The sequence below is a fragment of the Triticum urartu genome, chromosome 5 (assembly GCF_003073215.2).
Source record: "Triticum urartu cultivar G1812 chromosome 5, Tu2.1, whole genome shotgun sequence".
NCBI lineage: Eukaryota > Viridiplantae > Streptophyta > Magnoliopsida > Poales > Poaceae > Triticum > Triticum urartu.
Window position 1 is genome coordinate 504175850 of NC_053026.1, and position 72089 is coordinate 504247938.

The following is a 72089-nucleotide window of genomic DNA, read 5'->3' on the forward strand; positions in this document are numbered from 1 at the left end:
CTGTTCCAAGAATGATCATGATGCCCTTATGTCCGTATTTTATTTTACCGACACCTCTATCTCTAAACATGTGGACATATTTTTCGATATCGGCTTTCGCTTGAGGGCAAGCGAGGTCTAAGCTTGGGGGAGTTGATGCGACCATTTTGCATCATGCTTTTATATTGATATTTATTGCATTATGGGCTGTTATTACAGATTATGTCACAATACTTATGCCTATTCTCTCTTATTTTACAAGGTTTACATGAAGAGGGAGAATGCCGGCAGCTCGAATTCTGGGCTGGAAAAGGAGCAAATATTAGAGACCTATTATGCACAACTCCAAAAGTCCTGAAACTTCATGTGAGCACATTTTAGAATATATAAAAAATATTGGGCGAAGGAAGTACTAGAGGGGGGCCACCCACCATCCACGAGGGTGGGGGCGCGCCCTACCCCACTGGTCGCGCCCCCTGCATCGTGGGCCCCCAGCAGGCCTCTGGTGCCCATCTTCTGCTATATGAAGTCTTTTACCATAGAAAAAATCATAAGATAGCTCACGGGATGAAACTCTGCCGCCACGAGGCGGAACCAATCTAGGGCTCCGGCGGAGCTGTTCTGCCGGGGAAACTTCCCTCCGGGAGGGGAAAATCATCACCATCGATCCTCTCATTGGGAGGAGGTCAATCTCCATCAGCATCTTCACCAGCACCATCTCATCTCAAACCCTAGTTCATCTCTTATATCTAATCTTTGTCCCAAAGCCTCAGATTGGTACCTATGGGTTGCTAGTAGTGTTGATTGCTCTTTGTAGTTGATGCTAGTTGGTTTATTCGGTGGAAGATCATATGTTCAGATCCTTTATGCATATTAATACCCCTCTGATTATGAACATGAATATGATTTGTGAGTAGTTACGTTTGTTCCTAAGGACATGGGAGAAGTCTTGCTATAAGTAGTCATGTGAATTTGGTATTCGTTCGATATTTTGATGACATATATGTTGTCTCTCCTCTAGTGGTGTCATGTGAACGTCGATTACATGACACTTCACCATTGTTTGGGACTAGGGGAAGTCATTGGGAAGTAATAAGTAGATGATGGGTTGCTAGAGTGATAGAAGCTTAAACTCTAGTTTATGAGTTGCTTCGTAAGGGGTTGATTTGGATCCATCTGTTTCATGCTATGGTTAGGTTTTCCTTAATACTTCTTCTGTAGTTGCGGATGCTTGCAAGAGGGGTTAATCATAAGTGGGATGCTTGTCCAAGGAAGGGCAGCACCCAAGCACCGGTCCACCCACATATCAAATTATCAAAGTACCAAACGTGAATCATATGAACGTGATGAAAAAAACTAGCTTGATGATAATTCCCATGTGTCCTCAGGAGCGTTTTCCTTTATATAAGAGTTTGTCCAGGCTTGTCCTTTGCTACAAAAAGGATTGGGCCATCTTGCTGCACCTTATTTACTTTTACTATTTGTTACCCGTTACAAATTACCTTATCACAAAACTACCTGTTACCGATAATTTCAGTGCTTCCAGAGAATACCTTGCTGAAAATTGCTTATCATTTCCTTCTGCTCCTCGTTGGGTTCGACACTCTCACTTATCTAAAGGACAATGATAGATCCCCTATACTTGTGGGTCATCAGAGCCCGAGGGACGTCACCGAGCTGAATGTGTGCTGAACGCGGAGGTGTCGTACGTTCGGTACTTGGATCAGTTGGATCGCGAAGACGTTCGACTACATCAACCGCATTACTAAAAGCTTCCGCTTTCGGTCTAGAGGGTACGTAGACACACTCTCCCCTGTTTCGATGCATCTCCTAGATAGATCTTGTGTGATCATAGGTAAATTTTTTGAAATATTGCATTCCCCAACAAGCACCTGGCTAGGATTGCTGGTCCGACAGGGCAGAAATATATAGATTGCTGGACTCATGTTCTTTTGAATTCTGAATGTAAAAACTAAGCATATTTGCCTCTTCTTGGTTGTGATCGGGCATGTGATCCCACGCTGATGTGATCTGGCATGCTGCATGGATCAGAGTATATTTGAATTTGAATTTATTGGCAGACATATACATGATACGGTTGGATGACGGCCTCCAGCATCTGTGTCTGTGGACTGGTCCCCATCTGCAAACGGATGCATGAGGAAATTTATGGGTCAGCATTGGAGATGACCTTACACCCTAAAATGCCCTTCTACGTTAGTATTAGAGCATCTCTAGCAGATCTCGTATCTCTACGTCCCCTAATTTTTTTTGCGGGATCCTTTAAAACCACCTTGCGGGAACGTGCAAGCTCACGTGGAACAGATCCGGTATAAACATACTACAAATTTAAACTTAGATAAACAAGATAGTTCCAGCCACATAGTTCACCGGAGTTCATACAAACATACACACAAACTAGATAAAACTTAGATTAAACTAGCTAGATAAACTTGTTGTCGCCGGAGCCACCATCGTCGCCCTCGTCATCCTCGTCGCCGAAATGGCTCTAGCAGGCAGCGGCTCGCCTTCGTGCAGTGTATTGTAGATCAACGAACCGGAGAGACGGGTTTGGACCTGGCACTTGTTGGAGATATTCCCTAGAGGCAATGATGTATGATGATATTTCCTATTTGTTTATGAATAAAGATAGTCCTTGGACATTATCAATGATGTGTATTAGCAAGTACGTGACTTGTTTGTGGGACTATGCATAGTATGATGACTGTCCTAAAAGGTCCCTAGTCGAAAGGGCTGTGTGGACGCGCAGCCAACTAGACTACCATATGACACGGTCGATGGCTCGGTCTCACTAGCCATGGAGCATTGGATGCTAACCGGATAATATGGACTTGGAAGGATCTGGTCGGCTTCGACGTAGTCGGATCCGAGTCGAGATAAGGTCTGAGTCGGACAGACCCAACTATGAGACGCAGCGATATGTCATCTGTGAGTCTCGAGTACAACATATGTTCTGTGTCCTAAGACCTGAGCTGACGCATGTACTCGGGATGGTGACAGACTTGCTTTGGGCCGACCAAACTATCGTGGAAACGTCACGGCAGATGTCCTAGTGTGAGGACTTAGTTGTGAGGCCAACACATCTATGAGGTAGCTTGAAGGGGTTGATCAGAATCGAGAGACGCAATACGCAAGACAAAGATTTAGACAGCTTCGGGCCCCGGGAAACATCATCCGGTAACAACCCTACATGTTGCTTGTGGCTAGGTCTCATTATCATCATGAAGGAGTCGATGTAACTCCGGCTCTCCTAGTTGTGTCTAGACTTAATGATTATTCAACCCCCCCCCTCTTGGGGTGCCCTGCCCCTCCTTATATATGTTGAAGGGGCGGGTTACATGTAGATTCCAACTCAGACTTAATACTTAACTATTCTGTTTTCTCTCCATGGGCTTCTCTCCAAGGGATTTCTTTAACGCTTCGGGCTTCTTAACTGTTAACCTACAATCTGGCTTACCATCTGGCTTAACTGTCCTGCTTAACTGTCTGGCTTAACTGTCTGGCTTAACTGTCTGGCTTAACTATCTGGCTCATATAACTGTGTCTGTCGGGTTACATGACTGTGTCTGCCGGCTTACATGACTGTGTCTGCCGGGTTACGTGACTGTGTCTGCCGGGTTACATGACTGTGTCTGCCGGCTTAACCTGCTTAACTGTTCCCGCTGGCTTAACCTCTGGTTTAAACAATATGCCAGCTTACCAATGAAATACCAAGTCTCAGCCGGATCATATCTCCAGCCGGGTCATACCGCGGGGTATATCCCCGACATTAGTCCCCAGTTTAATTTGGATTTATCCATGTTAAACAGATTCTGTAAACAAAACACAAGAACAATTTTAACAAGTTATGCTTCAGGTTAAATATTCTTGTAAGCCGGTGGTCATTTCCTTCTTCCCGAAAATCCGGGTCAATAGCCAACTTCATAATCAATTTGCTGACATTGGTTTCTCACAGAGAAAGACTAAAAATAATTCATTTGACTCAGGTCCCAATGCTTAAAAATATTGGTCTTTGAAATACTCATATGACCTTCAACTGACTTAAAGATGAAAAACTTGCTGGGTTATAATTGTTGCCGACGCCGGGTTAAAACTGAGAATTTTGAAGATTTCTCTCCCTCATATCCATATTACCTGTAGCTCCCAAGTCTTAAGAGGACAAACATAGTGATAGCTTAAGACTTGTTTCAATATAAATGTTGCAACCTTGAAGAAATCCAGATTGTCCATCTCAGCCACTAGTCAAAACTGAATATTCCACCTATGTAGCCCCCAAGTGCCGGGTTGTCATGCTTGCAGCAACATGGGACTTGTAATTGCCTTATGCTCATAAAAACTTCAACCAGTGTAGCCCCCAAGGGTCGGCTCAGTAAGATAATACTGAGCTGGGACTTTGTATATAATTCATTGATAATAACATCATATGATGTAATCTCCACCATGGGGTTTGAACCCACGTCCATAAGGTTAAGAGCTTTGTATTCTACCAACTGAGTAGTGGATCTTTCAATATAATGGACCGAGGCTTGTGTACCTTGAATTTTTGAAAGGAGCAATTGGTAGCCCCCAAGGGTCGGCTCATTACTATGGGATGAGTCGGGTCTTCAATAAGTTGATCAAAAAATGACTTTACATTAGCCCCCAAGTGCCGTGGTGCATGCTGGCAGTGACATGGGACTTGCATATTTGATGTAATCTCAATTTGAATAATGTAGCCCCCAAATGTCGGGTTGTAAGCCTGCAGCGACTCGGGACTATTCCCTCCATTGTAAAAATAAATCATGTCCACTAATAAAATAATAATCATTGCGCTGAAGCGACTTTGAAGACCTCCATCATAATATTGGCTATTGATAACCATAATAAAAATCCAGCCATGTTGGCTATTAAATATTTGAATAATATAATCCGGTTTGGAAAACCAGTTCCTACGATATTGAATCATACTGCCTGTCGGTGTCAAAACCGGTGGATCTCGGGTAGGGGGTCCCGAACTGTGCGTCTAAGGCGGATGGTAATAGGAGGCAGGGGACACGATGTTTTACCCAGGTTCGGGCCCTCTTGATGGAGGTAAAATCCTATGTCCTGCTTGATTTATTCTTGATAATGTGAGTAGTACAAGAGTAGATCTACCACGAGATCGGAGAGGCTAAACCCTAGAAGCTAGCCTATGGTATGATTGTATGTTGTCCTACGGACTAAAACCCTCCGGTTTATATAGACACCGGAGGGGGCTAGGGTTACACAAGGTCGGTTACAAAGGAGGAGATATACATATCCGTATTGCCCAGCTTGCCTTCCACGCCAAGTAGAGTCCCATCCGGACACGGGACGAAGTCTTCAATCTTGTATCTTCATAGTCCAACAGTACAGCCAAAGGATATAGTCTGGCTATCCGGAGACCCCCTAATCCAGGACTCCCTCCATAGCCCCTGAACCAGGCTTCAATAACGATGAGTCCGGCACGCAGTGTTGTCTTCGGCATTGCAAGGCGGGTTCCTCCTCCGAATACACCACGGAAGAATTTGAATACAAGGATAGTGTCCGACCCTGCAAAATAAGTTCCACATACCACCGTAGAGAGAATAATATTACCAAAAATCTAATCTGCCGACACGTTTTGGTAGCATGACATCATGCCGCGGCCCGGTAATTATTTGAACTGTTTTTCTTTAACCAGGCCCGCACATAACGCGAGGCGGTTTCTTGACACATCTTGTCAAAGCAGAGATCGTGTTCCCCTTATTATGGGATTCTCATCAATACGGACGTGGGTAACCCAACCGCGCCATCAATTATGGCGCTTGGGGGATAAGCGAGTTTTACCAGGCTAGTGGGGTGCATAGTTTAGTCCGCCCTTATAAAGGGATAAGATCTCACCTTTTTCTACCCACGCCTTCTTCCTCCTTGCTCATCCATTCTCGCGCACTCGAGCTCCAGCGCCCAAGTCCGCATCCTTCTCCTCCACTCTCTCCAAACATGTTCAGAGCGGGAGGCAAGTGGATGGCCTCCTCCGTCACGGAGGGACACATCAAAAAGCTACGTGGAGCCGGATACTTAGCCGCGGATATCGCGCACCAGCTGCCAGCCGCGGGGCAGATCGTCCCTACCCCGGAACCTCACGAAAGGGTGGTTTTCCTCCCCCATTTCGTCCGCGGATTGGGGTTTCCCCTCCATCCATTTGTTCGTGGCCTCATGTTCTATTACGGGCTGGACTTTCATGATCTGTCCCCGAATTTCATCCTCCACATCTCGGTGTTCATCGTCGTGTGCGAGGCTTTCCTCCGCATCCGGCCCCACTTCGGCCTATGGCTGAAGACCTTCAACATCAAGCCGAAGGTAGTAGGCGGCCAACAAGCGGAATGCGGTGGAGCCATGGTGGGAAAAATGCCCAACGTTACATGGCTCGAGGGCTCCTTGGTGGAGACCGTAAAAGGGTGGCAATCGGGGTGGTTCTACATCACCGAGCCGCGCGACACCAACTGTGTGGCGGCCCTGAGTTTTGATCTGGAATCCCCACGTGGCTCACTTCCTGGAAGGAGAAGGGCCTGTCCTGGGGTTCATCGGTGGAGCTGACGGACTCGAGAAGTGTATCCAGAACATGACAAGCAAAAAACTTAAGCTTGTCAACATAGTCCAGGTCATGCTCTTCCGCCGGATCCTCCCATGTCAACAACGGGCTTTCAACTTATGGGAGTTCGACCCGGCCTAGCACCAACTCTACGCGAGCTCTTCGACACGACGCATAAGGACGTCTGGAAGGTTCTGTTCAAGGGCGCCGAGGTCCCTCCTTCGCTTACCGAGGACCGCGGGCTAAACGCGAAGCGCCTGCGAATCCGGTAAGTTCTGTACATCTGGTAGGGTATCTATTTCCCATAGCTTAACCATGTGCAGGGTCTGAGCTCTCATGCCTTTGACAGGACTGGGTGGAGGCATCGGAGCAGATTAACTATCCGGCCCCACTGCCCGAAGACCCTGCGGACGCTCTCCTGGCGAAGATGAGGACTCCGGCTCCTTACGAGGTGCCGGAGAAGACCAAGAAGAAGGCCAAGGGAACCCGAAAGAGTTCCGGTGCCAGGTGGTATCGGACTCATCGTCCAATAACTCCGAGACGCACTACTCCCGTGAAGACGAGGAGAAGCAAGATGAAGATTCTCCCCCTCCAGCCGGGGGAGACAAGAAAAGGAAGGCCGCCCCAACCGGGGAGGCCGAAGGGTCCAAGAAGGGAAGGACTCTCCTTCCGGACTATTCTACCACCGCCGCCGACGACGAAGACGAGTGGCAGCTCAGGGCCAAGCCCCTGGCGAAGTCGTAAGTATTCGGATACCAGAGTAACTCATAGCATAGTTTTATTGCACTGCTTCTCCTAACGTCGAATATGATTATGCAGTCCGCCCCAAGCCCGTATCGACGTATCATCGTCGGACGGTTCCTTGGACTCGTCGGACATGGATAGTGATACACTTCCAACCACCACCTCTCCTTGCCCTACGGATAATGCCGAGGTACTGTCTCAAGGGGCACCGAGCCAGGGGGAGATAGACCCGGAGGCGCGTCAGGGCGACCTTCCGGACTCCAGGAGCAAAGGGAGCAAGACTCCCAGGGGCTCCAAGTTCGGCCCGCAGCCAGACACCGCGCCGGGACCTCCAGTGGTTCCGGACTCGGGCAGGCGGCCCCCTTCCAAGAGCGGCAAGCCGTCCGTGCCGGTGCTCTGTCCATCCAGAGGCATCGGACGAACTGTTGGGAGCGCTTAGCGGCGCTTCCATCGACGAAGAGCACCGCACTATTATGAGTGCGGTGATCAAGAAGGTTCAGTCCGCCAAGAGCGGACTGACTGAAGCATGTACCAGCCTTCTAACAGGCTTTGAGGTAGATATTTAAAATATAGGAAAAATATTACTGCATAGACAGTAGCCCGTGATGCTCTTTTTGGTGTTCACAAAGAAAAGCCGAATAGAGGATCAATAATATCTGCAGGAGTCTAATATAAGTATGTATGTATGCGTATGTAGGCTTCGCTGCTGACCTCTGCCGCACTGACTGCGGAGGTCGCCGCACTGAAGCAGGACCTCGAGGGGTCCGAGAAAGAGCTCGGCCTTGCCAAGAGGCAGCTCGAGGAGAACAAAGGTAAGTAATACCTTGTATATATATAAAAATAATGTGGTTGCGAAATGACAGGATCATCATGAATGTTCCAGGGGCCACGACCGAAGTGGCAACCCTAAAGCAAGCGTTGTCCAAGGCCGAAGACAAAGCGGCCAAGGAGCGCACCGAGCGGGAAAAGCAAGAGGCATGGGTGGGCGAGGTGCAGCAAGAGCTCCAGGCTCTCGTGAAGAAGCACGAGGCTTTGGAGCTTGACTCGAAGACGCGAGAGTCCGAGCTTTCCGCGGCCCTCGAGAGCACAAAGAATGCCAAGGCTAAAGCCCAAAAGGCCCTCCAGGAGATTGAGGCGATGAGGAGGATAGCGGTGGGTAAGGCATTCAATATGCAAAGCAAGCATGTGAAAGTAAATTACTTGTTACTTACCCGAGTCCGGAGCTCTCCAGGAGCATTCGCGGATTTGCCCCGCAGCGTGTCGGATGCCGTGAAGTATTACCAGGCCAAGGAGGGAAGCTCGACGGAGAAGTTGTTCTGGTCCCAGTATACTGGGACCGAACACCCGATGCCTATGAGCGACCAGCTGAAGCAACTGGTCGAGCTGCACAAGGCGGCCGAACAGGCCATGAAGGCCTTTATAGTCCGGCTGTGGCCTGGCGACTCCCTTCCCAACAGCTACTTCAGCCTGGTGAGGCGGCTTGTGGATGCCTGCCCACAGCTGGAAGTCATCAAGCGGTCCATCTGTATCGAAGGTGCCCGTCGGGCTTTTGCCCGTGCAAAGGTGCACTGGGCCAAGATGGACGCCGAGAAGCTGGTGAAGGAGGGGCCGCCGCAGGGCAAGGAGCATCGCCACCCCGAGATGTATTATGAGGGTGTCCTGAAGGGTGCCCATCCTGTGGCGGACGAGTGTGCGAAGGATGTAATTTTTGAATGAACTTGCTCGTGTGATCCTGTATTATGAAAACTTGTTCATATGCGCTATGCAACGCTTGTTTTGAATTTAAAATATTACCTTCTATGCGGCAGTTTATCAAATATGAGAGATGGCCAGTCGTCGGCTTCTGCCCCCATGCATACCACGAGTGCTGGGGTGCTCGAGATAAACCTGAGCACTCTTTTTCCCATTGTTGGGTCCTTCGAGGGAGGTGCTCAGCACAACGAACAAGGCAATCGGACTATAATGCTTTATCACTCTCACTTAGCCATAGAAGTCTACAATTTTAAATTTTGGCGAAGCCCCTAGTATTCGAAAGGCCGAATTCGGGGCACTATACACGCCTTAAGCCGGACAAAGCCGACTCCTCGCTCTAAGCGGCATAAGTCTTTAGGGACTCGAGGCCTCTCGAACAGCGACCAGCTCTCGCCTTATCATGACAGTCAGTTTTTGCTTTCTCAACTGAGGTGCTTAGCCCAGATGAACCGGGGCACAATGGCAATAGTTCTCCCGGTGCTACCTTAGCCGATATAGCGGAACGTAAGGTACCAAAACATGGGAGCTGGGCAAGCCCAACTATTGACCCAAGACATGATTCGGAGCTGATGCATATAATGCTATAAGTTCGGGGTGCCGCACTGTCGTAAGTGTTCGGACATCTCACGCCGTATTACGGGGTATGCTTATGCCCCTGGCGTATTGGCCGTACCAGTATACGGGTGCTGAATGTCATGAATGAACATATATATATATATATATATAAGAAGAATAGAGAATGCGGTAATAGTCTAGTGCTATGCATTGTTTATTCAAAAAGGTGCGTGCAGAATGATACAAGTAGTGCGATAAGCAAAAAGTAGGACTATTTGACATGTACCCTCCAAGGCCAAGCTGAGGAATGGTATTTAAAGCAAATATTTCACTCGTTATCGGAGACCACCTGGGAGTTCCATGGTGCGACATAGCTTTCTGCCGCCTTGGTTGTTGCATCGTGTGTCCGGCAATCATACTGCCGGACAGGGTTTCCAGAGATTAAAGTCCTAAAAGAGAGAAAAATAACAAAGCGGGAAGCCCCTAGTGCGGTTGAGCCTCGTATTGGGGCGTGCCGTAGTCGTGCCCCCTCCCCACCTCTGCCCATGGTATTTTCAATGCGTAATTATGTACGCGTGGCACGGATTTCGCCGTTTGGCTGGGACTGGGGTGGGGCCGCATTGCTATGCGAGCTCGGAACGTGCCAGGCGGTCTTGTTGCCGATTACTCCGGGCGCGCTTGAAGGTGTCTGGGTCTTTAATCGCCGAACTGGTGGATTGCCTTAAGAGGCTACTTTTTGCTTCTGTTGCGAGGGCCGCAGTGTGCTCCTCCGTGCGGAGAGAGCACTCTGTGTTTCCATTGACTGTGATGACCCCCCGAGGTCCTGGCATCTTGAGCTTGAGGTATGCATAATGCGGTATCGCATTGAATCTCGCAAATGCGGTTCGCCCGAGCAGTGCATGATAGCCACTGCAGAACGGGACTATATCGAAGATTAACTCCTCGCTTTGGAAGTTATCCGGGGATCCGAAGACCACTTCCAGTGTGATTGAGCCTGTGCAATGGGCCTCTACACCTGGTATGACGCCTTTGAAGGTCGTTTTTGTGGGTTTGATCCTTGAGGGGTCTATACCCATTTTGCGCACTGTGTCCTGATAAAGCAGATTCAGGTTGCTGCCGCCATCCATAAGGACTCGAGTGAGGTGAAATCCGTCAATCATTGGGTCTAGGACCAGTGCGGCGAATCCGCCATGACGGATACTAGTGGGGTGGTCCCTGCGATCGAAGGTGATCAGACAGGAGGACCATGGGTTGAACTTTGGGGCGACTGGCTCCAACGTATATACGTCCCTTAGCGCACGCTTCCGCTCCCTCTTGGGGATGTGGGTTGCGTATATCATGTTCACCGTCCGCACTTGTGCGGGGAACCTCTTCTATCCTCCGGTGTTCGGCAGACGGGGCTCCTCCTCGTCATCTCTATGTTGCCCCTAATCTTTGTCTTCGGCGCTTAACTTGCCGGACTGCTTGAACACCCAACATTCCCTGTTGGTCTGGTTGGCTGGCTTGTCGGGGGTGCCATGTATTAGGCACAAGCGATCGAGTATACGGTCCAAACTGGACGGGCCCGAAGTGCTTCTTTTGAATGGCTTTTTTCGCTGACCGGGTTTAGAGCCTCTGAATCCGGCATTGACTGTCGTATCCTTGGTATTGTGGCTATTGACGCGGTGCTTATGTTTGTTGCGATGTGACCTGCCATTGCTATCCTTGGTATCTGAAGTACCGCGGTTCATTGATATGTTATTGTTGTGAGCCAGCCAGCTGTCTTCTCCTGCGCAAAAGCGGGTCATGAGTGTTGTGAGGGTTACCATGGATTTCGGCTTTTCCTGGCCAAGGTGCCGGGCGAGCCACTTGTCGCGGATGTTGTGCTTAAAAGCTGCTAGGGCCTCTGCATCCGGACAGTCAACGATTTGATTTTTCTTTCTCAGGAACCGTGTCCAGAATTGCCTGGACGATTCCTCTGGCTGCTGAATTATGTGACTCAAGTCATCGGCATCTGGTGGTCGCACATAAGTGCCCTGGAAGTTGTTGAGGAATGCGGCTTCCAGATCTTCCCAACAGCCAATGGATTCTGCTGGCAGGCTATTGAGCCAATGCCGAGCTGGTCCTTTGAGTTTGAGTGGGAGGTATTTGATGGTGTGTAGATTGTCACCGTGGACCATGTGGATGTGTAGGAGGAAGTCCTCGATCCATACCACAGGATCTGTTGTGATGTCGTATGATTCTATATTTACGGGTTTGAAACCCTTTGGGATTTGGTGATCCATTACTTTGTCTGTGAAGCATAGGGGGTGTGCGGCGCCTCTGTACTAGGCTATGTCGCAACGCAGCTCAAATGAGTCTTGTCCGCTGTGTTCGGCCCGGCCGGATTTACTTTTACTGTATCCGGCATGACGGTTATCGTCCCGTGTGGTGGCGCGCCCTCGTGATCCGTAGATCGATCTTGTGTGTTTAGCTTTGTCCTCCAATACGTCTCGCAAGTCTAGCGTGTTTCCCCGTGCCTTGACATTTTTATTTGAGTGGTGTCGGGGTGCGGGCTGAGCTTTTGGCTGAAATGCCTCTCTGTCGCGGCCATGAGGTGGCCGATTAGCCGCATCATATGCTGGAGATGTAGGTTTTAATGCTTCCTCCTCCAGTCGGGGTAGCAACCTGCGCTTTGGGTAACTCTTGGAGGGGCGTTCGAGTTCATATTCCTCGGCCGCTGTCAGCTAGCAAATCTTGATCAGCTTGAAGCTGCTGCTGCTTTTTCATAAGGCTATTTGCCGTGGCTATAAGCCGGCGCTTGAAGCGCTCTTGCTCGACGGGATCCTCAGGCACGACAAATTCGTCATCGTCGAGGCTTGCCTCGTCTTCGGAGGGAGGCATGTAATTATCATCCTCCGCCTCTCCATCTGCCGCTCTCTCGGGAGGGCTGGCTTCTCCATCCTCCTGCTCTAAATCTTGCTGGAGGGGATTGTTGTCATCTTCCGCACTATCCGGAGTGCTATTATCTCCTGTGCCAGTGTCACCGCTTTTGCTTTGGCGAGACTTAGAGCGGCGCCGCTGACGTCGGCGCTTGGGTTGTTTCTTGGAGGGGTCATCCTCCGCTGTCTCGTCGCCATTGCCTTCTTTGGGTGTGCCCACCATGTATATATCATATGATGAGGTGGCTGTCCAGTGCCCTGTGGGCAGTGGTTCCTCTTCGTCTCCCGCATCGTCGTCCATACTGTCGATGTCTTCGGAGTCGAAGTCGAGCATGTTGGTCAAATTGTCGATAGTGACTACTAAGTGGGTGGTGGGTGGGCGGCAAATTTCTTCGTCATCCTCATACCAATCCTGCCGAACATAGTTCGGCCAGGAATATAGTTCGGCCAGGACTCTCCTGACAGGGAGAGAGACCTTAATGAGTTCAGTATGTCGCCGAAGGGCGAGTGCTGAAAGATATCCGCGGAGGTGAACTCCATGATCGGCGCCCAGTCAGATTCGATAGGCACGGGCACAGGCGGTTCGGAGTCCGTGGCAGGGGAAGAATCCGGCAGTTCGGCATCACGGCTCCCGAGAAGGGTAAGGTAGATATTCGGCTCGATCTCCGCTGAGAATACGGCCTCCGTGGCGGGGTCTATCCACCCGTCCATGGATGGCGCAATTGGCTCCGAATTGAGGGTCGGAGCGGTCGCCAGTGCGGTCTCCTGAACACAGTCAGATGGTAGAGCTAAATCATGCTCATCGTGACCGTGCGGCGCACACGGCAGGGGCTCGAATCCGTCGAAGATCAAGTCTCCGCGGATGTCGGTCATGTAGTTTAAGCTTCCAAACCTGACCTGGTGGCCAGGGGCATAACTCTCGATCTGCTCCAGATGGCCAAGCGAGTTGGCCCGCAGTGCGAAGCCACCGAATACAAAGATCTGTCCGGGGAGAAAAGTCTCACCCTGGACTACATCGCTATCGATGATCGAAGGATCCATCAAGCCTAACGGTGACGACACAGAGGAACTCTCAATGAAATCACCAATGTTGGTGTCAAAACCGGCGGATCTCGGGTAGGGGGTCCTGAACTGTGCGTCTAAGGCGGATGGTAACAAGAGGCAGGGGACATGATGGTTTACCCAGGTTTGGTCCCTCTTGATGGAGGTAAAACCCTACGTCCTGCTTGATTTATTCTTAATAATATGAGTAGTACAAGAGTAGATCTACCACGAGATCGGAGAGGCTAAACCCTAGAAGCTAGCCTATGGTATCATTGTATGTTGTCCTACGGACTAAAACTATCCGGTTTATATAGACACCAGAGGGGGCTAGGGTTACACAAGGTCGGTTACAAAGGAGGAGATATACATATCCATATTGCCCAGCTTGCCTTCCACGCCAAGTAGAGTCCCATCCGGACACGGGATGAAGTCTTCAATCTTGTATCTTCATAGTCCAACAGTCCGGCCGAAGGATATAGTCCGGCTGTCCGGAGACCCCCTAATCCAGGACTCCCTCACTGCCGGTTTAGGATACCTGTGCAGTAAGGGTGATAACCAAATCTTAAGAAGCCAAAACTTCCAAATGTTTATGATTGTCATATATGGCGACTTATCATCCAAAATCAAGCCGGGTTTAATCGAAACCACATATATGCTTCAGATATGAACAAAAAGGTCTCAAGACAAAACCAAAGATTGTTTGGCAAAACTTAAACCAAATAAAAATTGAGGTTTCTGATTCGAATACGATCAGTAAACCATTCCAAAGGGGTTAAGCTAGGATTCAAATACGATCATGTAGCCCCAAGTGGCTTTGGCATTGCGCCGATCAAGTGGGTACCGACAGCTATGTTCTCTTTGGTTCGAATGCGACCTATGTTTGAACAGGAAGCCCCCAAATGACCTTGAGAGGTTTTTAACTACCCTGATTCATATACGATCCAAGTCGGACCCAAAAGAGGTTAAGCTATGATTCGAATACGATCAGGAAGCCCCCTAGTGAGTTTGGCATTGTGCCGATCAAGAGGGTACCGACAGCTATATTCTCTTTGGTTCGAATACGACCTATGTTTGAACGGGAAGCCCCCAAATGACCTGTAAATGTGGCTATGAGCCGGATCAAAGGGTAATCATAGCTTAGCTCAATAAGCCGGAAGCCCCCAAATGATATATTTCTGAGTTGTGCTCGCCGGGTGCCTATGTTTGAGTTGTGTTGTGCAACAAACTCTCTTTGGTCCTTGTGATTTTTCTGAAAACTCAAAATTGTGAGAGATGGATTATTTTTAAACCGGAATTTCAAACCGGATATTTAGAGCTCCAAAGCTTTGTGGGAGACAGGTTTACCTTGAGCCGGATTGTAAACCGAAGCATCATTGTGAACCGGAAATTTTCTGACGGCCTTTACACCAGCAACATTTACTGAACCATGTCATCATAGCCCTCGAGTCTTAAGACGACTCAAAGAGTTGGCTTGAGATTCTTCCTATTTGACCGCAATATAAATCGGTGTGAGCCATTCAACAGCTCAATGATATAACAGTCCTTTTTGCAGTAGATAACTTCCCCTGCATTAGAGAACTTGCAAGCCAACGCAATTTCTCTTTTAAAGAAAGCAATATGTAATATAAAAATATATTGGATGGATTTCACCTGATACGTCAGGCTAGTAGTTATCCACCGTGGAGTTGATGATTACCACGATGAAGCTGAAATCAATCGCAGTTGAGCCGGCCGCGGTATTGTAAGCCAGCGCGGACGGACGAGTCAGCAGTGGGGGCAGACGAGCGAGTCAACCACGTCATGTTGATATAACTTGGGCCGTACAAACGGTGGTTTTCCCATATGTTCGTCGAGAGTCATGGTATGGTTAGATGCTAGCGCATGACAATAGTGGTGCGAGCTATACCTCCATGACATGACCATCGCTCTTGCAATGAATAATTGTCCTGCATAAACAATATTCCGAACCGGACTAATTGTTCTCGAAAGAAAAGGTTAATATGTGCTATTGAAAATATTTTGGACGGATATCACCTGATGTTTTTATTCACGGGCTAGGAGAACCTTCTCAGCATTATATGCATAATTGCACCCTCCATTTTGCTTTTGTTTGCACAGAAGGAGAATCTCGGATTTCAATGATAGCCATATCTATAGAACTCTAGATCTCCCCTGTTTCCTTCTTCTGAATATATGTTGTCTAGTCTGGACCTCAACGTGGCCATAAACTGGCATAAAGTCCAGGATCAGTACGATGGCGACACGTCTCACTTGCAGCATGTATATATCTTTGAAGAGAGCGATGATTGTAGGCTTTATTTTGTACTCCCTCCGTCCTTACGATCACAATGACCAAGATCCCATTATCTCATAGAACATGCTGGTGCATATGACGGCGGCGCCTCTGGCAGAAACTGGAACCATAGCACTAGCAGTACGTTAGTTGATCTGCAGACCGTTTTGGAAACCTGTCCTTGTTCTCTTTTGACATGTGAGGTCACGCTTTAGGCTAAGATCAGAAACACGCCATCTTTGAACAATACTCAACTTGCCCCTTAAAACATCAGTCAAAACTTCAGTGCTCACCAAACTGAACCAGCCGACGGGTCAAGAAGGTAATTTGAAGCGCTCGATGAGTCAACAGTCGGCGGGTCAGCGGATGTAACGGCCGGGGCCAGGCGGGTAAAGCTCCTGAGTCGGCATTCTCTCCTGAACCCACGCTATCTTTTTCTTTCCAAACTTTACAGCCTCATAATCGCTTCTTTAGTAAAGTCTGCGTACCAGCTAAGCATTTGACATCCGTTATCCATTGAATGTTTGCTATGGATATGCTGAACAGATTGAATCCCCCAGTATCAGTGAAGTAGCAGCAGATGTAAAGTACAGCGGCTTCAATCCGTGTGGCACAATGATGGCAACTTAGGAGATGGGCGCGCGGACAGTTGTAGAGCAAGCCGGTGGTCATTGTGCGGGTGCCGGGTTGGAACCAGTAGTGGCATGATACGGCGGCGACTTTGGCCTAGCCGCCGCAAGGCCGGTCTGCAGTGAGGCGGCACGGCAGCGGAGGCACGCCGGCGGAGGCTGGCGACTCATGGCGAGGCCCGTATGAGGGCGGTTCACAGTAAACACGGAGCGGCGACCCAGGAGCGGAGGAAAAGAACAGCAGCGCCCAGCGAATCTACACAAAGGCGGTTCAGAGGTAACAGCGGTCAGCAACGGCTCGCCACAAAGTAGCGGCTCAAGGCGAAGTAAACCAGGGTGAAGGCGGCCGGGCGTATGACGGTGAGGCCATGGAGGCGGCCGGGAAGCCCGCGGCAAACCACAGCAGCGAGCCAGAATGGAGACCGGCGGTGGCTCATTCATGAGGTCGACGCGGCTCACAAGGCTCGACAACCGGCATCTTAGAACAGAGGAGGCGGCGGCTCAATGTCGCGGCCACACATTGTAGAGGCAGACGCTCACCGGCGGGCAGCCGAGCGAAAAACACTTGACGGCCAGAGCAGCTCGTAGGTGGCGGAAGCAGCACGCGGCCGCCGGCGCAAATGAGGCCGCAGCAAACGGCAATGCAGGGCGCTGGCACGGGTTAGAAGGACGGCACGGACGCGGCTGTTGACCACACCAGCGGCTCGTGACCGCACCGGCACGACGGCGAAGAAGTGTTCCACGGGGGCGGTTTGAGGCGGCTCACCGTGGTCGCGATGAATAAGGCGGCAGGCACCGACGACTCAGCCGAGGCAGAGGCACTCGGGAGGAGTCCCAACGTGGACGGGCGCGGAAGTAACCGGCGAGGGCACGTCAAAGGGCACGGAAGTAATCGGCAAAGGGCATGAGACTGTTACCTCCGCCGTTGCGCCGAAGTCTGGACCGGACTCAAAGACCATTTGCTATTATTGCAAGGAAACTGGCCACTGGAAGAGGAATTGTAGCAAGTGTCTTGCAGAGCACGGCAAGAAGGCCGGGAATGCTGCTTCAGGCAAAGGTACACTTGTTGCATATGTTATAGACATTTACCTTGCTGGCATACCTAGCAGCTCTTAGGTATTTGATACCGGATCGGTTGTTCACATTTGCAACTCGATACAAGGGCTGATAAGAACTAGGCATGTGGAGCAAGGGGAGATTGACATCAGGGTCGGCAACAAAGCAAGAGTTGCTGCGTTGGAGGTCGGCACGATGCAGCTCCAGCTTCCTTCTGGATTTATTTTAGAATTGAATAATTGTTATTACATTCCTGCACTTAGTCGGAACATTATCTCTGCCTCGTGCTTGATGAGTCAGGGTTATGAATTCAATTTAAAGGACAATGGTTGTTCGATTTATTTGAATGGTATGTTCCACGGCTATGCACCCATTGTTGATGGGTTATTTATATTGAATCTAGAACAGGAACCGGTCTATAACGTGAATGTCAAGAGGCATAAGCCTAATGAGATAAATCCAACATACTTCTGGCATTGCCGGCTTGGACACATTAGTCTGAAACGCATGAAGAAGCTCCATGATGATGAACTCCTAACTTAGACGGACTTTGGGTCGTCCGAAACATGCGAATCATGCTTGCTCGGCAAGATGACTAAGTCTCCTTTCGCAAAGAGTTGTGAGAGAGCATCCGAGCTGTTAGAACTGATACACAGTGATGTGTGTGGACCAATGAGCACAACTGCCAGACGTGGCTATCTGTACTTCGTGACTTTTACCAACGACTTGAGTAGATATGGATATATCTATTTGATGAGGCACAAGTCGGAAACTTTTGAAAAGTTCAAAGAGTTTCAAAACGAGGTTGAGAATCAGCTCGGCAAGACTATAAAACTTCTACGATCTGATCGTGGAGGTGAGTACATGAGTCAGGAGTTTGATGATCATCTGAAAAGCAGAGGTATTGTACCTCAGCTCACACCTCCGGGTACGCCTCAGAGAAATGGTGTATCGGAACGGAGGAATCGTACCTTGTTGGACATGGTTCGATCTACGATGAGCAAATCAGATTTACCCTTGTCATTCTGGGGATACGCTCTGGAAACTGCAGCTTTCACACTTAACAGGGTACCATCAAAATCCGTAGACAAGACACCACATGAGATGTGGACCGGGAAGAGTCCCAGTTTGTCTTTTCTAAAGATTTGGGGTTGTGAAGCATTTGTCAAGAAACTTATGTCAAACAAGCTTACACCCAAGTCGGATAAATGCATATTCGTGGGATATCGGAGGGAAACCTTGGGATATAGCTTCTACAACTGGGAAGAGAAAAAAGTGTTTGTTGCTCGGAACGGGGTTTTCCTTGAGAAAGAGTTTCTCAGTCGGGAGGCCAGTGGGAGGACGGTCCGACTCGAAGAAATTCAAGGACCACTCGGGGATGGCTCGGCTGGTGATGAGATCATACCAGAGTTAGTCAGGGAACCCGTAGTGGAAGCGGCACCAGAACCACGGAGGCCGGAAAGATTGCGCAGAGTGCGTGATGTATTGTTGCTAGAAAGTGACGAGCCGGTCACGTATGCGGAAGCGATGGTGAGCCCAGATTCCGAGGCATGGCTGGAGGCCATGAGATCCGAGTTAAAGTCCATGGATGAGAATCAAGTCTGGTACTTGGTTGCTTCGCCGCCTGGCGTAACAACCATTGCATGCAAATGGGTCTTTAAGAAGAAAACCGATGTTGATGGAAATGTTCAGATCCACAAAGCTCGGCTTGTCGCTAAGGGTTATGGACAAGTTCAAGGAATTGACTACGACGAGACTTACTCGCCGGTAGCGATGCTGAAGTCGGTGAGGATCGTACTAGCTATAGCTGCATATTTCGATTACGAGATATGGCAGATGGATGTCAAGACGGCTTTCCTTCACGGAAATTTAACCGAGGATGTGTATATGATACAGCCCGAGGGTTTTGTCGATCCGACTAGCACTAGTAAGGTATGCAAGCTCAAGAGATCCATTTATGGGTTGAGGCAAGCATCTCGGAGCTGGAACATTCATTTTGATGAGGTCGTCACTGGTTTCGGCTTCATCAAAAGCGAAGAGGACTCTTGTTTATACAAGAAGTTAAGTGGGAGCTCGATAGTGTTTTTGATCTTGTATGTGGATGACATACTACTGATCGGAAATGATATTTCGATGCTGAACTCGGTCACGGAGTCATTGAATGGCAAGTTTTCGATGAAGGACCTTGGTGAGGCAATGTACATTTTAGGCATTAAGATCTATAGAGATAGATCAAGGAGGCTACTCGGCTTAAGCCAGAGCACGTACATAGATAAAGTGTTGAAGTGGTTCAACATGAGTGAGGCCAAGAAAGGGTTCTTGCCTGTCTCACATGGTATAAGGCTAAGCGAGACTCAGAGTCCTTCGACATTTGATGAGCGAAGTAGGATGAGTCGGATTCCGTATGCCTCGGCAATTGGATCCATCATGTATGCCATGATATTTACACGGCCTGATGTTGCTTTTGCAATAAGCCTAATAAGTAGATAGCAGGCCAACACAGGTGAGAGTCACTGGGCAGCGGTAAAGACTATTTTGAAGTACCTGAAAAGGACTAAAGAGATGTTCCTAGTTTATGGAGGTGACGAAGAGCTCGTCGTAAGGGGTTATGCCGATGCTAGTTTCCAAACCGACAGAGATGATTGTCGATCACAGTCCGGATTCGTGTACGTCATGAACGGAGCAGCAGTGAGCTGGATGAGTTCCAAGCAAGATACGGTGGCTGATTCTACTACAGAAGTCGAATACATTGCGGCTTGTGAAGCTGCAAAGGAAGGTGTTTCGATCCGCAACTTTCTGGATGATCTTGGTATTTTCCCAGCCTTGGTAAAACCATTGGACCTTTATTGTGATAATTCTGGTGCCATCTCACAAGCCAAGGAGCCGAGGAATCACCACAAGGTCAGACACATAGATCGGAAATATCACCTCATATGAAAGATCGTAAAGACTGGTGATGTAGAGTTATGCAAAATTCACATGGATGCAAATGTTGCGGATCCGTTGACTAAGCCGCTTCCACAACCCAAGCATGAGGGGCACGTTAGAGCTATGGGCATTCGATGTCTATTTGATTGACTCTAGTGCAAGTGGGAGACTGTTAGAGATATGCCCTAGAGGCAATCATGTATGATGATATTTCCTATGTGTTTATGAATAAAGATAGTCCTTGGACATTATCAATGATGTGTATCAGCAAGTACGTGACTTTTTTGTGGGACTATGCACTGTATGATGACTGTCCTAAAAGGTCCCTAGTCGAAAGGGCTGTGTGAACGCGCAGCCAACTAGACTACCATATGACACGGTCGATGGCTTGGTCTCACTAGCCATGGAGCATTGGATGCTAACCGGATAATATGGACTTGGAAGGATCTGGTTTGCTTCGACGTAGTCGGATCTGAGTCGAGATAAGGTCTGAGTCGGACAGACCCAACTATAAGATGCAGTGATATGTCATCTGTGAGTCTCGAGTATAACATATGGTCTATGTCCTAAGACTTGAGCTAACGCATGTACTCGGGATGGTGACAGACTTGCTTTGGGCCGACCAAATGCTACTCCGTAACTGGGTAGTTATAAAGGTAGGTTTCGGGTTTGTCCATAACCATGCTGCGAGACGTGGTCGAGCAAGATGGGATTTGCCCCTCCGATCAGGAGAGATATACTCTGGGCCCCTCGTCTGATCCGACCAGGATAAGCATGGCCATGCGACAAGGATTATGAGATAATCCGGTTTGTGGTCAGCATCACTCGAACGAGAAAGAGGTCGTGCTAGTACAAGGATGATAGACTCGCCTTGAGCCTGACAACATATATCGTGTGGCAAAAGAAATGGAAGTATGATGTACAGGTTTGCCTAACCAGCTTCATAGTCTGTTTGGTGTTCGGCATGCCTTGCTAGAGGCCGTTACCAACTGTGCAGTTCGGAGGTGATCCGAACTGCGACCAAGCCGGCTTGAACCTAAGGGGTCGCGCGCTTAAGGGAAGGAACCTACGAGGTCGGATCCGAGGACACTGGTCGGATGTGATCCGAGCTGTATTCGGATTGTGGCCAAGTAGACTTATGGGCTTTAGGGTCCGTACGAGGCCCAAGTGTTGAGCCTGCGACGGATGCCTATATAAAGTGGAGGTGCCGCACACTCACGGCATTGATCGCTTCGGCGATGTCACTAGGGTTTGCATGTGTTGCGAATAGACACCTCCACTCGCCGCCGGTTGTATGATCGGACCTAACAGTCCGCCACACGACGTTCCTCCAGCACGGGCGGATACCGTTAGAGACAGTGCACTTGCGCCACTCTGGCGAACTTGTACGTGGGAACCGACGACCGGCTGTTCGAGGGAGATCGTGTTGGGGAACGTAGTAATTTCAAAAAAATTCCTACGCACACGCAAGATCATGGTGATGCACAGCAACGAGAGGGGAGAGTGTGATCTACGTACCCTTGTAGAACGACAGCGGAAGCGTTAGCACAACGCGGTTGATGTAGTCGTACGTCTTCACGGCCCGACCGATCAAGCACCAAAACTACGGCACCTCCGAGTTTTAGCACACGTTCAGCTCGATGACGATCCCCGGACTACGATCCAGCAAAGCATCAGGGAAGAGTTCCGTCAGCACGACGGCGTGCTGACGATCTTGATGTTCTACCGTCGCAGGGCTTCGCCTAAGCACCGCTACAATATTATCGAGGATTATGGTGGAAGGGGGCACCGCACACGGCTAAGAAAATGATCACGTGGATCAACTTGTCTGTCTAGGGGTGCCCCCTGCCCCCGTATATAAAGGAGCAAGGGGAGAAGGCCGGACGGCCCTATAGACGCGCCAAGGAGGAGTCCTCCTAGTAGGAGTAGGACTCCTACTAGGAGGGGGAAGAAAGTGGGGAGGGAGAAGGAAAGGGGGGCGCCGCCCCCCCTCTCCTAGTCCAATTTGGACCAACCGGGGAGGAGGCGCGCGGCCCACCCTGGCTGCCCCTGTCTCTCTCCACTAAGGCCCATATGGCCCATTACTTCTCCCGGGAGGGTTCCGGTAACCCTCCGGCTCTTCGGTTTTCTCCGAAATCACCCGAAACACTTCTGGTGTCCGAATATAGCCGTCCAATATATCAATCTTTATGTCTCGACCATTTTGAGACTCCTCGTTATGTCCGTGATCACATCCGGGACTCCGAACTAACTTCGGTACATCAAAACTCATAAACTCATAATATAACTGTCATCGAAACCTTAAGCGTGCGGACCCTACGGGTTCGAGAAAAATGTAGACATGACCGAGACTTGTCTCCGGTCAATAACCAATAGCAGAACCTAGATGCTCATATTGGCTCCTACATATTCTACGAAGATCTTTATCGGTCAGACCGCATAACAACATACGCTGTTCCCTTTGTCATCGGTATGTTACTTGCCCGAGATTCGATCGTCGGTATCTCAATACCTAGTTCAATCTCGTTACCGGCAAGTCTCTTTACTCGTTTCGTAATACATCATCTCGCAACTAACTCATTAGTTGCAATGCTTACAAGCCTTATGTGATGTGCATTACCGAGAGGGCCCATAGATACCTCTCCGACAATCGGAGTGACAAATCCTAATCTCGAAATACGCCAACCCAACATGTACCTTTGGAGACACCTGTAGAGCTCCTTTATAATCACCCAGTTACGTTGTGACATTTGGTAGCACACAAAGTGTTCCTCCGGCAAACGGGAGTTGCATAATCTCATAGTCATAGGAACATGTATAAGTCATGAAGAAAGCAATAGCAACACACTAAACGATCGGGTGCTAAGCTAATGGAATGGGTCATGTCAATCACATCATTCTCCTAATAATGTGATCCCGTTAATCAAATGACAACACATGTCTTATGATTAGGAAACATAACCTTCTTTGATTAACGAGCTAGTCAAGTAAAGGCATACTAGTGACGTTTAGTTTGTCTATGTATTCACACAAGTATTATGTTTCCGAATAATACAATTCTAGCATGAATAATAAACATTTATCATGATATAAGGAAATAAAATAATAACATTATTATTGCCTCTAGGGCATATTTCCTTCAATCTCCCACTTGCACTAGAGTCAATAATCTAGATTACACAGTAATGATTCTAACACTCATGGAGCTTTGATGCTGACACTACTAGGAAAAGGGCTATAGATAGGATTGACACTAATGGCGCACCAGGGAAGTAGTGCGCCACTACTATATACTAATGGCGCAACAGTTGGTGATGCGCCATTAGTGTGGAAGACACTAATGGCGCACCAAAAAATAGGTGCGCCACTAGTGATAATTCTTTTTTTCATTTTTACATACATACTAATGGCGCATCCTAACGAAGTGCGCCATTACTAGTTCTAACTAGTAATGGCGCACCAGACAGGGAGTGCGCCAGTACTGAATTTTTTTTATTCTTTTTTTTGCAAAACTACTAATGGCGCACCGCCTCACAGTGCACCATTACTAGTTTAAACTACTAATAGCGCACCCTGTAAAAGTGTGCCATTAGTATATATTTTTTTTTACTTTTCTGCAAAATTACTAATGATGCACCATTGCATAGTGCGCCATTACTAGTTTAAACTAGTAATGGGCACTTTTTTACTTTTTGATATCATGAATATTTTTAAATTTCATGGGCACTTTTTGAATTCATGAATATTTTTCCAAATTTGATGATATTTTTCATATTCCATATGAAAAAATATTGAATATTCATGAGGACACTCGATCTCGATCCCCCTCCCTCTCGATAGCTATCCCCCTCGCCAGATCCCCCTCGCCTCGAAGCACCCCCCCCCCTCGCACCCTCCCCCCCCTGCTCCACCGCCGCCGCCGACCCCCCTCCCGCTACCCTCGCTCCACCGCCGCCGACGACCCCCCGCACCCTCCCCCGCTCCACCGCCACCGCTGATGATATTTTCAAATAACAAATTTGATGATATTTTTTTAAAAAATATTACTGTTTTTATAAAAAATTATTACTGTTTCACATTCATATTCATTTTCTAAAAAATAATTATAAAAAATTGTAGACTACAATTGTTGTTAAACAACAATTATTACTGTTTTTATAAAAAATATTACTGTTTCATATTCATATTCATTTATTAAAAAATAATAATAATAAATATACTAATGGCGCACCGGCCTGGTGGTGCGCCATTGCTATCTAAAAAAAGATTTCTAATGGCGCACCGGCGGTGGGTGCGCCATTGCTATCTAAAAAAAGATTTCTAATGGCGCACCGACGGGTGGTGCGCATTAGTAAGCTTCCCCCTATAGCTAAGTCCTCCCTCTCCCTCGCCAGAGATCCCCTTTCGTCCCTCTCTCCCTCGCCAGACCCACGACGCCGCCGCCCCGACCCCCGCCGGACTCCACCCCCGCCGCCCCCGCGCCCCCACCCCCGCCGCCCCCACCGCCCCGCCCCCCACCCCCGCCGCCCCGACCCTCAACGTCTTCGCCTTCCTCCTCGCCGTCGGCGCCGAGCAGCGACGCAGCACCGTACCCCCCCCCCCCTCGCACCTCCCCTTCCCCTCCTTCTCCCCTTGCCCCCGCCTGCGCCGGGGCTGACGGCCCCTTCTCTGTCTCGCAGGGCAAGGTCTCCGGCACCTCTACGACACCGACGCCTCCACCGTCTAGGGCGTCTGCGCCTTCTTCCACCTCCGGCCACCGTGGCCTCACCGTCGATCCCCGCACGAGCTCGCCATCGTCTTCCTCTCGGTGAGCTGCACCGGTTCCCCTCCCCCCCTTTCTGTTAACTGAACAGTGTCAGGTTTAGGTTCTGTTAACTGAAAAAGTTTAGATTCAGAAACATTGTTGGACTGATAGGAAGTTTGTTGAACAGAGCAATCTACACCTGTAATTTCTACTGTTATGCCTCTGTTGATTGTGATCTCTGCACATGTTTAATGTCTATGCTGTTGTGCGGCTGTTATGTGTGTCTATGTCGGTGAGCTTGTGTTATGCACTTCTACGTTTTGATGTCCCCCCTTACCTTAGTTTTTTCATCTCACTGGTCCTTTTCATTGTATTGGTCCTTTTCATTTTTGTCAAAGAGCCCCGAGTTCTCTCTTCACTTGTGTGGTGATTGTCTTGGTCCTTTTCATTTTTGTCATGGCATTCTTGAGGTGATGATGTGTCTAAGGGCATGAACCATGATCAAGTTGAGTTCAGATTTCATTAGATTAGATGGATTATCATGCCTTGTGTCCTGATAGTTGGATATTTGAGTAGTATTGTCAACAGTAATAACTTTTACATGTTTGCATTGCTTCCAAGAGTAACAGCAGGTGCTTATGACACCTTTAGGAGATCTACTCATCTCTAATCATGCTACTCAAGGATAGGAACCGTAGGCATCTCTATATATTTTTTCAGTGTCCTTTATTGGTGGTTCTATGATGTAGTCCAGATGAAACCAATTGCATGCATTGAGAAATAGAGTATTAAAACAGGACTTGATGTGGTTTTCCACTTAGCTATCTTAATTGAGAAAAAACATAGCTTTTGCGGTCTCTGAGGCAAAACTTGCTACTCCATATACAACTAATACTACTACTAGACAAGATACTACTCCATATACTACTAATACTACTACTGTATTTCATTTCAAAGTTCAAAATGCTGGTACTGAGATTTTCATTTCCAATGAGTGATGTTTTTCCTAGCAGTAGAAAAAACATAGCAACTTCTCTGTTTTTATATAGTTGTTCTTATATGGGTGAAACTTCACTTGTTTTTAGGCTAGTGCAGGGTGTTGCTTCTTCTTTATGGGCCAACTATGTCACAAATAAATTGTTCCTTCTTCTGTATTTGACAAGTAATGACTTTTAAAGATGATGATCATCTTGCTAGTTTGCTGGGTTTTGTCTCCGACCATTGTGTCGTGATGAATTTGCAGGTACCCCGAGAGGCCCTTGAGTTTGCCGGAATGTCGATTAACTTCTGTTCCGGCAAATTCGGGTACTCCATATGTCCTATTTTTAGCAAAGGCCATGCCGAAATTTTCCGTTAATTTTAGCATGACTTTGCTAAAAATAGGACCTATGGGGTACTTGCGACTAATGCATGCACCGGCGTCGACAAAACCTAAATGATGAAAGCTTAGGCTTTTAGGGTGCCTCGACGTCGACAAACCCTAAATGATAAAACCTTGGCTTTTAGGGTGCCTCGGTGTCGATAAGAACCTAAATGATGAAAGCTTAGGCTTTTAGGGTGCCTCAGCGTCGACAAACCCTAAATGATAAAAGCTTAGCTTTTAGGATGCCTCGGTGTCGACAAACCCTAAATGATGTAGTTTTGAATTATGAACGTAGGATATGTTGTCATCATCATCGGACGACGAAAGTCTCCCGGCGGAGTGCGACTGGTGCCACGACAATCGAGGACTGTGCGACATGCCTCACCTGGACGATGATCGGCGCTTCAGCATTAAGCTCGAGGAGACCTTCGAAGTTGAAACGGTACACAACAACGAAAAGTGTTATTTTCATAATTAAGCATGACTTCAACTATTTCAACGTGTAATTTTCATCTTTTACAATTCGAGTATAGCTTATCCCATGCCATGCAAGACGCTATGTCTTGGAGAGGATGGATTTTGAAGACCATGAAATTTCTGAAACAAAGAAAATTCACCTAAGGACTCATCACGATGTGGACTTTGAAGTAAATCTATATAATTCTGAGAGCGTAACCCATTTTGGTTGCAAAAATTGGGAAGCATTTTGCAAGATGTATGGTTTTGATGAGGGTATGCTTATCACCATGGATCTTGGTAATCCTGACATCAACCAAGACAATATGGACATTTGGGTCCTTGTTGATACGCCTCCAGTTCTACCGCTATGTGAGTTTCTCAAACATAGTTATTAGCTAATTTATATTGTTTATTTCAAAATAGTTGACAGCTTATTTCCATTGACAACTTATTTTTATTGTTCAAAGAATGTGCGGGAGATGGTAGACAAAACCCACTACACCGATGGCTCCGAATTAACAACTTACAAGGAGAAAAATCATCTGGTCAGATTTTGTACTAACATTGAGAATTACACTATCCACAATCAAACTCCTCAACATTATGGTAAATACGTGCCACTAGTGCATGTGTTCAACTACGGTAACTACCATTAAGATACCCTGGTAAGATTTTTGCTATTACGACTTCCGTGCATCTTTTGCATACTTCTAAAACTAGTACATCATTGCTAACTATGAAGTTATTACTATGTTTTTCAACAGATAATCCCAGAGAATTGTGTGCCTCATATGATGTATCAGAAAGGTAGTGTTAATGTTTTGAACATACAGTCAGGTCGTCCTACGAATCTCAACTATCCATACGAGATTTCTAAAAGAAGTGGAGACATGAAATTCAAAGGATGGAAAAAATGTATGGACAGTCGTAAGGAGCTTCTTGGAAGCAAAAGGAAGCGAAGCGCAAGAATTGGAGACAGGATGTTCTCCATTCTCTATAATGGAGAGTCAGGGTCTATATTGTTTTATGCTATTTTAGCTTAAATAGGGTATTTAGGTCCTGCCTAATACTGATGATCATGTGCTAAGAACAATTAAGTAGGGTTGGTTCGATGACTATCAAGATGATGATCGTATGACTTGTTATGAATAACGAGTAGAAGTTGTATGATGATGATTAGTAGGACTTCTTAGGATTAGTATTACTTCCGACAAACTCGATACTCACGGTCTCGAGACTTGTAATGTTTTATCTTTGTTCGGTCTTTTGAATTCGGAGACTAATATGATGAATTGTATTTGGAGACTAATCTTCTATTGTATTCGATGAATCTGCTGTTGTTGTGTGCTACTGTCTATATTCAGTCAAATAATATATTTTGTAACCTGTGCAAAAATCAGAAAAGTAAAAAAAATAAAACCTAATATTCATACTAATGGCGCATCACTACAGAGTGCGTCATTAGTATGCCAAGTATACTAATGGCGCATCGATCCGTAGTGCGCCATTAGTGTGCCAAAGCACATGGTTAAATATGGCCCTGGGAGGCATACTAATGGCGCATGGTGTTATATACTAATGGCGCACTGGGTGGTGCGCCATTAGTATACCAGATACTAATGGCGCACCTGTGGTGCGCCATTAGTAATAAATACTAGTGGCGTGATACTAATGGCGCACCAGTGATGTGCCATTAGTAGGCAAAACTGGTGCGCCATTAGTAGGCCTTTTCCTAGTAGTGTGATCATGTTTTGCTCGTGGAAGAAGCTTAGTCAATGGGTCTGCAACATTCAGATCCGTATGTATCTTGCAAATCTCTATGTCTCCCACCTGGACTAGATCCCGGATGGAATTGAAGCGTCTCTTGATGTGCTTGGTTCTCTTGTGAAATTTGGATTCCTTTGCCAAGGCAATTGCACCAGTATTGTCACAAAAGATTTTCATTGGACCCGATGCACTAGGTATGACACCTAGATCGGATATGAACTCCTTCATCCAGACTCCTTCGTTTGCTGCTTTCGAAGCAGCTATGTACTCCGCTTCACATGTAGATCCCGCCACAATGCTTTGTTTAGAACTGCACCAACTGACAGCTCCACCGTTTAATGTAAACACGTATCCGGTTTGCGATTTAGAATCGTCCGGATCAGTGTCAAAGCTTGCATCAACATAACCATTTACGATGAGCTCTTTGTCACCTCCATATATGAGAAACATATCCTTAGTCCTTTTCAGGTATTTCAGGATGTTCTTGACCGCTGTCCAGTGATCCACTCCTGGATTACTTTGGTACCTCCCTGCTAGACTTATAGCAAGACACACATCAGGTCTGGTACACAGCATTGCATACATGATAGAGCCTATGGCTGAAGCATAGGGAACATCTTTCATTTTCTCTCTATGTTCTGCATTGGTCAGGGATTGAGTCTTACTCAATTTCACACCTTGTAACACAGGCAAGAATCCTTTCTTTTCTTGATCCATTTTGAACTTTTTCAAAACTTTGTCAAGGTATGTGCTTTGTGAAAGTCCAATTAAGCGTCTTGATCTGTCTCTATAGATCTTAATGCCCAATATGTAAGCAGCTTCACCGAGGTCTTTCATTGAAAAACTCTTATTCAAGTATCCCTTTATGCTATCCAGAAATTCTATATCATTTCCGATTAGTAATATGTCATCAACATATAATATCAGAAATGCTACAGAGCTCCCACTCACTTTCTTGTAAATACAGGCTTCTCCAAAAGTCTGTACAAAACCATATGCTTTGATCACACTATCAAAGCGTTTATTCCAACTCCGAGAGGCTTGCACTAGTCCATAAATGGATCGCTGGAGCTTGCACACTTTGTTAGCTCCCTTTGGATTGACAAAACCTTCCGGCTACATCATATACAACTCTTCTTCCAGAAATCCATTTAGGAATGCAGTTTTGACATCCATCTGCCAAATTTCATAATCATAAAATGCGGCAATTGCTAACATGATTCGGACAGACTTAAGCATCGCTACGGGTGAGAAGGTCTCATCATAGTCAATCCCTTGAACTTGTCGAAAACCTTTTGCGACAAGTCGAGCTTTGTAGACAGTAACATTACCGTCAGCATCAGTCTTCTTCTTAAAGATCCATTTATTCTCAATTGCTTGCCGATCATTGGGCAAGTCAACCAAAGTCCATACTTTGTTCTCATACATGGATCCCATCTCAGATTTCATGGCTTCAAGCCATTTTGCGGAATCTGGGCTCACCATCGCTTCTCCATAGTTCGTAGGTTCATCATGATCTAGTAGCATGACTTCCAGAACAGGATTACCGTACCACTCTGGTGCAGATCTTACTCTGGTTGATCTACGAGGTTCAGTAGTATCTTGTTCTGAAGTTTCATGATCATCATCATTAGCTTCCTCACTAATTGGTGTAGGTGTCACAGAAACTGGTTTCTGTGATGTACTACTTTCCAATAAGGGAGCAGGTACAGTTACCTCATCAAGTTCTACTTTCCTCCCACTCACTTCTTTCGAGAGAAACTCGTTCTCTAGAAAGTTTCTGAATTTAGCAACAAAAGTTTTGCCTTCGGATCTGTGATAGAAGGTGTATCCAATAGTTTCCTTTGGATATCCTATGAAGACACATTTCTCCGATTTGGGTTCGAGCTTATCAGGTTGAAGCTCTTTCACATAAGCATCGCAACCCAAACTTTCAGAAACGAGAACTTTGGTTTCTTGCCAAACCACAGTTCATAAGGCGTCGTCTCAATGGATTTTGATGGTGCCCTATTTAACGTGAATGCGGCCGTCTCTAGAGCATAACCCCAAAACGATAGCGGTAAATCAGTAAGAGACATCATAGATCGCACCATATCAAGTAAAGTACGATTACGGCGTTCGGACACACCATTACGTTGTGGTGTTCCGGGTGGCGTGAGTTGCGAAACTATTCCGCATTGTTTCAAATGTACACCAAACTCGTAACTCAAATATTCTCCTCCACGATCAGATCGTAGGAATTTTATTTTCTTGTTACAACGATTTTCAACTTCACTCTGAAATTCTTTGAACTTTTCAAATGTTTCAGACTTATGTTTCATTAAGTAGATATACCCATATCTGCTTAAGTCATCTGTGAAGGTGAGAAAATAATGATATCCGCCACGAGCCTCAACATTCATCGGACCACATACATCTGTATGTATGATTTCCAACAAATATGTTGCTCTCTCCATAGTACCGGAGAACGGTGTTTTTGTCATCTTACCCATAAGGCACGGTTCGCAAGTACCAAGCGATTCATAATCAAGTGGTTCCAAAAGTCCATCAGTATGGAGTTTCTTCATGCGCTTTACACCGAGATGACCCAAATGGCAGTGCCACAAATAATTTGCACTATCATTATCAACTCTGCATCTTTTGGTTTCAACATTATGAATATGTGTGTCACTACTATCGAGATTTAATAAGAATAGACCACTCTTTAAGGGTGCATGACCATAAAAGATATTACTCATGTAAATAGAACAACCATTATTCTCTGATTTAAATGAATAACCATCTCGCATCAAACAAGATCCAGATATAATGTTCATGCTTAACGCTGGCACCAAATAACAATTATTTAGGTCTAATACTAACCCCGAAGGTAGATGTAGAGGTAGCGTGCTGACCGTGATCACATCGACTTTGGAACCATTTCCCACGCGCATCGTCACCTCGTCCTTAGCCAATCTTCGCGTAATCCGTAGTCCCTGTTTCGAGTTGCAAATGTTAGCAACAGAACCAGTATCAAATACCCAGGTGCTACTGCGAGCATTAGTAAGGTACACATCAATAACATGTATATCACATATACCTTTGTTCACCTTGCCATCCTTCTTATCCGCCAAATACTTGGGGCAGTTCCGCTTCCAGTGACCAGTCTGCTTGCAGTAGAAGCACTCAGTTTCAGGCTTAGGTCCAGGTTTGGGTTTCTTCTCTTGAGTAGCAACTTGCTTGTTGTTCTTTTTGAAGTTCCCCTTCTTCTTCCCTTTGCCCTTTTTCTTGAAACTAGTGGTCTTGTTGACCATCAACACTTGATGCTCCTTCTTGATTTCTACCTCCGCAGCTTTCAGCATTGCGAAGAGCTCGGGAATAGTCTTATTCATCCCTTGCATATTATAGTTCATCACGAAGCTCTTGTAGCTTGGTGGTAGTGATTGGAGAATTCTATCAATGACGCAATCATCTGGAAGATTAACTCCCAATTGAATCAAGTGATTATTATACCCAGACATTTTGAGTATATGCTCACTGACAGAACTGTTCTCCTCCATCTTGCAGCTATAGAACTTATTGGAGACTTCATATCTCTCAATCCGGGCATTTGCTTGAAATATTAACTTCAACTCCTGGAAAATCTCATATGCTCCATGACGTTCAAAACGTCGTTGAAGTCCCGATTCTAAGCCGTAAAGCATGGCACACTGAACTATCGAGTAGTCATCAACTTTGCTCTGCCAGACGTTCATAACATCTGGTGTTGCTCCAGCAGCAGGCCTGGCACCCAGCGGTGCTTCCAGGACGTAATTCTTCTGTGCAGCAATGAGGATAATCCTCAAGTTATGGACCCAGTCCGTGTAATTGCTACCATCATCTTTCAACTTTGCTTTCTCACGGAACGCATTAAAATTCAACGGAACAACAGCACGGGCCATCTATCTACAATCAAACATAAACAAGCAATATACAATCAGGTACTAAGTTCATGATAAATTTAGGTTCAATTAATCATATTGCTAAAGAACTCCCACTTAGATAGACATCCCTCTAATCCTCTAAGTGATTACGTGGTCCAAATCAACTAAACCATGTCCGATCATCACGTGAGATGGAGTAGTTTCATTGGTGAACATCACTATGTTGATCATATCTTCTATATGATTCATGCTCGACCTTTCGGTCTCCGTGTTCCGAGGCCATATCTGTATATGCTTGGCTCGTCAAGTATAACCTGAGTATTCCGCGTGTGCAACTGTTTTGCACCCATTGTATTTGAACGTAGAGCCTATCACACCCGATCATCACGTGGTGTCTCAGCACGAAGAACTTTCACAATGGTGCATACTCAGGGAGAACACTTCTTGATAATTAGTGGAGATCATCTTAAAATGCTACCGTCAATCAAAGTAAGATAAGATGCATAAAAGATAAACATCACATGCAATCAATATAAGTGATATGATATGGCCATCATCATCTTGTGCTTGTGATCTCCATCTTCGAAGCACCGTCGTGATCACCATCGTCACCAGCGCGACACCTTGATCACCATCGTAGCATCGTTGTTGTCTCGCCAATCTTATGCTTCCACGACTATCGCTACTGCTTAGTGATAAAGTAAAGCATTACAGCGCAATTGCATTGCATACAATAAAGCGACAACCATATGGCTCCTGCCAGTTGCCGATAACTTGGTTACAAAACATGATCATCTCATACAATAAAATTTTAGCATCATGTCTTGACCATATCACATCACAACATGCCCTGCAAAAACAAGTTAGACGTCCTCTACTTTGTTGTTGCAAGTTTTACGTGGCTGCTACGGGCTTAAGCAAGAACCAATCTTACCTACGCATCAAAACCACAACGATAGTTTGTCAAGTTGGTGCTGTTTTAACCTTCGCAAGGACCGGGCGTAGCCACACTCGGTTCAACTAAAATTGGAGAAACTGTCACCCGCTATCCACCTTTGTGCAAAGCATGTCGGGAGAACCGGTCTCGCATAAGCGTATGCGTAATGTCGGTCCGGGCCGCTTCGTCCAACAATACCGCCGAACCAAAGTATGACATGCTGGTAAGCAGTATGACTTATATCGCCCACAACTCACTTGTGTTCTACTCGTGCATATAACATCAACACATAAAACCTAGGCTCGGATGCCACTGTTGGGGAACGTAGTAATTTCAAAAAAATTCCTACGCACACGCAAGATCATGGTGATGCACAGCAATGAGAGGGGAGAGTGTGATCTACGTACCCTTATAGACCGACAGCGGAAGCGTTAGCACAACGCAGTTGATGTAGTCGTACGTCTTCACGGCCCGACCGATCAAGCACCGAAACTACGGCACCTCTGAGTTTTAGCACACGTTCAGCTCGATGATGATCCCCGGACTCCGATCCAGCAAAGCATCGGGGAAGAGTTCTGTCAGCACGACGGCGTGGTGACGATCTTGATGTTCTACCGTCGCAGGGCTTCGCCTAAGCACCGCTACAATATTATCGAGGATTATGGTGGAAGGGGGCACCGCACACGGCTAAGAAAACGATCACGTGGATCAACTTGTCTGTCTAGGGATGCCTCCTGCCCCCGTATATAAAGGAGCAAGGGGAGGAGGCCGGTCGGCCCTATAGGCGCGCCAAGGAGGAGTCCTCCTCCTAGTAGGAGTAGGACTCCTACTAGGAGGGGGAAGGAAGTGGGGAGGGAGAAGGAAAGGGGGTGCCGCCCCCCCTCTCCTAGTCCAATTCGGACCAAGGGGGGAGGAGGTGCGCAGCCCACCCTGGCTGCCCCTCTCTCTCTCCACTAAGGCCCATATGGCCCATTACTTCTCCCGGGAGGGTTCTGGTAACCCTCCGGCTCTCCGGTTTTCTCCGAAATCACCCGGAACACTTCCGGTGTCCGAATATAGCCGTCCAATATATCAATCTTTATGTCTCGACCATTTCGGGACTCCTCGTTATGTCCATGATCACATCCGGGACTCCGAACTAACTTCGGTACATCAAAACTCATAAACTCATAATATAACTGTCATCGAAACCTTAAGCGTGCGGACCCTACGGGTTCGAGAACAATATAGACATGACCGAGACTCGTCTCCGATCAATAACCAATAGCGGAATCTGGATGCTCATATTGGCTCCTACATATTCTACGAAGATCTTTATCGGTCAGACCGCATAACAACATACGTTGTTCCCTTTGTCATCGGTATGTTACTTGCCCGAGATTCGATCGTCGGTATCTCAATACCTAGTTCAATCTTGTTACCAGAAAGTCTCTTTACTCGTTTCGTAATACATCATCTCGCAACTAACTCATTAGTTGCAAGGCTTATGTGATGTGCATTACCGAGAGGGCCCAGAGATACCTCTCCGACAATCGGAGTGACAAATCCTAATCTCGAAATACACCAACCCAACATGTACCTTTGGAGACACCTGTAGAGCTCCTTTATAATCACCCAGTTACATTGTGACGTTTGGTAGCACACAAAGTGTTCCTCCGGCAAACGGGAGTTGCATAATCTCATAGTCATAGGAACATGTATAAGTCATGAAGAAAGCAATAGCAACACACTAAACGATCGGGTGCTAAGCTAATGGAATGGGTCATGTCAATCACATCATTCTCCTAATAATGTGACCCGTTAATCAAATGACAACACATGTCTTATGGTTAGGAAACATAACCATCTTTGATTAACGAGCCAGTCAAGTAGAGGCATACTAGTGACACTCTGTTTGTCTATGTATTCACACATGTATTATGTTTTCGGTTAATACAATTCTAGCATGAATAATAAACATTTATCATGATATAAGGAAATAAAATAATAACATTATTATTGCCTCTAGGGCATATTTCCTTCAGATCGGACGAGGAGGAGACGATCCACGCGGAAGCGCTGCCCCAACTCTTCTTCCGCTGCACGGCACTGCGCATCTAGTGGTAACGAACTGTGATCCATCTCCCGTAGCATGTTCTTGTTTGTTCTGTGCGTAGGAAAATTTTAATTTGCAGTCGACGCACCCTACCGTAGAACCCAACAGTACTCCCCTCAGAGCACCGCGAGCTACGCAGCCGCAACCGCATCTCTGGTGTCGGCGGCGGCCCTTGCCGCAAACCACGCCGACTCAGTCGCGCGCTGCCGCTGGAGCGCCGAGTCGTAGAGCCGGACACAGTGCCAGAAGGTCTGCCATGAATGTGACCTCGCTCCAGTGTTGCGGGATCTTACACCGCACTTGCGCGCCGCCTCCCTTTGCCTGTCCGGCACGGGAGGGCGGAGGCCAGAGCCGCCGGCCTCATTGTCACGGAGGCTCTTGCGGCCAGGCGAACCCGCCGCAGCCCGACACCCGAAGCCACCGCGGCGGTCCAAACCCGCGGACGACATTTCTGGCAAGAAAGTACAAGGTCCATTATTTTCACTAGAGCTTCTCTCTCGAACACATAGCATACGGTGGGTGAACAAATTACTATTTGGCAATTGATAGAAAAGCGCATAGTTATGACGATATTCAGGGCAATTATCATGTATATATGCATCACGTCTGAGACAAGTAGACCGAGTCCTGCCTGCATCTACTACTATTACTCCACCTATCGGCCGCTATCCAGCATGCATCAAGGCTATTAAGTAAATAAAAACATAGAAATGCCTTAATCAAGATGACATCATGTAGACAAAGTAAACTCAACTAATATGAATAAAATCCCATCGTTTTATCCTTAATGGCAACAATACAAAATGTGGCTTGTCCCTTTCTATCACTGGGATAGAGCACCACAAGATTAAATCCATCACAAAGCACCTCTCCCACTGAAGATAAACCAACCTAGTTAGCCAGACCAAACGGATAGATCAGGGAGAAATACAAAGCTATAACAATCATGCATAATAAAGTTTAGAAAAGACTAAATTACTTCTCATGAATATTCGGATCATAAACCCACAATGCATCGGATCCCAGCAAACACACCGCAAAAGAAGATTACATCAGATAGGACTCAAAGAAATCGAGGAGAACATGGCATTGAAGATCAAAGAGAGAGAGAGAGAGAGAAGAAGAAGCCATCTAGCTACTAGCTATGGACCCGTAGGTCTGTGGTAAACTACTCACGCATCATCTGTAGGGCAGAAAGGTTGATGTAGAAGCCCTCCGTGATCGACTACCCCTCCGGTGGAGTACCGGAAAAGGCCTCCAGATGGGATCACGGAAGAACAGAAACTTACGGCGGCGGAAAAAGTGTTTCGGTTGGCTCTCTGTTGGTTTGGGAATATTTGTGAATTTATAGAGGCAGAATTAGGTCAAGAGATGCCACGAGGGGCCCACAAGCTCAAGGGGTGTCCCCTCGGGGTGCGCCCTCCGAGCTTGTCACTCCCTCGTGACTCTTCTGGTCTTCTCCCAAACCTTCTAGGGCCCCTTCTGGTCCAGAAAAAATTAAACTAAAGATTTTTTTTTCGTTTGGACTTCATTTGATATTGATTTCCTGAAAAGCCACTAATAGGAAAAAAAGGGTTAATCCCAAAAAGATATACAATTTCATATAAAACATCCAAGATTGATACTATAATAGCATGGAACAATAAAAAATTATAGATATATTGGAGACGTATCAAGCATCCCCAAGCTTAATTCTTGCTCGTCCTCGAGTATGTAAATGATAAAACCAGAATTTTTGATGCAGAATGCTACCTAACATGTTTATCATGTAATATATTTTACGGTATGGATATTAAGAAAAAAATGATTCAAAACAATAGTCTATAATTTGATATAAAGACATTGATACTCAGACATACCAACAAAAATTCATGCCTTTCAAAATAAATATGTTGAAGAACACTATCCCAACAAAATCATATAGCCTTGTTATGCTCAATCTTCCTAACACAAAGTATTAATCATGTACAACCCCGATGACAAGCCGAGCAATTAGTTCATACTTTTTAACGCACTTCAACTTTTGTAACTCCCACGCAATACATGAGCATAAGCCATGAATATAACACTATGGGTGGAATGGAATGCGGTGATAGGGATCAATAAGGGGAAGTCAAAAAGGAAGATAGTCTTACATCAACGCGGCTAATCAACCGGTTATGGAGATGCACATCAATTGCTATAATGCGAGGAGTAGGGATTAGCATGCAACGGATGCACTATGAGCTATAAGTGTATGAAAGCTCAAACTAAACTAAGTGGGTGTGCAGCGAACTTGCTTTCTCATGAAGACCTCGGGCATTTGAGGAAGCCCATCTTCGGAATATAAAAGCCAAGTTCTATAATAATAAAAATTCCACTAGTATATAAAAGTGACAACTCAGGAGACTCTCCATATGAAAAATATGGTGCTACTTTGAAGCACAAGTGTGAAAAGGATATTAACATTGCCCCTTCTCTCTTTTTCTCTCATTTTTTTCATGGGCTCTTTGACCTCTTTTTTTATTCGATTGCTCATCCCGACTTGTGGGGGAATCATAGTCTCCATCATCCATTCCTCACTAGGACAATGCTCTAACACGATGATCATCACACTTTTGATTTACTTACATCTCAATAATTAGAACAATATGGCTCTATATGCCTCTGGCAGTGTACCAAGATGTGAAATGATCTAGCGTAGCATGTATAAAAATGATGAACGGTGGCTGAGCCACAAATACTATTTGAGCTATATGATCATGCAAAACAATATGACAATGGAGATGTGTGTCATATAAACAGAATGGTGGAAGTTGCATGGTAATATATCTCGAAACGGGTATGGGAATGCCATAATAGTTAGGTATGATGGTTGTTTTGAGGAAGATAAAAGGAGGCTTATGTGTGATAGAACGTATGATATCGCAGGATTTGGATGCACCGGCGAAGTTTGCACCAACTCTCAAGGTGAGAAAGGGCTATACACATGCGGAAAGGTAAGAGTGTGTATAATCCATGGACTCACACTAGTCATAAAGAGCTCACAGACTTATTGCAAAAGTCCATCAGCACTCGAAGCAAAGTACTACTATGCATGCCCCTAGGGGAATAGATTGGTAGGAAAAGACCATCGCTTGTACCCGACCGCCACTCATAAGGAAGACAATCAATAATAAATCATGCTCCAACTTCATCACCTAACAAATCTGAACACCAATATTCTTACTAAACCAGAATCATTCACTAGTACCTCCCACATATCACTACCTTAATATCGCAAAACTCTTCCACAGAATCAATCATATAATAGTTAGGACCACTTTCATACCATATTAGGACCACTTTCATAACAAGTGCATATTGTCATTACTATTTATCAAATGCTTAAAAGGATATAACTGAAACACTAGAGCAACTGCCTAGCTCAAAAGATATAAATGAACCTCATAGAATATTCTAACAAATCACGAATAAATGTGTGTGACGGTATCCTGGACTAGGGGGTACTCACCACGTCGTCTCCCGGTCAGTTGGATTGGGCTGAGGACCCCCATGGCCGTTTACTCATGGGCCAGTTCGGACAACCGATGCATGCACGAGGAAGATTCCACAAGACTTGGTGATCAAGACAAGGACTCTTCTCTACCGACGTATTCGACTAGGACTCTTGTTATCCTAGGCCTCTGGTACATTATATAAGTCGAGGCCGGGCTAGTCGGTAGGGGATATGCTAGATCATTATGATACTATTCATTATACCCTTAGATTTTAGACCATAACATATGATCTCGAGGTAGATCAACTCTTGTAATCTCTATATTCATAAAGATCAATCAAGAAGGAAGTAGGGTATTACCTCCATTAAGAGGGCCCGAACCTGGGTAAACACCGTGTCCCCTGTCTCCTGTTACCCATCGATCCATGACACGCAGCTTGGGACCCCCTACCCGAGATCTGTCGGTTTTGACACCGACAGTGTGTCCCTCTCAGAGGGTGTGTACAACAAAAGATGATTGTGGCAAACTAAGAAGCAAATAAAGTGAAAACTACTATGTCGCAAGATGCTCCAAGTAAAACTCATATCATGTGACGAATAAAAATATAGCTCCAGATATACTAATGGTTTGTTGACAAAAGAGGGAATGCCATCCGGGGCATCCCCAAGCTTAGGCGCTTGGGTCTTCCTTAAATATTACCTGGCGATGCCTAGGGCATCCACAAGCTTAGTGTCTTGCCGCTCCTTATTCCTTCATCCATCATGATCTCACCCAAAACATGAAAACTTCAGCACACAAAACTCAACTAAAACCTCGTGAGATCCGTTAGTATAACAAGCAAATCATAAACTTTAGATACTGTTATAAACCCATTAATATTTTATTATTGCATAATACCTACTGCATTCCAACTTCTCCATGACTTATACCCCTGATATAATCCATAGATTCATCAAAACAAGCAAACTATGCAACAAAAAACAGAATCTGTCTAAGATAGAAAGTCTGTAAAGATCTGCATAATGATCATACTTGTGGAACTCTAAACATTCTGACAATTAGGATAACATGGGGAATTTCTATATTAATCATGTGTATCAAAGTCAGATCAAAAGCACATTCTAGTGATTTTTATGAATTCATGGACTAAGTGTAAAAGTTTCTGTTTTTTCACAAAATCAAATCATACCAAAGGCTTTACTTGGCAAAAACACTAACTAAAACATCAAAAAATCATAGCAGAAGAATAATGTGTCAACACACAAAAATAGAAAATAAAACGAAAAAAGGAACTCGATATATTGAGTTGCCTCCCAACAAGCGCAATTGTTTTATGCCTCTAGCTAGACGTAAGGCATTGTTTCAAGTGTTGTCATCTTTAATTCCCAAATGCCTTTTAATCAATTCTTCAAAATCTTATCTCATTAATTCCTTATTCTCATGTTCTACATTTCTAGTAGGAGAACTCAAATAGTTAAAGGGTCTTTGCTCGGTAAATTTAACATTCATAAATTCGAACTCTAAATCAGCACCTGCAAGCCGTCGCTTCTGACTCGGCACCCACCCCACCATCCACGAGGCCACGCGTGCCTACGATGTGGAGGTGTGGCATGCTGGAAGGCCCAAGACAAACCTCAACTTCCTGGAGCTCGAGACCCGTGCGGATGCATAGATGCTCGTGCCACAGGGCATTCGGATGGGGAGATACCGAAGAAGAAGAAGCCAAACAGGATGCCGGCCATTGTCATTGGTCCCGGCGATAGTGACAAGGACGCGATGGCGAGGTTCGTGCGGGAGAATCTGGAGTATGGTCAGGCCGAGCAGGAGTACTTCTGGAAGCGCAACACTGAGCGGAAGAAGGAGAATGAGGCCGGCCCCTTGACGGTGATCCCCATCGAGTCCTCAGAGGTAGGGATGGCAACAGGGCCCCATACCCGCCAAACTCGTGGGGATTTCATCTATTAGGGGGTGGGGATGGGTGAAAAACATCCCCATGGGGATATTTACCAAACTATTGTATTCCCCATAGGGTACAATGGGGATGGGGATGATATCCTATTCCCCAGATCCAATACCCATCGGGGACCCGGTGAAACGATCGATATGGTTGACTAGAGGGGGGGTGAATAGGCAACTAACAATTTTTAGCTTTTCTTTAACAAGTTAAACTTTGCATCAAAATAGGTTGTCTAGAAATGCAACTAGGTGAGCAACCTATATGATGCAACGAGGATAGGTACACAAGCAAGCAAGAGATATGAAACAAGTAAGCTTGCTTAAATAAAGGCACGAGATAACCAAGAGTGGAGACGGTGAAGACGAGGATGTGTTGCCGAAGTTCCTTCCCTTTGAGAGGAAGTACGTCTCCATTGGAGCGGTGTGGAGGCACAATGCTCCCCAAGAAGCCACTAGGGCCACCGTATTCTCCTCACGCCCTCACACAATGTGAGATGTCGTGATTTCACTATTGGTGCCCTTGAAGGCGGCTACCGAACCTTTACAAACAAGGTTGGGGCTCTCTCCACAACTTAATTGGAGGCTCCCAACAAAACCACGAAGCTTCACCACAATGTAATATGGCTCCGAGGTGACCTCAACCGTCTAGGGTGCTCAAACACCCAAGAGTAACAAAATCCACACAAGAAAGTATGGGGGAACCAAATATCCTTTGGTGGAAGTGTAGATCTAGGTCTCCTCCTTCAATCCCTAGCAAATCAACAAGTTTGAGTGGCTAGAGAGAGAGATTGGGCAAGAGAGCTTGAAGGGCATCAATGGTGGAGTGAGAGAGGTCAAAGGTAGGAGTGGTAGGTGGGAGAAGCCCCCTTAAATAGTCTCCCCACAATTCCAACCGTTACTACGTTTTTGCACTGCAGCGGTACAACCGGTCCTCGTCCCGGTACAACCGGGACTCACGGTGTAACAGCAGAACCCTACCAAGTGGTACAACCGGACAGGCGGGCGGTAGTACCGGCTAAGAAAGATAACCGGACTAACCGCCTGGCTATCGCACAACCACCGCATCAAAACAAGAGCTTGACCGGTACTTGGGCGGTGCCTGGCCGGAACAACCGCATGGCCTTGAGCTCTTGGGCGGCTAAGTTCTGAGTGGAAGAACCGCTCGGACCACCGGTGGTACCGGTCATCGTGGAACGACCGGACCAACCGGGCCACTACCGCCCAAGAATAGCATCAAACCAGAGGCGAGAGCGGTACTTGAGCGGTACATGGACGGAACCACCGCCCTAGCTGTTGCAGAGCATGGTGGCGGTACCACCACCCGGAGGCAGCGGTACAACCACTCGAGCAAAAGCTGGTGAGCGACAAGACCCAGCGGTACAACCGCTGGGCAGAAACAGTGAGCAGGAAAGAGGGGAAGAGGCAAGGAAAACTCTCTCACACACACCTGAGGAAGGTAAAGAGAGGGTGAGAAAAGTGTACGTGAACTGATTCCCCCAGAGCTTCCTAATGAGGATTCCCTCTTGATAGTACGGGTCCTCTACGACCAAAGAAAATAAAAATGTAGAGGACATGTCTTCGATCTTTTCCTTCGAGAGGTAATAGCAATCCGATGTAAGCCTAAGCATCGAGAACCTGAAACATATAGCACACGTTTAGACCACAAAGGGTTGTCATCATCATCCAAAACATAAAGTAGGGAAATGCCCTTTCAATCTCCCCCTTTTTGGTGGATGATGACAACAACACGATTTGCAAGAGATAAGTCAATGAAATCTAGATGGAACTCCCCCTGAATGTGTGCCCCAACAAGTACTAGCTGTTAGAAAGCATGGGCACACTTTCAGGACTAGACTCCCCCTAGATTTTATAGACTCATCACTCTGAGCTCAAAAGGATATACAATATAATACTTAGAGGCAATTATAATGATAAAGACCTACGAATAAACGGAGTAGCAAGTCTAGCAAGTCTCACACACAGCACGGAACAAAACAAGTCCACAAACAAACACAAAAACACAAGAACAAGAGAAAACAACCCAAGCAAATCCCTGAGACCTATAGAACCCTCTCCCCCTTTGGCATCAAGACACCAAAAAGGAAAAGAGCGAAGCTAGAGACCCAAAGCTCAGGCGTCCTCCTCTGACTCCTCAGTCGCATCTGGATCTTCATCATCAGAGTCGTCCTCGTCGTCGTGATCAGATTCTTCCATGGCATTGTCAGCTGCTGCAAACGAGGATGATGGCTGGGGAGGGGCTTCATCATCAGTCCAGGTGCTATGGGTAGAGATCCAACGCTCTTCTGGGGTGATGCTCTTCTCAGAGCCACTCTGAACCTGCATGTTGAGGTGCTTCATCATTGCAATTTGGCGACGCCGTGCGAACTTCTCATTGACATGTGCCTCATACATCTTCTTCTGGATGTCAGCCTGGAGACAAAAGGTCTTCTTTACCTTGGCAGTAAGTTTGGCCACCCACGAAGGCTTGGCCCCTGGCTCCAGCTCAAAGTCCTCATCGTCAGAAGTAGCATAGACATCCTCGGGAGCATGTTCAAGGAAGTGAGGCTCGGCATGCTTCTTCTTCTTAAGGAGCTTGACCTCATGAACAGTGAGGTTGTCTGGAGAAGTGAGGAGCTCTCCAGGACGACGAACAGCCCACACAGAGTTCAGAAAGCACATGACAAACGGAGCGTAGATTGGGACTTTACGGTAGATGACCATGTTGTACATCTCATGCCACAGCCAATTTGACACATCAAACATTGCCCCTGTCCCCACCATGGTCTTCATAGCAACCATCAAATCAACCAGATAGCCATGAATTTCATCTTGATTGCCCACCTTGGGCAAGAGCACATTGCGGAACACTCGGTGCATGATGTCATAGACCTTCTCCAAATCCTTGGATTCTCCAATAATCCCATGGCCCCGAATGTACATAGGGGCAAGCTTCTCCTTAGGCATGGACTCAGGAAAATCATGAGGGCGAACGCCACCCCTTCTTTGCAGACCGGTATCCTCGTACCCAATAGCATTGCAGAAAGCCCTCTAGGGAACGTGAAACAATTCATCGCGACACATGAAGGTGAGAGTGCGCGCATCATCTTCCCCAAAATGAACCGTGGCATAGAACTAATGGATGAGTTGAACATCAAAGTCACAGTTGACCGACATGATCTTGACAAGATCAAACTCCTCGCAGAGAGCTAATGCCTCACCAAAATACTCCATGTTATTCCTCCAATGATCAAAATCAATCGTCCACTGCTTGGCATATCTATTCTTGTTGTGCTCAAAGAGTTCATGAACAATCCGCACTTGCATCTCATTCCGGAACTGAACAGTGGTCCAACGGGGAGCAATGGGAACCTCATATGGATTCTTTGAGCAGTAGGCTTCCCAATCCTTGGCTTTCCAACGATGCAACGGCATGACCACACGTTGCTTAGCAGCTGCAGACTTTTCATGGCGAGTGGGCTTGGTGGGAATCACAACTTCTTCATCATCTGACACAACCGGGCGCAAGGTCCTTCACGCCCTCTTCTTGGTCTTGCGAGGAGCAGAGCGAGAACTAGAGCCACCTGAACACACACACGAAAAGAACACACAAAAACCCAACAAGGATGAGAGGATTGCACCCACTAGCAGAAAAGGAACAAGTTGCAACAACAGAGAAGATAGAACAGTGCTTAGTGGTTGATATACTCCGGTTGTACCGGATCTTCCGCCGGTAGTACCGCTCCAGCGGTTGTACCACCCGTAGGGGCGGTAGAACCGCTGACAGTGGCACTACCAGGGAAGATAGATCTAACCGAGGCATACGAATCACACAAGTAATATTCCGAATTCTAAGTGCTGCAAACAAGACAGGAGGCTAACAAAGAACTCTTCTAAGCCATAGATCGAACACTAAACGCAGAAAGATGGGTAAAGCCCTAGGCAAGGAAAACCCTAAACAAAAATCTAGAGGCAAAGAACACGAGGCATTACCACCATCCATGGGAAGAGTTCGGAAGGCCTCCACGGAGAGAATCCACGGAGAGCCATGGATCCGAAGCACGAGACGCACTCCGGGGCAGGGGTAGAGATGGCCGGCGGCTAGGGCAAGAAAAAGAGGAAAGAGGACGAAGGGAAATTACAACCCTTCAGCCTCGTCGAGTATATATAGGCCCGTACGCACGCCCCGGTAGAACCGCTTAGGGGAGCGGTTGTACCGCTCGTCTGGTACAGACCGGTGGATGGAGGCGGTACTTCCGGTGCCTGGAAGGCAGCGGTAGTACCGCACGGCAACAACCGGTAGTACCGGACGTGGGTTACCGTGGGATTGTGCGGTGGAACCGCCTAGGCACCGAACGGAAACCCTTGGGACGGCACAACCCAGTACCAGCGGTAGAACCGCTCGTGGTACCGGTTGTACCGCCCGACCACCTAAGCCCAAGCCAAGATCAAATGAGTGCAATCCGAAGGGAGGAAGAAGGGGCACAAAAACAGGAGAGAAACAACACCCTAGGAGAACCTAACACAAAGAGCAAAGAGAGAAAGAGAGAAAACAACACGAGAACAGTAAGGCTAACTCCAACTCCCCGAAGAGAGGACGGTGGCCGAGGCCACCTATGTTTGAGTCAATTGGTATGGCACCGCGAAGAATTATCCTTGGGTCCATGACCAAAACTCGTCTTTGAAGCACAAGTACCATCAAATATGGCTAATGTGAAAGACACAATCAATTTATGCATAATGGGGGGAGGGAGAGTTCATTGAGAGAACAACACTCCCCCTATGTCCATGCCTACACCTAAACTAGACAACAAGTTGAGCATGGTAGGGTGTGCAAGGGTTCAAGCCACATTGCTCGAATCAATGATATTTAGCTCATGCCTTAACTCGCGAAATCTTGCTTCATCTAAGGGCTTCGTGAAAATATCTGCAAGGTTGTCATGAGTGTTGACATAGTTGAGCTCGATCTCTCCTCGTCTAATGTGATCCCGGATGAAGTGATACCGGATCTCAATATGCTTCGTCTTGAAATGTTGTACCGGATTGAGAGAGATCTTGATGGCACTTTCATTGTCACACCAAAGAGGCACTTTGTCACAAGTGACACCGTAATCCTTTAAAGTTTGCCTCATCCATAGGAGTTGAGCACAACAACTACCAGCGGCAACATACTCCGCCTCAGTGGACGAGAGAGACACACAACTTTGCTTTTTGGAAGACCAACTTACCAAAGAGCAACCAAGGAATTGGCACCCTCCGGAAGTGGACTTCCTATCCACTTTGTCTCCCGCCCAATCGGAATCCGAGTACCCTACAAGCTTGAAGTTTGATCCTCTAGGGTACCATAGGCCAAAGTTTGGGGTATGAGCCAAATATCGAAAGATTCGTTTGACCGCCACATAGTGACTTTCCTTAGGTGCGGCTTGAAACCGTGCACAAATTCCCACACTCAACATGATGTCCGGTCTAGATGCACAAAGGTAAAGCAAGGATCCAATCATGGAACGATATACCTTTTGATCCACCACTTTACCATTGGGATCTAAGTCAAGTTGGCACTTGGTGGGCATTGGAGTGGAAGCCGGCTTGACGTCACTTAGCTTGAATCTCTTGAGCATGTCTTGAGTGTATTTGGATTGATTGATGAAGGTTCCTTCTCTTCTTTGCTTCACTTCGAACCCTAGAAAGAACTTCAACTCTCCCATGGAGGACATCTTGAACTTTGAGGTCATGAGAGCGGCAAATTCCTCATTGAAAGCTTTGTTAGGAGAACCAAAGATAATATCATCAACATATAATTGGCACACAAACAACTCCCCTTTGACCTTCTTAGTAAAAAGAGTGGGGTCGATTAGCCCAACTTCAAAACCACGGTCTTGTAACAACTCGGTAAGGTGGTCATACCACGCACGTGGGGCTTGTTTAAGGCCATAGAGCACCTTATCGAGTTGATACACATGATCGGGAAAGTAGGGATCCTCGAACCCGGGGGGTTGCTTGACGTAAACCAATTCATTAATGGGACCATTAAGAAAAGCACTCTTCACATCCATTTGTTGTAACTTAAAATTATGATGAGAAGCATATGCAATTAACAAGCGAATGGTTTCAAGACGAGCAACGGGAGCAAAGGTTTCACCGTAGTCAATACCCTCGACTTGGGAGTAGCCTTGTGCTACCAAACGAGCCTTGTTGCGAATGATAATCCCATGGGCATCTTGCTTGTTCTTGAATATCCACTTGGTTCCAATGACATTGTGGTTCCCCGTTGGCCTTGGCACCAATATCCACACTTTTTTGCGCTCGAAGTTGTTGAGTTCTTCGTGCATGGCATTGAGCCAATCCGGATCTTCTAGCGCCTCATAGACCTTGTGGGGTTCCACACAAGAGACAAATGCGTGATGCTCACAATAATTTGCTAATTGTCTACGAGTGCTTACCCCCTTTCTTAAGCTTCCAAGCACATTCGTCATGAGATGATCCTTGGTGGAGAGCTTGGATGCAATCTTGGCGGCACGACGCTCTAATTCCTCCTCGGTGGTGAGTTGAGGAGCGGTTACTTGATCATATTGAGCGCCATCATGAACTTGTTCTTGATCTTGAACTTGCTCGGGGGAGAGAACTTGACCTTGGGCATCACTTGGTGTGTCAACACCGTCTTGAGTATGATCTTGCCCTTGGTCTTGTTCATGAGGTTGAGGGCCTTCACTTTGTTCTTCGGAAGCGTGTGGGCCTTGGGTTGGTGATGGCTCCACTTGAGTGGAGCATTGTCCTTCTCCTTCGGCCACAAGGGGTTCCTCAATGGGTAGGATAAAACCAACACCCATTCTTCTTATGGCTTGAGGAGGAATTTCATCACCTACATCACAAGTGCCACTTTGCTCCACTTGGGAGCCGTTATTCTCATCAAACTCCACGTTACACGTCTCCTCAATAAGTCCCGTGGATTTATTGAGGACACGGTAAGCATGAGAGTTTGTAGCATAACCAACAATGCCCTCATGAGCTCTAGCCTCAAATTTAGACAACCGAACACCTTTCTTGAGAATGAAACACTTACACCCGAACACCCGGAAGTACTTGAGGTTGGGCTTGTTACCGGTGAGTATCTCATATGGAGTCTTGTTCAAGCCCTTGCGGAGGTAGAGCCGATTGGATGCATGACACGCGGTGTTGATGGCTTCGGCCCAAAATTTGTATGGAGACTTGAACTCCGCCATCATGGTCCTTGCCGCATCCATCAACGTTCGGTTCTTCATTTCCGCAACACCGTTTTGTTGAGGGGTGTATGGTGCGGAATATTGATGCTTGATTCCCTCATCACTAAGAAATTCATCCAAGGTGTAGTTCTTGAACTCGGTGCCGTTGTCACTTCTTATTGTCAAGATCTTTGCATTGTGTTGACGTTGTGCTTCATTTGCAAAGTCAATGACGGTTTGTTGGGTCTCGCTCTTCCTCTTGAAGAAATACACCCACGTGTACCTTGAGTAGTCATCCACAATCACCAAGCAATACTTCCTACCTCCAAGACTATCGAAGGATGGAGGCCCAAAGAGATCCATGTGAAGGAGCTCCAAAGGCCTATTTAAATAAATGATAGTCGTGGGAGGGTGAGCCTTCTCATGTAGCTTTCCTTTGATACAGGCACTGCAAGCATGATCTTTAGCAAAACTAACATTCGTTAGTCCACGGACATGGTCCCCCTTGAGGAGACTTTGCAAAGATCTCATATTGACATGGGCTAAACGGCGATGCCAAAGCCATCCCACATCAACTTTAGCCATTAGGCATGTCGCGGTCTTAGTGGGTCGCTCCAAAAAGTTAATCACATATAGACCGTTCTCGACATGCCCAACAAAGGCTACTTTAAGAGTCTTGCTCCACAAGAGGGCCACGGTATCGATATCAAAGAAAGTGGCAAAGCTCATGATTGCAAGTTGACGAACGGAAAGTAAATTGTATGCAAGGGACTCAACAAGCATGACCTTCTCGATCGTGAGATCATGAGAGATGACCACCTTGCCAAGTCCCAATACCTTAGAATATGAGGCGTCACCCCACTCGACATTGGTGGGCATAGATGGAACCTTGTGCACGTCCACCACCAAGTCCTTGCTTCCGGTCATATGATTTGTAGCTCCGCTATCAAGCAACCATGATCCACCACCGGAAGCAAACACCTACAAGAGATCAATGCTTGGTTTTAGGTACCCATTTTGTAATGGGTCATTTGATGTTAGTAACAAGGGTCTTAGGAACTCAAATAGACCATTCAATGTATTCATGAAGAGAACCAACAAATTTGGCATAAACATGCCCATCACTAGCACGACATAACACATAAGAAGGATTAAAATCGCCGGCTTTGTTGGGAGGGGTGACATTGCCCTTCTTGACATTATTCTTCTTCTTCTCCTCGGGGGCACTCTCTCCCTCCCTCACAAAGGTTTGCATGAGAGGAGGAGGCCGTTTGGTCTTGTCATTCTTCTTCTTGTTCTTGGAGTCGGGGACGTACCCAACCCCTTCCTTGGCCACACCTCCCTTTTGGTTGGTCAATAGATCGTTGAGGTTCTTCTTGCCTTGTATGCAAGTCGCAAGACCTCTCTCAAGTTGCTCCTTCAACTTACCATTTTCCTCAACAAGATGTATATGCTCACAACACGGGTTAGTAGCATTTGCATTATCAATTAAAACCATATGAGGAAAAGTTGCTTTCTCCTTAGTTAGCTTCACTTGGAGTTGATCATGAGACTCCTTGAGACTAGCGTGAATACCCTTCAAGGCCTTATGGGCCTTGTCAAGTATATCAAACTCCTCTTTGAGTCTAGCAAGATCAACCCCGAGTTTGGCCTTCTCGGAATTTAGCACACGAGAAACGACGAGGGCATGATCATAATCTTTCTCTAACTTAGCATGATCTACGTTGTGTGACTCCTCAAGAGCCAAACGAAGACCACGCTCTTCCTCAAGAGCATTGAAAAGATCCAAAATATCATCGGCATAGTCACGACTATGTCCTTCCATCTTAGAGATGGTGTCTTTGTGTGCCTCGATCATGTCATTGGCCTCACCAAGTTGTTCCAAGAGAGCAATAAAGTGCTTCTTGGATTTTTCCCTTGAGTTTGCCCATAAAGGCCTCAAACTCGTTAGCCTCCACATTAGCTCCCTCAAATTCATTAATGCTATCCGTTGGGGAAAGATGATTAATGATGGTAGTTTTGATGTTGGAGGTTACCTTGTTGGTGGCTTTAGCCATGAGGCACTTGGCGGTGATGCTCTCGTTGGGTGAGTCGAAGAGAGACACCCGTGACGTTGTTGCAATGGCAACGGAGGCCATGGCAACCGACTCATCATCTTCATCATTGTCATCGTCCTCATTGTACTCTTCTTGCACAACCAAGGCCTTGGGATGAGTCTTCTTGGTGAAGTTGTTCTTGTTGGGGAACGACTTGGCCTTGTCCTTTCGGATGAGTTTGCCACCATTGTCTTCCCTCTTCTCATACGGGCATTCCGCAACGAAATGACTCACGTTGCCGCAATTGTAGCAAGTCCTTACACGTTGCTTCCCCCTTGTACCACTCGAGTTGTTTTTGCTAAAGTTTGGCCTTGAGTTTTTCTTGCTCCAAAATTGCCTTGAAGCAAGTGCCATGTGTTCATGATATGCATACTTCGTATCTTCGGGGTTGCTCTCCTCTTCTTCCTCTTCTTCGTCTTCCACTATGAGCTTGGCCTTCAATGCAAGGTTAGGCTTCTTTGCCCGTTGAGAACGGAGCACCGCATTGTCGGCGGTCTTGTCCAAAATGTTCATGGCCACAAACTCATCCAACACTTCGCTTGAGGTCAAAGTGTGGAAGTCCGGTGTTTGACGAATGACGGAGGACATGGCCTTGTGATAGGGCATCATTGCCTTAAGGAATTTGCGCTTGATCCAATTGTCATCCATGTCCTTGCTCCCGTGATCTCGTAGTGAGACCGCGAGTTTGGTTACTCTCCGATAGAGCTCGCGAGGTTCTTCATCTTCCTTCATTGCAAACTCATCGGCCTCATCTTGTACCACTTCATAGTTGGAGCGTTGAATGCTTGCGCTTCCCCGGTAGAGAGACACGACAAAATGCCATGCATCTTTGGCCAAGGCGAAATGACGAAGATGAGGTAGGTCTTCGGGTGGAATAGCATCTTGAATGATGAAGAGAGCATTCTCATTGAATTGATTGTCCGCGGCTTCTCGAGGAGTGAAGTTGCTTGGATCATGTGGATAGAAACCTTCTTCAATGATTCTCCAAAGATTAGTGTTCACATGATTTAAATGACGTTTAAAGCGGTAAACCCAAGAATCAAAATCCTCATTTTTCACAATCTTAGGGGGAGGACCGGCATGATTCAAATGAGTGGAAGGAACCGGTCCACCATAAACAAGTGGTGGTTCCACATGGGCAAAGATGCCGGTGCCATTCTTGCCACTAGAAGAAGGAGCCTTTTCACTACTAGCTTCCCCCTTGTCGGGGATAGCATTCGTCACCTTGTTGGCGGGATCACCCACTTTCAACGGTGCGGTGGATAGTTTAAGCCCCTCAAGAAATTTAGTAAACATGCTTTCGACTTCGGTCGTCATGGAGGTTTTCAATGTCTCCAAGGCCACATTGAACTCCTCACGAGAGACCGAAGTTCCCCCATCTCCCGTAGACGAGATCGGATTCACACCGGAGTGTTCCTCCACACCGTCTACGGTATCAACCATACTCTTTGGACGGTAAAGTCCTTAATAAAGAGACGAGGCTCTGATACCAATTGAAAGGATCGATATGGTTGACTAAAGGGGGGTGAATAGGCAACTAACAATTTTTAGCTTTTCTTTAACAAGTTAAACTTTGCATCAAAATAGGTTGTCTAGAAATGCAACTAGGTGAGCAACCTATATGATGCAACGAGGATAGGTACACAAGCAAGCAAGAGATATGAAACAAGTAAGCTTGCTTAAATAAAGGCACGAGATAACCAAGAGTGGAGACGGTGAAGACGAGGATGTGTTGCCGAAGTTCCTTCCCTTTGAGAGGAAGTACGTCTCCGTTGGAGCGGTGTGGAGGCACAATGCTCCCCAAGAAGCCATTAGGGCCACCGTATTCTCCTCACGCCCTCACATAATGCGAGATGCCGTGATTCCACTATTGGTGCTCTTGAAGGCGGCTACCGAACCTTTACAAACAAGGTTGGGGCTCTCTCCACAACTTAATTGGAGGCTCCCAACAAAACCACGAAGCTTCACCACAATGGAATATGGCTCCGAGGTGATCTCAACCGTCTAGGGTGCTCAAACACCCAAGAGTAACAAAATCCACACAAGAAAGTATGGGGGAACCAAATATCCTTTGGTGGAAGTGTAGATCTAGGTCTCCTCCTTCAATCCCTAGCAAATCAACAAGTTTGAGTGGCTAGAGAGAGAGATCGGGCAAGAGAGCTTGAAGGGCATCAATGGTGGAGTGAGAGAGGTCAAAGGTAGGAGTGGTAGGTGGGAGAAGCCCCCTTAAATAGTCTCCCCACAATTCCAACCGTTACTGCGTTTTTGCACTGCAGCGGTACAACCGGTCCTTGTCCCGGTACAACCGGGACTCACGGTGTAACAGCAGAACCCTACCAAGCGGTACAACCGGACAGGCGGGCGGTAGTACCGGCTAAGAAAGATAACCGGACTAACCGCCTGGCTACCGCACAACCACCGCATCAAAACAGGAGCTTGACCGGTACTTGGGCGGTGCCTGGCCGGAACAACCGCATGGCCTTGAGCTCTTGGGCGGCTAAGTTCTGAGCGGAAGAACCGCTCGGACCACCGGTGGTACCGGTCATCGTGGAACGACCGGACCAACCGGGCCACTACCGCCCAAGAACAGCATCAAACTAGAGGCGAGAGCGGTACTTGAGCGGTACATGGACGGAACCACCGCCCTAGCTGTTGCAGAGCATGGTGGCGGTACCACCGCCCGGAGGCAGCGGTACAACCGCTCGAGCAAAAGCTGGTGAGCGACAAGACCCAGCGGTACAACCGCTCCAGAGAGCGATACAACCGCTGGGCAGAAACAGTGAGCAGGAAAGAGGGGAAGAGGCAAGGAAAACTCTCTCACACACACACACCTGAGGAAGGCAAAGAGAGGGTGAGAAAAGTGTACGTGAACTGATTCCCCCAGAGCTTCTTAATGAGGATTCCCTCTTGATAGTACGGGTACTCTACGACCAAAGAAAATAAAAACGTAGAGGACACGTCTTCGATCTTTTCCTTCGAGAGGTAATAGCAATCCGATGTAAGTCTAAGCATCGAGAACCTGAAACATATAGCACACGTTTAGACCACAAAGGGTTGTCATCATCATCCAAAACATAAAGTAGGGAAATGCCCTTTCACCCGGTTAGTAACTGTGATACTACAGCCAACCTTAAAATATTCACAAACAAACTTGCGAAGACAAAAAAAGCTCTGAAAAAAACCTTAAACCTATCTCACATCCTCACCTCAGCTGCCACCATGACCAAGAAGTCAATACGATCTAGATAGACATTAGCAAGACAAGGAAACACCATGTATGTATGTTAATTATAGGGTGTCATATTATGTATATGAGTATTTGTTTATGGGATGGGGACCATAATGGGGCTCCGTTCCCCGATGGGCATGGGTATGGGGAAATTTAATCCCTGGTCATGTAAACGGGGATGGGGATGGGATGATAGGGAATAGATGGGGATGGGGATGTTGTAGGTATCCCCATTGCCATCCCTACTCAGAGGAGGACTGTGATGACTCATAGGAGGACGAGGGGTGCAACAACCCAAACAAGGATGAGTTCTGGAAGCAGTTCACGACCTCCCATGATGAGGAGTAGTTTCATCTTCGGTGTAGTTCAAATAGTAGTTCGAACTAGTACTAGTAGCGATAACTTGATGAATGTAGTAGCTCGAATTAGTTGAAATAGTCGTTTAATTTATGTTTTAAATTAGAACTATGTTTAATTATTATGTTTGAAATGAACTAGTAGTTGAATTTGCTGTGTTTGAATTTACATGTTTCAAATGAAGTACTAGTTGAAGTATAGTTTTACATCTTCATTTGCATCTCCTATTGGAGTTGCTGTTTTACATCTCCAATGTACATCTTTTGTTGAAGTTGCCTCTTTTTTAGAGAAGTATAAAATAATTTTTGAAAATGTAAATTTTTACATCTCCTGTTTTACATCTTTGAGAGATGCTCTAAGTGTCCTGTCAAAATCCGAGAGAAGTGGACCGTCAGGCGTCAACTAGCGTATGGGCACGCATAGGCATCCTGTCATTGGACAAGGATTTGTTGCCTGGCGACGATGCTGGCGCGGACGCCTAGGCGTTGTTCGAGCCGTTCACCTTTGCAGGCACTGCAGCCTCCAACGCATCAGCAGTGGCGAGTATAGGCGTTGCTGCCACTTTCGGCGACGTCGCTGGGACGACCAACGCTGGCGCTGGTGTTGTTTTGACCTGCATTACACACGGACGTGCGTCAGAACAACTTGCATTGTGTGTGTGCTCGTCATGGGCAACGCGTGTACGTGCTCACCGAATCTTTCATGATGCCAATGTCATACATCGGCGTGAAGTCTGACTGGAACATCCCGAAATTTCGCTCAGCCACGGGCCCGGGCTTGAGGTCCTCGTTGAAGAGCGTGAATATGTACGTCTCGAACTTCCGCTTTGGCATGAGCGGTGTGCCTGACCCGGAACTAACCTCACGGAAGATATATTTGTTGTACTCAGCTGCCTCGGCCTGGCTCACGCCGATCTGCCCGTCCATCGCCTTAGTCGGCCACCCGGTCTCCCCTACCAGGATCTCCACGTCCTCAAACCCAAGTTTCTTCATTGCCGAGTACACCGAGTCAAGTTGTGCCTCAAACATGCTCGTGTACGTGATGCCCGCACCCGTGTCTAGCACGCCAGGGTTCGGCCGCGCCAGTGCATACGGTAGCGTGTCACCGTTGTATCCAAAGTACGGGTACATGTTCACGATGAGTGGCGACTTGGTCTGCCGGAGAAATTGGAGCATCGGCGTGAAGATGGCGTCATCCCAGACGTCGCGAAACCGAGCCGCGGACGGCAGCTGGGAGTCTACCAGGATGCTGAGTGAGCTTGGCGTGGAAACACGAATTTCGTTGTAGCCAGCCGTGACGAGCGCATCCTTGAGCATCTGCATGGCGGGGACGAGCTTGCCGATGAGATTCTTGTCGGCCGTGTCCATGATCTCGTTGCCCACGGCGATGAGAGATATATCTGTCGAGGGGTAGTATGGCGCGATGTTGGTAGCGACCCATGAGTCGGCGCCGGTCTGGGTGGCGAGGCCAGGGATGTCGCCATTGCCTGCTGTGACTATTACCGAGATGCCCGTGCCGGCGAAGGCCCGAACAATGTCCGGGTTGGTGTCAAACAACTTTACACGATCAATGTTTGTGCTGGTCACGAGGAATGCCGCAACCTTGGCCGGCAACGGAAGGTTGTCACCATTGGTACCGTAGTTGACACCGATCGCCGCGCTGAACGGTGCTATGACGAGGAATATGCATATGACCACCTCCGCGCGGAGCATGCAACCATGCCTTGGCGGGGTCGCCATGGTGAGCCGGTGTGCCGCTGGAAGATGGCCGGCCGGACACAAGCTAAATAGGTGGTGATGAGAGGTGCCCAGAATGGATTTTGGGCTATTGTTAAGGACCCTCTAATTATAGCTAGCTATACTAGGAAGCTATGCATAAGCACGGAGCCGATATCTTCAAACGCATGTGTGGGCTTCGGTCGTCCAATCGCTATAGCAAAGGCCGTAGGGACGGCCGGCATCGCGAGGCAGGCAGCACATAATTAAGATGTCACCCCCGGAAATGGAATCTTACGCGAGCGCACCGCACCTCTCCTCCCTCCTTGGATTATTACTAGGACCGGAATATAGCACCAATATGGCATTAGGTTATGCACGCATGCAGATGTGACAAAAAGCAATGATATTGATGCTTAACTTGCTGCTTCAATATACAATAGGTCTTCAATGGTTGGCTTGGCTTTGTTTTGATGAGATCCTCTTGTTACTACTCTTTCCTATAGTGCCAACTTTGGTATCAATTCGATTCCAAGTACAATAATCTCGGAATGACAACTTTAGAGTCCAGTTTTTTTTTATCAAAACATATCCAAGTAAAATCTAGTTATGAATCTCTTGCCAATACAAAGATAAAGGTGATAACCGAATATTAACGTGCCTAGTGGTTAGTTTGCATATCATTTTTTATTTTGGTTTCTTCTCCTTCCCCACCTGCTTGCGTGAATGCAAATGCTCCTGCACACATTGATCCCATGGCCAAGAATCTTGCCGCGCTAGGAACACAACAACGGAAAGTTCATTCCTTATACTTTGAAGCACCAAAAGTGCACTATTAGATGCCTCCAACTTGTCGACGAGAAGAAGTACATGAGGGGTCGGACTACCTCAAAACAAACCCAAGGCCAACGACGACATGCAACTATGCACCACCTGGAAAGCACGAGACTTCGCAACATGATCAACATCAACCTGCCGCTGCAGTAGACCCTCTGCCCTGTGGCTCAGGGCCGAGGAGTGCCGACCATACCAGCAAGCATAAAGGACAGAGAGAGGATGTCGTTGCATGTAAAAACTAGGTGCAGACACGGCCGCTAGCCATCGGAGCTAAGTTGGGGCTGAAAGGAGCTCCAAGTCACATGTAGAAGGTAGGTGCAAAGGAGACCGCTAGCCACGGTCGGAGCCAAGGTGTTGCCGAATGGAGCTCCAAGCCAAACCGCACATGCGACCGCAATCAGGGATCATTGACACCCATCAATGTGAGTGCCAGTTGTACTGTGTCTGCCCAGGAAGGATGGTTTTCACCCTGAGTGATGGCTAACGGGGTGAGGAGGGAAAACAATGCACTGCCTGTCCGCCTCCAAGAGGGACAAGACACCTACAAGCATCGTCACCATCGATGTTAATTAGGGCATGACGCTTTCGATTGACACTCTAATGCACCTTGGTAAAGGGACACAAGCTACCATGGCCCCCGGTGGGGACTAAGAATGATGAAGGGGAAATTCACCGTCAATGACAACTTCCTTGTGTTGAAGTTGTGTTGAATATTGTGTACAAGTTAGATTACAGTTGGACTCTGAGTAGTATTGTGTTTAGATAGGATATGGAGTCGTGTTCTAATAGGACACTTGTATCTGAAGCCTCTCATATATAGCGAGGGTAGACACACGATGTAATCTATGCCAACATAATAGCACCGGAACGTAGGGGAAGCCGGCGCCATGTGCTGGTGTCCAGGCGACCGGGTGCGGTATTGTAGCGGTGTCATGGTCCTTGGATGATCAACGGTATACCTTGAATTTATTCTAACAAGTGGTATCATGAGCTAGGTTTTCAGGAGGTTGCTGGATTGTTGATCTAGAGGATGGATCGTTGTGAGATGGTGCAAAGACGATATGCGAAGAAGTCTATTCGACGGTCGATCGGGAATTCTTTTGCGGAAGCCGTCGGGTCGCTATGATCAGATAAGATCGAGAAGGAGCAATAGGGCGGCATGGAAGTCGACGAAAACTCAGAAGCATCACGGCAGTTACGACAAACGGCGGCAGGATCGGTGAGTTGCGGCAGGCGTCGAACCAGCGGAAGGCTCGCGTGCGCGTTACGTGCGGCGATCGATTGGTTGGATCGATCGGGCGAGTGTTAGATGGCACGCGCGGCTGGGCTCGCTGGCGTCTTGCGGCCCATGGCAGGAGGCCCATCTGGAGAGGTGAGCTACGCGGGGGGGACTTGCCGAAGCGCAGGGAAGGCCCAGGCAACGGGCTGTGCTGCTGGTTTCGTGGAGACGCTGATCGAGGGGTGTGAGTTGAGCGTACTTACGTGAGATTTGTTTGGAAACAAAAGGAGACCGAGTCTCCATAGTATATGACACGGACAAGCAGATCAGATCATCAGCAGGATAATCCAGCGTGATATGCGTACATTGAAAAGCACAGGCAAGGCAAAGCAATTAGCATGCATTGGAAGTTGTGCAAATGGAGCCATCACGTGATTACCAGAATATTTTCTTTGGTTGGAATTGCTATTAGTACATGAGGGTGTACCACGTCAGGTTTTGCTTGTGTACTTGGGCATCACATGAGGAAAGCTCGGATAATTTTTCACAGGGCCAGCTGTACGAAGAACCATGGCGCCAATGGGTACTGGGTTTGAGGTGAAGAAGTTCGACGGGACTAAAAACCTTGGGTTATGGCAGACACGGATGAAAAATTTGTTGGCACAACAGAGATGCTTGAAGGCGTTGCGGGAAGTCATGTTAGCTAAGATGGAAGTATCATGTGATGGATGAGAATTCGAGGAAGATGATTTGGGAGCCTTGAGCGTGTCATACAGTCGAACTAGTTCGGCTGGGTCGGACTAGGCAGTCTGACGGATCGACGCAAGTCGGTTGGTACAGAAGACGGTGATGGGATCAGCGAAGACGACGTAGGAGCGTGATGCTGATGGTGACCGACTTCTGGGTGTGGAAACACGTGGCACGGGTCTGAGTGCTTGTGTGCCTTCGACAAAGGCTATGGCGCGGGGTTGATTCAAGATGGTGCACATGAGAGCTTGGAGTCGACAAGGCGTGGGGTGGCACGTAAAACCACCATGGAGTCATGCTGAAGGTGGAGCTGAAGTTTGGAAGACTTCACTCGGTGCTGATTGAGGGGCTACGGCGTAAATCGACAGAGAGTCATAGCCTATTCAGCGAGAAAAAAGCGAGTGACACGTAATTCGGACTGGAGCCCAGTGGTCTCATGGAAGCGTGAAACTCGTCATCGGTCGGTGATGAACGGTGGTACTCTGCAGTGAGGGTTGAGTGGTGTGGGTCTGCGACCCTTGAGACTCGACCGGGATAGCGGAGGCTCGACGCGGTAATAGCGGCGAGGCGTGCGGTATGCACGGGACATGGAGACGGGTCAGGGCTCTGGTGGTCATACATGCGATGAGACAACTGCGAATTTGACTCGGAATGACTACAAGCAACGGTGAAATTCCTTCAAGTTTCAGACAGGCGGTCAAGAAAGGAGCGGTGATGTTGAGTTCAGGTAATTCTTATGTGTGACATCCAATATGAGAGTTGTTCACTTTCACGCAGGTCAGTGATCAGTGTGTGAGGCGTTGGACGGATACTCTGAAAGTTGGGAGCACAAAGTAGAGTAACAAGGACCTTAATTTTGCTCGAGTGTTGCCTGTGGTCATGAAAAAAAGGGACTACAAGTTGCAGGTGAAGTCACATGGAGTCTTTGGAGTAGCTGCGGTACTCATGGGATAAACTCAAGTCCAATGTACATGAAAGTTTGACGCATTGACAAATTCAAGGTGGTGGAGGATATTCGTCAAGGTGGAGTTTGTTGGAGTTGTGTCGAATATTGTGTACAAGTTAGGTTACAGTTGGACTCTGAGTAGTATTGTGTTTAGATAGGATATGGAGTCATGTCCTAATAGGACACTTGTATCCTAGGCCTCTCATATATAGCGGGGGTAGACACACGATGTAACATATGCCAACATAATAGCACCGGAACACAGGGGAAGCCGGCGGCATGTGCCGGTGTCCAGGGCGACCGGATGCGGTATTGTAGCGGTGTCATGGGGAGGAGCGCCCATAGTCAAGCCCCGGAGATGTAGCCATATCGGTGAACCTCGTTAACAAATCTCGATGTCGTGTTTGTGTGATTGCTTGGTTTTTGAATGATCAACGGTATGCCTCGAATTTATTCTAACACCTTGCCAGGGTCACGTGCCACCACACACCTCTGCTTGTAAATGACCAAGGAACACAACCAACACGACTTTATCGAGAGCTAAAAAATGTGCAGCCCAATACCAGGGGTCGCCGCCTCAACACCCGGGGCCCAAGACCCCCGCACCACCACAAGACTTCACCCACATCAGCCATCGGAGGAAGCCACCACAACATATTGGAATCTCTAGATCAATCGCAGCCTATTGCCATAGTCATATCTGGCCATGGACAAACATTGCGGCAGTCCCACCCTGCCACAAACAAAATGTAGCTAGGATAGGCGTCCTAGTGACAGGCTCCCAAACATCGAGAGGGATGGCGGCATCCATGGTCCTCATGGTCGCGACCACCTTCCAGACATGACTATCCTTGTCTTGCTACGGATCTTGGCAAGGATAGGCTTCCTAGCCGGTAGGCCCGCGACCCATGGTGACGCGAGGCAAGGTCGCACACCCTCCTAGTCACGAGCCCCACCCAGGCTAGTGGCAACCTCACAACATGATGATGCAAAGGACCCATGTCGTCGGCACACGGATCTTGGACGAGGGAGACGAGCCCCGGTCCATCCATGTCAACAACTGACCATAGCTCTGATGAGAAGATTCATGATGTGTAGTGCATGTGCGGGTAATTACTTTACTTACTTCATGTTGCTACTGATATTTCTCTCTCTACTTTTTTTTCCGACAAAGGATGGATTTTATTGACTCAAGCTGAAACATTAAAAGAATACACAATGAGCATCCACCCGACCTCTGCATAAGTAGTACGAGCATAGCTAACAGCAATGCATACAAACAAGGAAATACGTTGGCAAAGAGCAAAGTCAAGCAAGTCCAAATCTATGGCCAGACATATACGTTGTTTACCGACCATGCTATGTCGTCTTGGTAAGGCGATAAACTTTGTTTACCAACCACATCTGCATGCATCATCGTTGTCTGTCTTTTTTTTTTGACAATTCATAGCTGTCTGTCTTAATATATTCCTTTTGCTATCAAAGTGGCTGATGGAATCTGAAAAGAACATCAACTTAACATGCTGAAATACATACAGGTGACGCCTTGCGCAACACACGTGATGTAAAAGAGGAAAATACAATAAACTTTGAAATGGTGCAGTGAGTAGTTCATTCAATTTAGTGAAAATAAATATGGCTTGTTATGGGATTTCAGAGTTTATTGTATTTCCATGTTTTTGAAATCGTATGAATCGAAGTGGTCTAGTTATGCAAGTCAGTCGCTTTATTTCAAGTCCGTACAAGGTAATACGTCTTAGCAATTCATCAACCATGCACGCTGTGAGTTCAGTTCAGGCAGAAGGAGAGAGAGAGAGAGAAGAAACCACGAAATGCAACGGGTGAATAGATTTTATTACTAGCTGATTCACAAAGCAATAGCTTTTATTACTCTGCGTCCAGTTCCCCACCTTTTTACTCGCTAGCTGGCTAGGCCGTCTCAGGTTGGCCGAATTTTATAGGTTGAAGGGTCATGCCACACGTCATCAGTATATATAGGAGCATCCATGCATTACACAATCATATAAACCGGCCACAATGCAGCAGCGGTGTCAATGCATCACCGAGAGTCCGCGACCTACTCGCTCACCCGCCAATAGCATGCAGACACACTTGTTTTTCTTTTCTAGAAATTGATCGATCATTGATGCACAACTCGGAAGCACTTTCTGAGTTCGAAACGGGAGCCAGGCGTATGGCTTTTTATTCTTCTAGTAGAATTGATGCGTAATGGGATTGGGAAGCAACATGGAAGGAGGGTTGACTGAGAATAATCTCGTGCCTTGAGTTTGATTTAACTTGGGGCTTTGCTTCAGCATACCCTCCCTTGAGCCCATCAAGTTGGATTCATCATGTCTCCATCAACGCCTCCTCGTCATGGACAATGATGATGACGAACAACCACACCGATGACCAAGTAGCCTTCTCTGGCTATGCTGCTCCATTGTGCGACGTGTTCTTGCAGAAGCCACTGCTGCCCTCCCCCGGTGTCGGGTTCGTCGCCTTCCCTGGCACTGGCAAACAGGCTGGGGACGTCACCATCGACCAGAGCGGCATTCACCTCAGAAAGGTGCACCGTCGCATTAAGTAGCCCTGTCGCATTGGTCAATCTATGGAGTAGTACCATAATTTGGATAGCCAAAAATTTGGCAGGACAATATTTAGTTGAAACTCAAACATAGCATCCCCATTTACTTTGGATGAAAATATCTTTTTAATTATTTTTTCGTTTCGTTACAGCTTTACTAAAATAAACAAATAAAAAACAGAAATTTTATTTCTAATATTTTACATAGTGGGATAGTGATAACCTGTTTGCATGGTTAATATATATGAAGTCTCTCTTCTTGTCTCAACTAACTTCTGAAGACACTTGTGCAACACACGACTGCATTTATTTATTTTTAGAACATAGACGTCAGAGACGTCCGGCTTTGAATTAATAAAGCCCTCAACATAGGCAGCGTGCACAAATGGAACTAACCAAATAAACGAACAAAACCGAAGCTAGGCAACCATGTTTTAAGGCATGCCAAAATGGCGAAGACGACGAAATAGAGTGCATTGCATGGCATAGCCAGCCAGACTAACGAGCACGCAGGCTCAAGGGTAACCAAGACCAAAAGAGCTGCTCATCCCTATGAAGCAGCAAACGGAGGTGACGGGGCTCGGGACGCCGAGTACACGGAGCGGAGACGTGCGATAGCTTGTCAATGGAGATCAGAGTCCTGTTGTCTTCCCAGCGGTGCCCACTGCTGCAAGAATAAGATGCATTTAAAAATAACATCAGCGGGGTGAGAGGGAAACACTCCCTCAATAGTAAACTTGTTACAAATATGCCATAAGGCCCACAGCATGGCCGAGGCACACGTCCACATTATCCGGCGTAAAGAGCCCGGGATCGAAGATAGGTATGACACAAGCTCAGAGCGTGAGCGTGGATCCCAATCCACCCCAGCGGCCTCACGGACCGCGCTCCAAGCAAAGCGCGCCAAAGGACACCGGAAGAACACGTGGTCAACATCTTCCGCGTTATCACACAAAGCGCAAGGGCCGGAAGCAGGGCCATTGCGCTTAGCAATATTGATAGAGGTAGGAAGGCTATCTTGGCATAATTGCCATAGGAAGACCTTAATCTTCAGCGGGATTCGCGCCTTCCAAAGCCCCGTGGCTGCCATAGGGGCATGGCCGCGGCACAACTCTCTATACAGGGACTTGACAGTGAACCTGCCAGAGCCCGAAAGTCTCCAAGAGACCTCGTCTGCGGAGTCCGACAAACGCACATTCGCTATCAGAGCCCGCAGGCGATCCCACTCTGGCAGCTCCGGCCCCAAAAGTTCCCTTCTGAAGTAGATGGGAGGCGGAGAGGTACTAAGAGCCGAAGCGACCAGTTGGTTGGGCTCAACCGCGATGGAATAGAGAAGGGTGAACTCAGACCAAAGAGGCTGCTGGCCGATCCAAACGTCGTGCCAAAACCGTATGGAGCGGCCGTTATTAACCGTGAACCTCGCGCCCCTGGCGAAGTATGGTTTGAGGGATTGGATGGAGGTCCAGAAGGGGGACCCATGAGGTGTTGCCTCAAAGAAATTTCCATGCGGGAAGTACTTGGCACAAAGGAGGTCAATCCAGAGGCCGGTCCCTCCCTGGGACAGCTTCCAGATCCACTTGCACATAAGTGCAATGTTCACTAGCTTAGAGTTGATGATCCCGAGGCCCCCCTGGGCTTTAGGTCTACATACGGCTTGCCACTTAACCATGTGGTACTTCCGTTTTGGACCCGATCCTTCCCAAAAGAAACGTGCCCGCGGTGTGTCCATTTTCGTGTGGACCCCATCAGCCAACAAGAACATACCCATGGCAAACATGGGTAGGGACGAGAGGCTGGAGTTAGTAAGGATTAGTCTTGCCCCTGAAGACATAAATCGACCTCTCCACGGACACACCCGGTCCGCCACCTTAGTGTTGAGAGGTTCCCAATCGGCAATCGAGCATTTCTTCTCTGTGATCGGGAGGCCGAGGTAGGTAAACGGAAACTTTCCAAGTTTGCAATTGAGCAAGTTGGCAACCCGCTCACTTTCGGCCGCGTCCATCCCTATGGACACCACTTCACATTTGTGGAAGTTAATTTTTAGTCCAGACATGAGTTCAAAACACAGCAAGATGGCCTTAACCGTTGCAATACTGTGTGCGTCCGGCTCAAAAAGGAGTAGAGTGTCATCCGCATACTGCAGGTGTGACACACCTCCTGGGATCAGGTTACCGACCACTCCCCTGATGTGGCCAGCCGAGCGGGCTTTGTCTAGCATGGCGCCCAAGGCGTCCGCCACAAAGTTGAAGAGCAACGGTGAGGCTGGGTCCCCTTGACGCAGCCCACGCTTGTTGCGGAAGAAGTTCCCTACTTCTCCGTTTACCGCTATCGCCGTTTGGCCTCCCGAGACCAATTGCATCATACGGTGAACACAAACCGACGAAAATCCTTGATCCAGAAGGATTTGTCGAAGGAACTCCTAGTTCACTCGATCGTACGCCTTCTCAAAATCTAATTTCAAAAGAATCGCCGGCTGGCGAGTGTGTTTGAGCGAGTGAACGATCTCTTGGAGGGCCAACGGCCCCTCCAAGATATTGCGACCACGAATAAAAGCCGATTGGTTCCTACTAATAATACGATGAGCCACCGGAGACAAGCGCGTAGAACAAGCCTTAGAACAAATTTTAAACGGGACATTGATAAGCGCTATTGGGCGAAAAAGTCTAATGTTGTCCGCGCCCTGAACTTTGGGGATAAGCGAAAGAACCCCAAAGTTAAGGCGAGAGATGTCTATTGTGCCACGCATGAACCCGTTACATACTTTGAAAATAGGGCCTTTGAGTACTTGCCAAAACCTTTTGAACATCGCCACCGGCCACCCATCCGGACCCGGGGCTGTGTCAGATTTCATCCCAAGGGCCACCTGGTCGATCTCCTGGGGAAGGAAGGCGAGGCCCAAGCCTTCATTTTCCTCGTCCGAGACCCGCAGAGCGGGATCCCAAACATCCGACCGCAGCCGAGCCCTGGACTCCTCCCTAGAGCCCATCAACTGGATGTAGAAGTCATAAATGTGACGTACAATATCCTGTTGGCGCAAAAGGAGCCCCTGCTCAGATTGCAGTCTCAGAATGGCGCACTTACGTCGCCGGCCGTTAGCATAGGCATGGAAATATTTTGTATTCGCATCCCCCTTGAGCGTCCACTTGATTCCACCCCGCCTACGCCAGTACTCCTCCTCCGCACGTAGGAGGGACTCAACTTGGGCCACTACAGCGTATCGCTGAGCCCAGTCTTGCTCCGAGAAGACCTGTGAGTCCGCAGCAGCATCCATACGGGCGAGGTCCGCGACCAAGCGCGCTCGGAGCAGCTTATCCTCACAACCCTGGTTGGCCCCCCAGCCTTTGAGAGCCGCCCGCATCCCCGCCCCTGCGGCAATCCAGAAATCCATGGGCCCTCACGTGTGCCCGATCCGGGCAACACAAGTCTCCCATTTGGAGAGGAAGAGTTGCTCAAATTCCGGGTGCTCAAACCATGCAGTTTCAAAGAAAAACCGTGGGCTTCGTTTTAACCGATCCTCCCCCGAGGAGAGTATTAAAGGGACGTGGTCCGACCCGATCCTCGTTTTTGCGTGTAGGGAGCACATGGGAAAAAGCATTTCCCACTCCGCGGACACAAAAACTCGGTCGAGCACTGACCGAACCGGTGTAAGCTGCTTGTTTGTCCAAGTGTAACGTGCGCCCACGCGGGCTACTTCCCTAAGGGCCATTGATGCTATCGCGTTATTGAACATGGACACCCTTGTCCAGTTAATAATCCCGTTGTTCTTATCCGCTCCCGAACGGATTAAGTTAAAATCCCCACCGACTATCAGTGGTAAGTTATGCACAGCCAAGGCCGCTACCTTCTCCTGCAGTTCCCCCAAGAACTCATGCGAGTGCGAGTGATCGGCCAGGCCATAAACCACGATGACCTCCCATTCGCGGAGTGTCGCGCGATGGCGGACGTGTGCCGACACGAAGAAACGGCCGGCATCCCACGCCACCACTTCGCAGAAAACATGGTTGATGCCAAGGATCAGACCCCCTGAGTGGCCCACCGCAGGTACCCATTGCCACGCGAAGCGCTCGAGCGGGTCGATGGCTAGCAGGTCTCGGTGAGAGAATTCAGCCTTGATGGTTTCCTGCAAGCCAACTACATCGATATCCTCGGCGCGAATGAACTCTTTTAGCTGGGTCCGCCTCCCAACGTGGCCGAAGCCTCGGATGTTCCAGAAGATGAAATGCATTAAATTATGCGATTGCGGAGGTGGATACCGTGAGCGGTAACCGCTTTGGCCACACGCCGTGTCTTGACAGGACCACGGGCTGAGGGGGACGGCGCAGCCCCTGCTGCTGTGTCCACCTGATCGGGCCGCGCAACTGGCACCAGAGAAGCCCCTGCTTCTTCTGGGACTGGCGCAACGCGGGCCGCCACTGCCTGGGCGAGCGCGGCCTGCGCGATTTCCTTAAAGCGGATGAGAGATAAAAGCTCTCGAGCCTCCCCCTCATCAGACAGGTCAACCCCACTATCCGCTAAAATACCCCCTAGGCGCTCATCCGAATAATCATCAAAAATCGTAAAGCGGGGTAGGGGTTACCTTCGGTCTCCATGTTCTTCTGGGCCACCAAGAGTTGAGCGTGCTGGAGAGCAGGGAGGTTGCCCTTGGCGCCCTTTGACCGCGAACTTGCCCGCTCCTGCACCACCGGGGTCGACACCACCGCCTTGGAGCGCTTGGCCGTGGAGATGGGCACCGCCTTGGTCACCTCCGCCCGGAGCGCGTCGGAGGGAGGAGGGGGGCCGCCGGCGAGGGCCCACCAACCGGACCCCCAGGGGAGGCCAACGCCATCACCACCGGCCGGTGCGAGATAGGCGTGCCCGCACGAGCCGAGGGAGGGCTCGTCGGCGCCACCGGGGGAGTCTTGCGGCCCGCCGTCTTCTTGTGGAGCCGCACCCCGCCGCTGCCAAGACCGCGTGCAGACATGGGTTGCCCACCCACCTCCGTAGCCACCGGGGAGACGAGCATGGAGCGGCCCTCCAAAACGCACGAAGCCAAAATGCCCTTGTCGAGGTCGAGGCCGAGGGACATGTTGGAGCCATATTGATTGAAGCCCGTCTCGTTGCTGCCCACGATCACTTGGCGCTCCTCCAGATCCTTTGCGGCCCCCGAAGTCGGGGCCACGGCCTCGGAAGTCTTGTCCTTGAGGCCCAGCTTGTCCCAAGTTGCGGTGTCGATGGAGTCATCACCCATGCTCGTGTCCTTGTCCTTGTCCTTGTCCTTTTCCATGTCATCAGGCCCCTTGTCCACGTTTGCAGGGGAAGGGGGAGGAGGGGCACCCCCCTGCCTGCCACCCGCCTCGGCCTCCAGCCGAATGTTGAAGCCCTCACTGTTGAACCACACTTGGACATACCCTTTGAGCTTAGCCGGGGAGCGGCACGCAAAGCGCATCCGCACGGGACCCATCCCCGCCAGCAACGCCTTGTCCACCTCCATCGGGCGCCCGATCATCACTGTCCCTGCCATAAGTCGGTCCACACGACGGTGCTTGGGCGGCACTCCCCAGAGCTTGACCCACACATCCGGCATGATTTCGGCCTTGGGCGTCTCCTGAATCGCTTCCTTGATCTCCGCCATGATGTCGTTGAGAGAGAGGTATAATTTGCCGCTTCGCGTCGCCATTCGCAGCATGGCCTTGTTGGGGAAGATGACGGAGAACATGTCGTCCCCGACGGCCGTCACCTGCCAATCCCATTCCCCTTCAAAGAGGTGGGGGAGCTCCGCCTCCAAGATGGGAATCGACAGCTTGCCGGGCGCCGCCGAGATGAACGCCGCGTCCACCACCACCGGGGCACATACCTCCTCGCCCTCCATCTCCACGTAGGGAAGGCAGAAGAAGCCCTCGCCGGGGATGGCGTTGCCCATGATCTGCAGCAGCAAAGGCCGCTCGCGCGTGGGGCAGTGCGCCGACGCGTGCCCCTCCTCGTGGCAGACGACGCACAAAGGCTTGAAGTGGCACATGTTCTGGTAGTGGCCCACCCGACCACATTTGAAGCACTCTGGCCCGTCGGACTCCTCCACTGGGATCGGGGCGTCGGCCGAACCCTTCGACGCCGACGGCCCGGCCGCCAGCAGCGGTAGCGCCGAGCCAACCCCCTTCTGCTTCTGCTTCTTGGCGATTGGATCCCCAGCCCGCTCGCCGCTCGGAGGAAGGAGGGATTCCTTCCTCTTGCGCTCTTGCTTCTGCTCCAGCCCACGGCGCCGATATTCCTCCTTCTTCTTCTTTTTGCGCTCGCGTTCCTCCAGCTTCTTCCGCTCTTGCTCCGCGAGCCACCAGGGGGGCGGCGGCCCCCAGCCCGCCTCCTCCACCGGAGGCGCCGAGACCTTGGAGAGCGCCTTCGCCCTCAGATCTTGTTCACGCTGACGCTGAGTCGCCGGGATCGGAGGCGACATGGGTGGCTTCTCCACGCGGCGGGATCCCATCCGCCCCGCGGTTGCGAACGAGCAAGTGAGTGGGGGGAGTGGCGTAGCGGAGCAGACGACGAGCGAGATGCCTGAATCGCCGCACCTGCGAATGGGATGTGGGAAACCCTAGCGACAGATCTAGGGCACCCTTCGGCAGCCACAGCCACCTATTAATAGGCGGAAGCGGCCGCGCATCCACCGTCGCAATGGGCCCGGGCCTAACCCCTTGCGGGCGTAAAGCTACCGGGCCAGGCTGACCAGGCCCAAGCGCTGAGGAGCGCCCCTGCGTCCCTACTGGCAAAGACGCAATTGGGTCGGCCAATGGCCCCCCTAGCCCACGCACTGGCAAACTGGGCCAGTCCGACAGGCCCAGTAGGGGAGCCGGCCCGGGCGACGCCGGCACCGAAACCCTAGCCAGGGTCTGCGTCTCCCTTGCAGGGTCAACCCCGCCGCCGTCGCCGACCCCTGTCGGCTCCGGCGAGCTCACCGAGCCCGAAGGCGGCGCGGCTAATGCCAGATCGAGGCGCCCCTCCTCCGGCAGGGCACACGAGCGACCCTCAGGGCCCGCATCCACGTCCCTCGGCGGACGCCAGATCCGCGGTGCAAGGCAGCGTCTGCCACGTCCACCAGGGGCGAACGCACGCCGACGACCAGCCATGAGAGAGCCCCCTAGCTCCTCCGCACGGGCGACAAAGTCACCCACCGAGCACCCCGCACGGGGCCTCGGTGAACCACCACCACCATCACTTACCTCACTACTTACCTCGTCGTCGTCGCCGTCGGAGTCGATCCCCTCCAGAGCCCAGAACCTGCTGCCGGAGAGGGATGGGGCGGGGGGCCGCTCCCCAGACGGCGCGCTCCACCGCGCGCACCCCTGAGCAGGTCGCACCGCCGTCCAGCCTTCCGCCTCCGCCGCGGGGCCGCTAGATGCGTCGCCCGCAGAATCGCCCCCCGAGTCGCCAGACAAGAGCGTCCGCACGCAGCAAGGACCTGTCCGCATGTTCAAGTTCCACCCACGACTGCATTTATGTGCACAAAGACAACCGTGAAACAACATTAATCTTGCCATGTTTCTTTTTGCGGGGGTAAAATATGTGTATTACTCAAGAGTTAACCAGTTCTTCCCTACACAATGTGTGGCACTGCATCCCAATGCTTGCACATAGACATATCTGGCACTGCATCACAAATTCACAATGCATGCACATAGCACATAGCACAATGGCATGCTATTGGAGCGGCATGGCCAGAGAAGGCTACTTAAGTCACTCACTCGTACCATGACGATGCTTGCATGCTTCATTTTCTTTTCTAGAAGGTAGATGCACATTTCTTTTCCTACCATTGGCCCAACGTGGGGAAACTTTCTCAACTCAAATACAAACCTAGAAGGTGCATCGATATCACATAGGAGTTTTACTATTAGTCCTATAGGTTACAGCAGGGAGAATTTTGTTGATCACACGGTGTCCATACGTGGGATGCAATTAGGAGGGTGAGACCGTGAGAGTGAATGTCTAGGAGAAGCAGTGAAAATGTCTTCGTCTCCTAGACAAGCTCCACATGTCTTGGATGAATGCCTCCATGCAACACTGTGGATTCCTGACTGTACGTCGTAATGAGTAATAACTCTAACACAGGCTGGCCCCACCAAGTCTCTGCAGATTGTAGCTTATCCATTTCCCACTGCATGTGTTCATGACTCCACCAGGCCTGCGCATTTTTATTTTTTTTAGAAATGGAGGAGGATCCCTGGCCTCTGCATCTGGACGATGCATGTGACCACTTTATTAATTATTCATACAAGACCTTATAAAGGCATACAATAATAAGACTGAAGCCACCGTCTAGGCAACAAAAGTGTCGCTACTCCTATCCAATTGATGAAGGGATGCTGATAGTCTGGACCAAATACCAAACAGACCTCGCAGCCAAACCTAACATCTAAGACCTGAGGTTCCAACCAGGACGCCTGCCGGGTATGGGCACCCACCAGTCCGGCGTGCTCCTCAACCAGGACGCCTGCCAGGTATAAGGCCGCCACAGCCACCTGCCATCAATCCATCTTCAGAGCTGTACTGCTGCATGAACGTTGCCCGGTCTAGCTGCCGCCGACGCCACCACGACGCCAGACAGCGACGACCTCCTGCGCGAGTCCATCCTCGCACATCAGACGCCTAATCTCAAGAGCGCCATGCCATCGAGATCCGACACCATTAATGTGTGTGATGAAGCACCGCTCCTCCTCTTGTCACCTCCAGCCATCACTTGCTCCAAAATGATGCCTCCATGAGGGAAAGCGCTACTAAGAACGTCATCATCGTTCGATCCGGGAGACCCAGATCTAAAGTTTCCCCCGGAGCATCCCGAGCCTGATGACGCCAACTGCAACAACGATGCCTCGATAAGGAAATGACATCAAAGACGCCGCCATCGTTCGCCATGACTGTAGTCGGCGCGATTTTCATCGGCAGTTGCGCCACCGGGCGTACGGCACCGGCCTCGCTGGTTCCTTCGACCATAGCAAACTCCAAAACGATGACCTGAAGAGGGGCTGCGGCGCAAGAGCACCGCCGTCGCTCGTTCCCATGGAGATCTAGGGTTTCCCCTGGAGTTGCCCGGGTTGTCAAGGGCCAGACAAAGATGCCGACGTGTCGCACTCGCCATCGCGCCGACCGTGACCCGGAGACCAAGCTCACGCCTGACGGGACTCAAGGCCCTCTAGTCCATGTCTTGTTTGGTTCTGCCGAGCTCAACGCATGGGCGCATTTTTTTTGTTGGCGGCACTTTTTTTAACTCGCTAGCTAGTTAAGGTGGATGTCCATCTTTTAAAGGGCGAAAGGGTCACCACCAACCAGGAGCACATTATATGCACTTACTTGAGCTAATCAAGCACAATACAACAAATCGACATCACTCTGACCTACTTGCCCATCACCACAGGCATGCATCCATGCTCGCCTTTCTTTTCTTGTTGCAGCTAGATGCATAAATAACTCAGACCATAGGCACACAACATGTGAAAACTTTCTCTCAAAATGCAAACCTGAAAGCTGGAGCACTATTACTAGTATTCTACTAGAGGTGAGTTAACCAACATGCGTGAGATATGCATGGGATTGGGAGGCAACGGGGAAGGAGGCATGGCACATTCCGCCACAGTTTCTGCGTACATGCCTGGATTGATTCCAAAAAAGCTGTGCCTCTCAACCTTCCATTGCCAAACCAGGCAAAGGAGTCGACATGAGGATCCCGTCTTCACAGTTGTAACATGTGCCAGCCGTCTGGTCTGGGCTCACACAATGCATCACAATCGAAATTGGCTACATAGTCCTAGGATAGATTGAAGATAACGGCATCGAGTAGCTGTTGGCATGCCCCAGCTGTAGCTGTGTCTTGCGTGTCTCCATCCAAGATGTTCTCCCAATGATTTCCACCGAGTACAGCAACAACTTGCATGTTATTAACACAATAGAACAAAAACATATACAATATGAAAGGTCTCATAGGAAGGTAAATAAACGTGTGATAAATAATGCCTACTAGT

At 48.3% G+C, this 72089-nt stretch overlaps 1 pseudogene; it reads right to left on the minus strand.

Annotated features, from left to right (window-relative positions):
- Window positions 1-54443: 54443 nt before the first annotated feature.
- LOC125507243 lies at window positions 54444-55791 on the minus strand (annotated as a pseudogene).
- Between the last annotated feature and the right edge of the window lie 16298 nt (window positions 55792-72089).